This window comes from Dendropsophus ebraccatus, chromosome 11, assembly GCF_027789765.1.
Source record: "Dendropsophus ebraccatus isolate aDenEbr1 chromosome 11, aDenEbr1.pat, whole genome shotgun sequence".
NCBI lineage: Eukaryota > Metazoa > Chordata > Amphibia > Anura > Hylidae > Dendropsophus > Dendropsophus ebraccatus.
Genome location: NC_091464.1, coordinates 14,315,587 through 14,387,675, shown reverse-complemented (window position 1 = coordinate 14,387,675; position 72,089 = coordinate 14,315,587). Strand labels below are relative to the sequence as shown.

Below are 72,089 nucleotides of genomic sequence, written 5' to 3'. Positions count from 1 at the left end.
TATAAACAGAGAACAGGTCATAAAGGAAAGTCTGAGATTTTTCCTCTTTTCAAATCCATTCATGGCTTTGGCTTCAAATCTTTGGTGGGTAATCTGTCAGATAATTTGCTACATAATTTGATACATTTGCTGATAGGGCTGGCACCAGGATAATGTGGGCATTTAGACTGCAGAGCCTTAAAGGGGTTATCCAGCGTTAGAAAAACCATGGCCACTTTCTTCCAGAGACCGCACCGCTATTGTCTCCAGTTTGGGTGCAGGTTTTGCAACTCCTTTCCATTGAAGTGAATAAAGCTTAATTGGAAACCCGAACTGGAGACAGAGTGGTGCTGTCTCTGGAAGAAAGTGGCCATGTATTTCTAATAATGCATAACCCCCATTAAGGCCCTATTACACAGGACGATTATCTGCCCAATCAGGCCATTTCAGGCAAGTATCCCCCCATGTAATAAAGACAGTGATCTGCCCATGAGTGGCCAATGAAAGTATATAGTAAATAATAAACATATATACTTACCTGCCCACATTCCCCGGTGTCCTCCTGCCTCTTCCCAGCTGACTGGAGCCGCCACTGAAGCTCCTACACCTATCTCTGAAGTAACAGGCCCCTCAGCCAATCACTGGCTGCATCGTGCTCTTGTCTCGGTCAGTGATTGGCTGAGCCACCTGTCACTTTAGTGATAGATGTAGAAGCTTCAGTGGCGGCTCCAGTCAGCTGGGAAGAGGCAAGAGGACACCGGGGTGTATGGACAGGTAATTATATGTTTTACTATATAAAGCAGGGGCTGCACGGACATCGGTAACATGTCCATACAGCCCTTGCCTCACAATAGTGGAGCCGTGTAATAGGCTGTGTAAGCGAGCGCGTTATTTGCTAGATCGGCGCTTGCTTATTTAGCAAATAGGGCTGTTTAATAAGGCCTTAAGGTGGGCTTCTTTTCAGTGCAACCCACGCAGTGGCATAAAAACTGCAGAAACTATTGACACAGATTATGGTTGCTGGGCAGTTTTCAGCCTTTGCCCCCTGATAGTAATTGGGTGCCCCAACAGAGTAGTTGTCTGTCAGTGGTACCACATTTAACTGTAAGTGCTCATTACTGTATGGGGGAACAACTACAGAGGGGAGGAAGGTGTACTGTATGAGGGGGGGGGCTTACTACACAGGAGGGATGTATACAGTATGGGGGAACAACTACAGAGGGGGAGGAAGGTGTACAGTATGAGGGGGGGCTTACTACACAGGAGGGATGTATACAGTATGGGGGCCCAACTACAGAGGGGGAGGAAGGTGTACAGTATGAGGGGGGGGCTTACTACACAGGAGGGATGTATACAGTATGGGGGCCCAACTACAGAGGGGGAGGAAGGTGTACAGTATAAGGGGGGGCTTACTACACAGGAGGGATGTATACAGTATGGGGGCCCAACTACAGAGGGGGAGGAAGGTGTACAGTATGAGGGGGGGCTTACTACACAGGAGGGATGTATACAGTATGGGGGCCCAACTACAGAGGGGGAGGAAGGTGTACAGTATGAGGGGGGGCTTACTACACAGGAGGGATGTATACAGTATGGGGGCCCAACTACAGAGGGGGAGGAAGGTGTACAGTATGAGGGGGGGCTTACTACACAGGAGGGATGTATACAGTATGGGGGCCCAACTACAGAGGGGGAGGAAGGTGTACAGTATGAGGGGGGGCTTACTACACAGCAGGGATGTATACAGTATGGGGGCCCAACTACAGAGGGGGATGAAGGTGTACAGTATGAGGGAGGGCTTACTACATAGAAGGGATGTATACAGTATGGGGGCCCAACTACAGAGGGGGAGGAAGGTGTACAGTATGAGGGGGGGCTTACTACACAGGAGGGATGTATACAGTATGGGGGCCCAACTACAGAGGGGGATGAAGGTGTACAGTATGAGGGGGGGCTTACTACATAGGAGGGATGTATACAGTATGGGGGCCCAACTACAGAGGGGGAGAAAGGTGTACAGTATGAGGGGGGGGCTTACTACACAGGAGGGATGTATACAGTATGGGGGCCCAACTACAGAGGGGGAGGAAGGTGTACAGTATGAGGGGGGGCTTACTACACAGGAGGGATGTATACAGTATGGGGGCCCAACTACAGAGGGGGAGGAAGGTGTACAGTATGAGGGGGGGCTTACTACACAGCAGGGATGTATACAGTATGGGGGCTCAACTACAGAGGGGGATGAAGGTGTACAGTATGAGGGGGGGCTTACTACATAGGAGGGATGTATACAGTATGGGGGCCCAACTACAGAGGGGGAGAAAGGTGTACAGTATGAGGGGGGGCTTACTACACAGGAGGGATGTATACAGTATGGGGGCCCAACTACAGAGGGGGAGGAAGGTGTACAGTATGAGGGGGGGCTTACTACACAGGAGGGATGTATACAGTATGGGGGCCCAACTACAGAGGGGGATGAAGGTGTACAGTATGAGGGGGGGCTTACTACACAGGAGGGATGTATACAGTATGGGGGCCCAACTACAGAGGGGGAGGAAGGTGTACAGTATGAGGGAGGGCTTACTACATAGAAGGGATGTATACAGTATGGGGGCCCAACTACAGAGGGGGATGAAGGTGTACAGTATGAGGGAGGGCTTACTACATAGAAGGGGTGTATACAGTATGGGGGCCCAACTACAGAGGGGGATGAAGGTGTACAGTATGAGGGAGGGCTTACTACATAGAAGGGGTGTATACAGTATGGGAAAACAATTACGAGGGGGGGAGAAGGAGATATACATTAGAGAGGACTTTACTACAAGGGAACTTACAGTATAGTAGCGTAACAGTGGGACATACAGTATGCTTTACTACCGTATAGAGTGGGACTACAGCGTAGGGGCATACTGTGTTTCTCCGAAAATAGGGTTTAACCCAAAAAGGCCCTTTTTTTCTTGATAAATAATATAAGAACTTGTCTTATTATATGAGAAACACAGTATATATGAAGGCAACAGACACTGTGAAGCTATAAGAGATACATCTGAAAATATTTCATTTCAAATAGTCATGGAACTTAAAGGGGGTTTCCCAAAAATAGCTAAAGTTATCTAGACATCCATGAAGAGAAAAGCAGATATGGCTGAACATTCATATGCTATATATTCCAATATAAGTTAGTAAGATCTAAAGTGGCAGAGTTTTCAGCTGCTGCAACATCACAATCAGGCTGATGGCTTGTACACTCAGCCAGTCAGTGACCGGGACGGGACACCGACGAATCAGTTGTGATATCGCAGGAAGCCAGGGGACAACGAGTTCTGCCGGCTATCAGAACAGCTAGTGATGCAGGGTACGGGGACAGGCAAGTATACGTTCTTTATTGTGTTCCCCTAATTCCCTGCCTGTGCCAAATTTTTATTTTCATTGTGCTACTCCTTTAATTTACTATAGTTGGAATACCCCTTTAAAACCATTGCTATCAAACAAATTAAAGTTCTGCCGACACTGCTTCTAAAACACTAGTCCTGCTGGGATTAGTAGTACCACACTGCTAAACAGCTGGTGGTGCTCTGTATCCATCCAAAGAATGTGTTCAGTGGCCATTGTATGTCCTCAAGGCCTAGAGGACACAAGATGGCTATTGTCTGGCACTCCATTTTTAAGCTGTGGATAAAACTGCAATGATTTTTTCAAATGTTGACTTGTGAAATATATATTCTCTACAAAAAAAGATTTTTTTTTTTTTATAAAATAAATATATATATACATACACACACATATAAACACACACACACACACTGTACATACCCTTTAGAACACATTGCCCATCATGTTGTAGTTAGAGCCATAACACTTTCTAATCTTTCCAATCCCAGTATATTGTATATTTCATGCACCACTAACTGCAGTGTAATTATAGTATATAGCAAGCCCACATTCATTACACAGGCATTAATTTGTGTTTGTAACGCATTATCCACCCTTAAAAGTAGTAAACCGGGAATGAGTTCCATTAAAGACAGTGTTTGAAAATGTAAGTATTGCACAGTGTCTAAAGACCCTATTAGTTTAATTGTGAACTGTATTTACATGTGGCCTAGAAGTGCAGCCAGGGCCTCGCTTCCCTGTTCATGTGCCATTGCATGATGCTGAAAATTATATTTACCGAGTCTAGAGGGTCGCCAGGCATCATCTCACTGTAGACTTTATAACTGACTAATAGGAGGTAGTGAGGGGACAGTCATTCTCCTTCCTTCTCTATCCACTCCAAAAATCTCCTAGCTTTGGCCGCGTGGCTGCCAGAAAAGCCTCCAATTTCCCCAGACAGTGGGAGTTGAATGCAGAGTGTGTGTGTGTTCAGCCACGGCCTGGACGTCTTTCCGATGTTCGCTCATCTCTAGCAGTGATGACGACTCAGCTGCTACTGGTCATATATGTTTGGCCTCAAATACTGTCGCACACACCAACCAACACTGCATATTATATTGCAGATAATAGCCTCACACTCTCCCTCCTGAAAGCTCTGGGATATCTCCACAAACCCCCGAGTCCCCTGAAATATATTATAATAGGCCACAATGTCCATTATTACATGTCACTGGGCCAATAGTAACTGCCATGTGTGTCACAGAGGCGGGGAGCTCGGGGTTTTACCATACACCCACCAGCACTTTTTTGTTGATTTCAAGGTCTAAAGGCACAGGCACATCCAGGAAGAATCACATTATTTTGCTGTAATACAGCAGTGTGTTCTGGCTTTATAGCAGTTTTTATTGACTAGAACTATAATGATGCTGTCATTTCAGGTTACTAGACCCCCAGAGACTTGTGTAATTTTTTGTGTAAAATTGTTGCAAATTTTTGAGCTATTAAGCATTTTTTTTTTTTTTACGGTCCAATGTTGTTGCACAAATCGGAGCTTGCCCAAAAATTTGTGACTTTTTTACACCTAACTGCAGATGTAGGGGCATAAGTTTCCCCCAAGTTGAAGATTTTACCATACAAGGAATGGTGAAAAAAAATATAAAGGGGGTTAGAAGGTTCTTTGGGTCCCACAAAAAGACTATCCCTGGGAGAAAAGCAAAAACATAAAAATTGTAACATTTCCACAGGCATCTTTAGTTAGAATGATTACCATTGACCTAACCGCAGGTTTGGTGTTAATGTATCTGGCTATAATCTTTGTAATGTAAGTTAGCTGAGTGAAATCTATTATTGAAAGGTGTTGAACTTTGCTATCCACTTTTTCCTCTGTAGTAGTTTTTGTTAAGCACCATACTTAGTGTTTTATTGTAGAACAGTGTTATGCAAATAAATTAAAAAAAAGAAAATTGAATACCTTCTATTGAATCAGTTGCATTAATGTAGCTTTGGTAATATAGAAAACATTTTTTAAACATTGTGTTCTATTTAAATTACATCTGAAGAATTCACTGTTCTACACATAAAAGTCCTAAAATAGCATGATTTTTTTTTTTTTTTTTGCGAGAATCATTGCATGTGAAAAAATTAAAACCTTGCACCCAGAGAACAGGCATGTAAAGTGTTATCTGCTTGCTTTATACATTAGATACATTTTAGTTTCCATTACATTGAGCGATGCGATCTCATAAAAGGGTTTTTATTTATTTCTTTATTTTTTTTTTTCTTTAAATATTAAAACTGTTTAGCGATGAAATAGAGAGATTCTGTACAGTCCTCCTAAATCAGGGGTGTCAAACTCAGGCCCTCCAGTTGTTACAATTTCTATCATGCCTGGCAGGGCCGGCTGGAGGTTTTCGCTGGCCTGTGGCCACAGCACAGAAATCTTTGCATCTTATCAGCTCTTTCCTTTCTTGATTAGCAGAGCAGAAAGCCAATGACTTTTTGTCCTTTAAATTATAGCACCGCATTTAACTATATGTGTTCCTCAGGAGCACATACAGTAAAAGGCTGACACCGGCAAGGGGTCCGCTAGAGCCAATGCATATTTATTTTGCAGGCAGCATTTACGAGTGCTAATTTTGGTACTGCCATAGACAGAAAGTTTGTCAGGCTCCCATACTGATGGTGCCCCGCCTCCCAGCTCCGCAGTGTCACTAACCCCAGAGGCTGGAGGCAGACTTCTGGGAGTGGGACTGACTACACCGCTCTCCCGTTCCCTGTGCAGTGTTGCTCGCGTGGGTTGGCAGCACATAAACCCCACAATATGTCTACAACATACACTATATGTACATCCTGCAATACATAAAGCAAACATTGCATGAAGTATATGTACACCCCACATTACACACACTATACATATAATATACACCTCACAATACATACACTATACATACAACCCACAATACATTATACTTATGGTATACACCCCACAATACATACACTATATATACTGTATAACCCCACAATACATACACTATACATATAGTATACACCCCACAATACATACACCAGGGGTACTCAACAACTTTTAGTGAAGGTCCACTTACCGGGGTCTATTGTCAGGTGAAGGTCCGAGCTGAACATCAGTAGGAAACGTGTTTTGTTACTTTGTCACAAACGTTCAACTATTTATATACAGAATTGCTGCTTATTAGCGGGAAAACTGGCATTTTTTTCTCTCTCACCAGGCCTTTGATATTAGGTAAAAAGGGGGTGACTGCCCTGGTAGTATATAGCCCCCCTGTTGCTCCCCCAGTAGTGTATAGCCCCCCCTGTGCGCTCTCCCTCAGTAGGATATAGCCCCCTGTTGCTCCCCCAGTAGTATATAGCCCCCCTGTGCGCTCTCCCCCTGTAGTATATAGCCCCCTGTGAGCTCCCCCCAGTAGTATATAGTCTCCCCGTGCGCTCTCCCCCTGTAGAATATAGCCCCCTGTGAGCTACCCCCAGTAGTATATAGCCCCCCTGTGCGCTCTCCCCCTGTAGTATATAGCCCCCTGTGCGCTGTCCCCCAGTAGTATATAGCCCCCGTGAGCTCCCCCCAAGTAGTATATAGCCCCCCTGTGAGCTCCCCCCTGTAGTATATAGCCCCCTGTGAGCTCCCCCTGTAGTATATAGCCCCCCGTGCGCTGTCCCCCTGTAGTATATAGCCCCCTGTGAGCTCCCCCCAGTAGTATATAGCGCCCCTGTGCTCTCCCCCCAGTAGTATATAGCCCCCTGTGAGGTCCCCCCCAGTAGTATATAGCCCCCCTTGTGCTTTCCCCCTGTAGTATATAGCCCCTGTGAGGTCCCCCCTGTAGTATATAACCCCTGTGCGCTCCCCCCCAGTAGTATATAGCCCCCTCAGTAGTATATAGCCCCCTTTGAGGTCCCCCCTGTAGTATATAGCCCCCTGTGCGCTCCCCCCAGTAGTATATAGCTCCCTCAGTAGTATATAGCCCCCTGTGAGGTCCCCCATGTAGTATATAGTCTACCTGTGCGCTCTCCCCTTGTAGATGCCCCTCAGACAGAAAAAAAAATAACAAACACAACTCACCTAGCACCTCGTTTCCCGCTGCGGCTGTCTTCTTCTCTTCCCGTCGGTCCGGCCCCCGGCTGATACGCGCTCTGTAGGGATGTCCCGGGGATTCCCCAGCAGAGCGCGCATCAGTGACCTCAGCGTACGCCGCCGGCCTGCACTTCCGGGAAGGACAGGCCGGCAGCGTACACTGAGGTCTGTGGTGCGCGCTCTGCTGGGGAATCCCCGGGACATCCCCAGAGAGCGCGTATCAGCCGGGGGCCGGACCGACACTGCCCCCAGCCCCACAGGCGTACTGACATCTAAGGACAGTACGCCTATGGGGCGGGAGGCAGTGCGGTGGGGAGCGGGACGGACCGGATCCGGGGCGATTAGGAGGTCTGACCAGGGGTCCGGACAGCTGGCCTCCGCGGTCCGGGTTCGGACCGCGGTCCGCCAGTTGAGGACCCCTGACATACACTATACATATAGTATACACCCCACATTACACACACTATACATATAATATACACCCCACAATACATACACTATACATACACCCCACAATACATACACTATACATATGGTATACACCCCACAATACATACACTGTATATACTGTATAACCCCACAATACACAACAGACAATACATACAGCATACATTGCCTGCACTCTATACAGAAGAGCATACATTACACTATATATACTATATAGTAAACATAGCATACACTACACATTAATATACACACCACTATTTGTTTTAGCCCTGGTGCTCCTCAGTGCTTGAATGGTGGAGGACCTTGTTCATGTGACTGTGATGTCACAAAAAGTCCTGCACCTTCCTTGAACAATGTAGTAATGACCTATGCAAACTTGCAGTGGCTTTGCTGTGTAATTGGGCTAAAACTTCACTGTATAAAAACATTGCTTGTGTTTTTCCCCTACTTGAGGTGTCCTGGGTACCATGGACACGCTAACCTGCAGCTGGTGGATGTGGAGCATGTCGGCTCCCCTGCCCCCTCCTCCGTCGCCCGGAGCTGGCTTCTGTGTGAGCCTTTAGCGTGCATTAGCAGGATCACATCCAGGATGTGACCTCTGCTTTATGGCAGGTTGCAGGGAAACACTTGTATTAACACCTACAGTCACCACAGGAGAGTGTGACTAACTACACAGGTCCCCTTTAGTCCCTGCAGTCCAACCAAATCTCCCTCTGGCCGTTCAATCTATATTGGCCAGCAGACGAGCAATACTCCTGCTGGGCCCCTAGAGGCGCTGTGGGCCCCGTCACTTGCCCTAGTCAGCCGGGTGCTGACGCCGGCCCTGATGCCGGGACGGCCAGAGCTTTGTCTTTTAACTGTCCAGACATGATGGAAATTGTAGTTTTGCAACAGCTGGAGGGTCCGAGTTTGACACCTGTGTTCTAGATGTAGCTAGCATCGTGAACAGTGGATGATTATATTCTTGTTACCATGGTTATGACCAGAAACAGACCAGTTATGTTTTATTAAATCTATATGAAAAAAAAAATTAGAATTTATACATGTTTATTTTGTATGCTATTTATAGATCTAAAACACATCTACTGTTTTCTTTGGTGGCTGCATTGTAAGAACAAAGAAAAATCATGCACAATATGGTTAATTGTGTATCCTCACCAAAGTATGTTACAACCCCCATGACATGTGGTTTAGTAGAAACAAAAAAAAAGCATTTTTATTACAAGTTATTAAAAGGTTTACCGGGGATCTCTAGTCATAATTGGTCATTTAAAGAGACGGTTATTTATTTTAAAATTTTTGCTTTATTTTTTTTTCTACATTTAAAGGAAAGGTGCTATGAAAAACCTTTTCCCAGTAATCGAAACACATTACAAAGTTATATAACTCTGTAATATGCTTCAATCACCTATCTGCCTCCCTTTCCTGTCTTTTCCCCCCTCCACCCCCCACCAGGAAGTGTCCTGACTCACACAGACCTGATTACTGTCGTCACCGTCACCAAGCTTTTCTCTCAGCTCCTTCTCCTGTTACACTAGCCTCCCCCCTTCCCTGCCTTGTCAGGTGACTCAGCTTGCTCAGCTCCCATTGGCTGAACAACTTCAAGCCATCACTTGGACTGGGGAGGGGGGGCTGCTGTAACAGGACCTAGAGCAGCCCTCCTGCTGATGACTCATCCTCACAAGAAGGAGCTGCCTGGTGACGGTGACGACAGTCATTAGGTCTTTGTGAGTTAGGACGCTTCCTGGTGGGGGGTGGAGGGGGTAAAAGACAGGGAAGGGAGGCAGATAGGTGATTAAAGCATATTACAGAGTTATATAACTTTGTAATGTGCTTCAATTACTGGGAAAAAGTTTTTCATGGCACTTGTCCTTTAAATCGTTATACATATGGCCACTAGGTGTCTCCCCTCACTGCGCATGTGTACAGCTGTTTTGCATCCACAATCAGTAGCGGAGAATCCTGGGGGTGCTCGCATTGTATATTCAGTAGTGTTGAAGGAACATCAAAAAGTTGTCCAGGTTCAGTCACTTGGCCAAACCCAACTGCTCGGCTTTCAACTCCCTCCTCTGGAAAATGGATGCAGCCATAGGGCTGCCATGAAAACATGAGTACGGCTTATGACTGTATGTGTGTATTCCAGGACTCCCTTGGGCGACCTGTAACTTCTCCAGATGTTGGGAGTTGAATGCCAAGCCCCTGGGTTCAGCCACATGGCTGAACTTGGACAATTTTCTGATGTTCGCTACTGAGCATACAATGTGAAAACACCAAGAATTCTCTGCCTGGAACTACTGGCTTTTTTAAAAAAAAAAAAAAAACTATTTCTGTTCAGCTTTAAACCACTGTCATTTGTTTCATTTCTTAAAATTATATACAGCACAGTGACTAAATGCCAAGAGTGCTACATAATGTCTATGCAGGCAAGAAAAAGTCTAAATCAGAGGGAATTCCCCATCAAAGCTGTTATACTGGAGGACTGGAAAAATATGAAATTGATTCCTTTAAATAAGTTGACTGGGACATCCTTACTATTGATGAATGGTTAATGGTTTTCTTTCCTTTTTTTTATCCTTTAGTCTTTGACCAACTAGATCTTGTTACATATGAAGAAGTGGTGAAACTACCAGCCTTCAAAAGGAAAACACTAGTCCTCCTAGGTAACTTATGGTGTTTTCTTTTTTGTTATATTGTGCCTGTTTGTGTGATATATTAGATATTATTTTGATTTTTTTTTTTTTTTTTTTTATCTTAATAGGTGCACATGGTGTTGGCAGACGACACATAAAAAACACATTAATTACTAAACATCCTGACAGATTTGCTTACCCTATCCCACGTAAGTTCACTTGGGTAATTTGACAAACGCATGCTGTATTTTTTTTTTTCTTTCTTTTTACTATTAGGTTGTCAAGTCATATGTAATGTGCACAGTAAATTTATCTCTACTGCATGCAAATAGAACACTTTCTGGAAATCATAGCCGTTTGTGCTGCTGGTTTGCTGGGCATAGCTTAGTCTTATTTTTGCTATACTTTAGTTATTAAATTGCACTGTTTCAAACCCATTTCCATCATTTGATAGCCTATGTGATTCCGAACATATTTGTAAATCTGCCCTAAATTCATGGCCACTAAGTGCCTCATGTCTTCTTGGGAGAAATTAATCTCTAGTAATAGCTACGTCAGGACAAAATACAGGAAGTGGGGGTAGGGCTTCTCTAGTACTATGTGCATTACAGAGTCTGAAAACGCCAGGGCTGCATACCTGCACGCTCAGTCTCTTTCTGCTGAAGATTCTGCATTCTGTTCCTGAAAGGTAAATCAAGGCTTCCCTCCCATCTCTCACCACCCATAGTGCTCATAGCAGTTATCCTTTTGTAAATACTTCCTGTCCAAAGGTATTTGTGATCAGTTCTTTCCTTAGTGTTACCCCCTTTGCTTTGCCGCTGTTGTTTTTTCACATTTCTGCTTATATAGCACCTTGCAAAGCCTGTGCATCAATAACCCCTTCTTCCCTTTCATGCTGAAAAAAGTAGTATACTATGTAACCCATCACAGTGCCAACCTGTTCAGTGCACCTTCACCGGCTTTATGCTATAGTATGGCAGAGGGATATAGACTGTTGCAGTTGGCCAAATAATTGGAAGGAGCCCTGTGTATGTACAAGCGGCAAACAGCTCGGCTCTATTTTTATGCTTAACTTTTCAGATACAACCAGACCTCCAAAGAAAGATGAAGAAAATGGAAAAAATTACTTCTTTGTATCCCATGACCAAATGATGCAGGATATCTCCAATAATGAATATCTGGAATATGGCAGCCATGAGGATGCGATGTATGGGACAAAACTGGAAACAATACGAAAGATCCATGAACAGGGACTTATTGCAATACTTGATGTAGAACCTCAGGTAACTATATTAGACCTGTACAAACACGTGAACATCTTTTTCTGTAGTTAGTTTGGGTTCCTAACTGCAAGTTTGCAGTTTGTCTGCAGTACCACTGAAGAAGTGAAGAACAGTAGTGTTTATTTACAGGTTACCTGGAACATTGTAAATGCAGTCCGGACATTGGGTTATGGAGCAGGGAGAGCTGAGCAGATTTCATATATAGTTGTGTATCGGATTCTCCTGCCATATAACATGTAGTCCGGATGCATTTTCAGCATGGCGGGTTTCCTTCACAGAAGGAAAGGGTCCTCAGGAGGGCCATGCTCCCTTAAAGTGATATCCCCCCCCCCTCTCCATATAAGAAGTGCTCAGCACCGTTCTTAAGCTTATATTCTGGACATTTCATATCTTACTGTATAAAGGATTTCTTGGTGCTCTCTGCCCTTTCCCCTCATGTCCAGAATACAAGCTTTAAAATGGCGCTGACAACTCTTTATATGGAAAGGGGGTGACTATCACTTACACCCAGAGTTTTAAAGCGGTATTCCCATCTCGGCTAATAGTTAATCTGAGGAAGATGCTAATGCAGCGTTAGAACAAGTCTGTGTAATTCTGGTTGGCCGTTGCATTGGAATCGTGCTTTACACACACACACACACACACACACACACACACACACACACACACACACACACACACACACACACACACACACACACACACACACACACACACACACACACACAATTTCCAATTTTATTTTTGTTTTTCAGAATCTTCATTAATTTTTTAATGAATACTAATATAAACAGAGCTCATCATCTTTTGATATATATCCACAAATTAACTATCCACATATTTTTTATAATGTACCAAAGAACAAACAGAAAAGAGAAGTAACTGGTCCTCTTATATCCAACGAATCCTCTCTCCCTTCATAATCTCTGATGCTTATTTACATATATCCAACTCTGTCCCATTCCTCCCTCCCTAAACCTCCCTCCGCTTCACCATTGGGGGGGGGGAGAAACTGTCCTAACCAGTTCTTCCTATCGTTTAATACTTTTAACTGTTTTGTACTGTACTTGCAATAGACTTTTTATGTGTAATGGAGAATGCCCTGGCATTTCCATTTTTAATGCAACTGTTAAGCAGTTAGTCCTGAAGATTAGCAGTTAAAAAAAAATTCTGATTAAAATTTTTCTTTTTGTTTTTATTCCTAGTGTCAAACAGCAGCTGTGGACTAGATTTATTTTTCTGTAATATTATCAAATAACCAAGTTCCTACATGTACTGCTTTTTGATTTGCAGGCTCTTAAAGTCTTGAGAACAGCAGAGTTTGCTCCTTTTGTGGTCTTCATAGCTGCACCTACTATTACCCCAAGCATCAGTGAGGTAAGTTTAATTTACTTTGATCCCCTCTTTAGTTTTGGTTGCCGTAATGTAAAACATACTGATACAATGTGACTAGCTTAATATGTGTAGAATCACTCTGTCAAAAACGTGTGTTGTTGTTGTTGTTTTTGTTTTTTGTTTTGTTCTTTTAATTAAAGCATACTTACTAAACTTCTGATATGTCATAGCAACATGTCAAAGGTTTGTATCAGTGGGGGTCCAGGTGCTGAGACCCCTGCCGATCACTGGAACAGAGGGGCAGAATCGCTTTGCAGTATGTGCTCTGCCCCTTCCTCTCTGCTCTCACTGCTAATGTAGCAATGGCTGGATTTATAATGGAGCCTATGTAACTTCTGTCAATCGGGTCTACCGGAAGTTCCATAGGCTTCTATTATAGTTCCATCCAATACTACTTTAGCAGTGAGAACAGAGATGAAGGGGCAGAGCTCATGCTGCTAAGCGCTTCTGCCCTTTCTGTTCTTGTGACCATCGGGAGTCTCTGCACACAGACCCCCACATGTGGATATGACATATTAGAAATTTGTTCAAATGAATGGTACACTTTTTGAGTATTCACAAACATTTTTTTTCTCAGACTGTTAAATATTAAAAACAAAATCTTGTTCTTCTGTGGCAGTCAGTACAAATGACTAAAACTCCAAGAAGGAACAATAACCAGTTATCTGTTGACTGCTCCTGTAAGGGGAATGTATTACCTGCAACTAGCAAATGGATGTTTGGAATAAATCCGAGCACGTACCGTATTACTATTGCAGAAGATTTCACTGTAAATCTTAACTATATAGCTGCTGTGAGGTTAAAACTTATGAGACCATACTTACCTGTCTGCAGTTCCCTGGCGCCCCCTTCCTTCTCTGGTGTCCCCACTCAGTAACAGCCTGCTCAGCCAATGACTGTCCCTCCGCAGTAAGTGATTGGTTAAGCGTGCCATGACAGAGGAGGGCATCTGGAGAAGCAGGCAGCAGGGTGCCTGCAGACAGGTAAGTTTGATTACAAGCCTGTGGCACTATATTCACATCATGAATTCCACTGCAGTATGTGTGAATGGACCCTTCGGGTTATATGACTATTGTTTAGGCAGGGAAAATGACGAGGGATCGGTAAAGGTAAAGACTGTAAGAAGTGAAAAAACAATACATCTACCGGTAGAGGGACATGGCTTAATATTATTGATATGAGAGTATTATGAATTGTATTTGCTATATTTTAAAAGGGGTTTTCCCAAATCATACACATGGTCTGTAAAGCATCCCCTGTCCACACAAAGTATTTCTCGCTTTAGGTATGTTTTCTTGTGTTAAAGCATTTGGGACATATATTGCCCTAATGGTTTTTCATTGTTTGTAGGCCGTTTCCATTGGTTTTTACCTGTACAGCAGCCAGCAGACGCGTCCCTTGCCATTAATTTGATAGCTTAGCTTTCCACTTATCCAGGCTTTCAGTGTCCTCCCTCTATCGGTATAAATATATACAGATAACAGCTGACTGCACATGAACATCAGCTTCTCTGTGTCCCCATGGCTCTTACAGCAGCATTGGCAGCACATATGCAGGCCACAAGCAGTGATGTCACCGGTATCTAGGCAGTAAGGGCAGTAGTGCTTACCCCCGGAAGTCTTTCCATTGACCACTAATCTGTGTATACTGCCTAGGTTGTGGAGGTCTGACACACTATTGGGTGCACAAAAGGGCTTAATGCAGCTGCAGCCTTTTAAACATGGCATACTTGTCATATTGGCTGTCTGGCCCCTGCAGTTACCCCCAAACTTAACATGAGACACATAGGGCAAGAGAGAGTGAATAGATGTAGTGTGGGACTCTTGGAAAATGTAAGGAAGGAAGACCTGGGATGTATAAAGCAAGTGAGGGGAACAGGATTATAGAGTAAATGGCATCACAGAGCCCATATAGAGTTGATAGGTGGAGATTGGACTAGCCAGGAAGAATATGGAAAGGAAATAGATGTAGAGTACTAAAAGGTACCAATCATTTTGTTCGTGCAGCAGGAAACCTTTTCAAATCTCTCCCTCTGCTTCTAAAGAGAGCGCAGGATGGACCAGTCAAAGGTGCCATAGGCTGCATTGTAAGTGTATTGTAATTCAGCTTCTGGCAGGTGCGTGCCATGGCTTATGTTAGAAGAGGACAGCTCACCTGCAGGATTCTGCCGCATTGCCGAAACAAGAGGTATCCTTTAAAGGGGTTGGCCACTTTATAGTAAAATTGCTCAGTGTACAGTATTAGTAAGTGTACTCACTGTATATACTGACAGCAGCTCCCTGTGTACTCACTGTATATACTGACAGCAGCTCCCTGTGTACCTAATAGAGCTAATATCAGACTCCCCTCCTCCAGGCTGGGCTGTCCTGCTCTGTGTTGTTTTGGTCCATAAGATTGCTTACATGGAGGATCATGTGACCATGCCCCGCCCCCCAGTGTCCACCACTGAGCCTGTATATGTCTATGGAGGACACAGGGGACGGGGCATGGTCACATGATCCTCCATGTCGGCCATTTTGTGGACTGAAACACAGCATGATGAAGGGGAGTCTGATTTTAGCTCTATGAGGTACACAGGGAGCTGCTGTCAGTATATACAGTGAGTACACAGGGAGCTGCTGTCAGTATATACAGTGAGCACACTTACTAATACTTTGTACTGACCTATTTTACTATAAAGTGGCCAACCCCTTTAAGGGACCTGTATTGCCTAGATTTGATTGATTGATTTTAGCCAGATACTAAAATATGTTCTTTTGAGAAACCTTACTAAGCATACAATGTAACTTTTTTAGGTGATCATTCGGGGGGGGGGGGGGGGGGGGGGGGTGAATTGTGAGCTTCAGTTACTGAAAATCTCTATAAACTGGTGTCCTCATTGTAACAGATACAGATGACTTTCGACCAGTCTCTTCGTATTCATAGACAGAATAGGTAGTCTCTAGTGCTGAAATTGAAGAAAGATTTCGAGATTATTATCTAATATAGACGGTAAAACTGAAAATTAGAATTTTTGGTGCTATTTTTTTTTCATGTATGTTATACATTTAACAAAAAACTTGATATAAACAGTAGGTTTTTTGATGACCCATTTCCTTTCAAATGTACCTGTCAGTAAGAACTTTTGATCTGTTTTCATTAGATGGGATTTCAAGAGAACAAGTGGGCAGTGTTGCCATTCATCTCCATCCAGCGACCCCCCCAACTTATATTAGAGAGTGTTAGAGACAGTTATCCTTTTAGAGAGGATGGGTTAACACGTGCCGTTGTAGTTTTGACAAAATGAATGTGTGATTTTAGACTCCATTCGCACGTGCCTGCGAACATAGAAACGGACAGACATTTATGTTGAATGCATTATAGGCTTTAAGTGACACAACATCTGCCAAGAGTGTCATAGATTGCATACGTGTGATGTATTTTCCTGGTATTACATGCTAGATCTCATGCAAGAACTATGTTAGAAGAGCCTTAGATCAGTATGTGATCGGCTTTATTTATTTATTTATTTTAAGCATTAATGGAAAACTAAAGCTAGAAATGATTGATTACTAGGAGTTAAACTGGTCCAGGCCGTTCATCATCAATCTGCGGGATTCCTGCCTATCCATGAATCTCCAGAAATTCTTTTTTTGTGCATTTTCTTTGTGTTACTTCCACCCCTTCCTGCCACCATTATTCATAATTCTGTATCCCTCATGCTGGCTAACCGTCAATAACTATGTCCTTTATGTGTTATGACCCTTGGCTCTGTATGGTATACAGCAATTACATTGATATAACTGTTGTAGTAGACCCATGCGTATGGTCTCTTGATCCCAAGCAACGCTGGTGATGCTCTTTCAACAAACAGACTGCACAACTTGTACTGGATCCAAGAACAATTAGAAGTTGAGGCACTCACCACTGCGTCTTTATGTAAATAAAGCAAGCTATCTTCTATGAACGCAGGTACATAGAATGAATAGACGGACGACAGCCTGTTTCGCGTGCACAGGCCGAGAGGAAGCGTGCAGCCTGTGCACGCAAAACAGGCTGTTGCCATCAATTTGTTTCTATCTCTGTGCCTGCATTTATGTGAGTAAAGAAAGCTATCTTTTATGAAGATGCAGTGGTGAGTACCTCAACTTCTAATTGTTCTTGCGTCCAGTACAAGTTGTGCAGTCTCTTTGTTGAAAGAGCATCACCAGCGTTGCTTGGGATCAAGAGACCATACGCATGGTGCGGTTTTTCCCTTCGGTTGGTTGTGCCGAAATTCTGTAAAAGTAAAAATGCCCTAGTAAGGGTGGCTCTTGCCCTGTTTTACCCATTTTCCAAGGCCCTATGAGCACCCTACTATGTACTCTCAACGTGTTTCATCCACCAGGTATCGTCAGGGGAAATTGCTCTGGTAGCTTGTAGCTGGGTGTCGAAACAGAGAAAGGAAGGCATTTCTGCCACACTACACATATTGGTTAAGTGATGTATAATTATTTTTCTAATTCTGACCCAGAGATATAATTTCCTGGTAACATTCCGGCAGTTTCTGTGGTGGTATACTGTGGCTTTACTTCATAAGGGTATGTTCACGCAACGGATCTTTTCGTGAAAGTACGGACGTTGTTGTAATTGGCAACAACGGCCATACTTTATACGAAAATATACGGAGATCCCTCCCGTGTACGCTCTGGCCGGGATCTCCCGCAGTGCCGCAGAAAACCCTGTTAGTGCACACTATGGAGTGAGCGGCTCCGAGTGTGCAGTGGGGAGTTCTGATGCGGGCACGCACGGATGCGCCCGCATCAGAACTCAGCTGCTTCAAAGATCATCCAGCCGGTGCTGCAGTACTGGCCGGGAAGATCTTTTCAGATCTCTTACGTAGTCTACACATGGCCTAATACTTGATGAGTGAATAAAAGATTTGTAGCAGTTTTTTTTTGTTTTTTGTTTTTTTATCAAATTATCACAAAAGACTGTATGTGAAGATTGTAATGGCTGCCGGGAACGTGTGTGACTTTTGTATCTTTTTGTATGTATCTTTTTCACAATGCTTGCTGTTTTCTATTTTGTTGTTTTCTTTTTTTTTTTTTTTTTTTTTTGTTGTCATAAACTTGTCTTTCCCTTTCAATTACACACTTGCAAATTTTGCAAAGCTTCCAAGATGGTGCAGAAAATTACCTGTAAGTACCAGAGAGGATCTCAAACCGCAAAACCCCACAATATTAGCTCTTTAGTAGATGATCCTTTTAATGTGTCCATTGCTTTTAAAGTATTGCTTATTTAGGTAGACTGCATATTTAGGGTGTTCTATATCCGTGATAAATAACCATTACAAAGAAAAGAAAATATCATTTAAAGGCTACGGATACCTTTGAGTAGGAAAAAATATTTTATTGTACCAAGTTTAAAGGGAAACTAATAGCAGGTTAGATGTCTCATCTGCTGTTATGTTCCCACAGGGCACAATATCCTTACTTTAATCCTCAGCACCGTTTTTGAGAATTCTTGACTATATTCCATATGCAAATTAGGCATTTTGGTACACTGGGGGCGGGGCTTGCACATTACTACAGAGCACTGAATGAACATTCGGAAGTGGGAATCAGTGTATTGAGTGTATTAGCACCCCCCCCCCCCCCCCCCAGTGCGCCAAACAGTCTATTTTGCATATGAAATAAAGTAAAGATTTTCTAAAAAAAAACTGCCCTGTGGATCAAGGTAAGAAAAATCCTCCGCACCCTGTGCACTACGGAAGGATGGCAGCAGCAAGTTAGAGACTTTTAACCAGCTGTTAGTTTCCCTTTAAGCCTATTGTCTTTCCTTCATTTTAACACCCTTTGATATGCAGTTTGCAGCCAGCTGCTAGATTCAGATTTTCCTTGCGTTTGTCTCCTCTGAATACATTCTAAACAAAGGTAACTGTAGAATTATGTGGGCCCCTAAGGCTAACATAATATCTCATCCGCAGCACTGCTACTGGTGATTAGCAGGTTAGTTGCTGGCAAATCCAGTATGCCATGACCAATACAATGTTACCAGTTATACCAGTATATAAAGGACAAATAATATCATCACCTCTGCTCTTATAACCCTAAAATCCCGAATTCGAGATTCCATGCGCAGGCAGTGTCAAATAGCTGCACAATGGCTTCAGTCATCTTCTGCTACCTGAATAATCCTTTTAGGGCCCTTCTGTGGCAACATATAGTAGTTACCCCTCCCCCATGTCCACATATAGCAGTTAGCCCCTTCTGTGCCTCTATAAAGTATTAGGTATCACATACCCCAATATAAAGTATTGGGTCTCTCTGTGCCCTCATATCAGTTTGGCCACCTCTCTGCCCCTATACAGTAGGCCTCTCTGCAGGTAAGCCCCTAGTAGATAGGCATCCCCCTAGTAGTTGCCACCCCGTGTTGGCTTTCCCAAGGCGTTAGCCCAACAGTGTGCAGTATTTCCGATGTAGGACCCCCCCCCCCCTTTTCCTATAATAATAAGAGAAAACACCTGTCCTGTATCTCCTGCACAGTCCACCAGCATATCCTCTTCCTCCCCGCTCTGCAAGTGCACACGTGACATCAGTCGAGTGCCGGGATGTATAACGCTGCCTGCAGCCAAGAGAGTGATTGCCAGGGCGGTGCAGCATTTACTGTTATTGTCGGGAACTCTGATGTGAGGTTGCTGTGCTCAGAAGTCTACAACTTGCTATGGCTGCTCTGCTTTCACACTGCAATTTTACACAGCCCATTTGACGCTCACTGCCTTTTATGAGCTTTCCTCCCTATCTATATCCTATGTGGGCTGCCCTTCAAGTGTACTTTCTTCTCTACACTCTGATACAAGCTTCTTCCCCTCCTTGCTATTAACTTTAAAACTAAGAGAAGGGAGGGAAAATGCAAGGAGTCCACCAGTAAGGCACACAGCTTTCTTCGCCTGGCTATGTGCCTTCTGAGTGTGAAGGACTCTCATAGACCCTGCAGAAACAAAATGGCTGCAATTGTATAACGAATAAATAAAATAGGCTATATGGAAACAAATGAACAACAATAAATAACACAAAACCAATGTGGAGATGTCCATAGCCTTTAAATATTGCTCATTGGCTAAATAACTTGGCACCTTTTACAGGGCTGCTGATAGTGCCTCTTAGGTCTACTGAAGACTGGCATGACACATAAGTGAAGAGGAGAAAGTCACAGGAAGGGTTCTTTTCTCTGTGTGTAATGAAAGAAGACTGTCACCAGTTTTTGCACCTTTTTCCATCTTTTTTCTTTGTTTTTATTTTATCTATTGTTTGTTTTGTGTTGTTCAATACAGGATTTCTATTTATATACACCAGAACACGAATTTGTATTTTTTGGTCTACAGTATCATATTCCTGTATCCATATTCTTATAACTGGAATGTAAATATTATGAACACTGCTGAACATTGCCTATTCCATGTTTAACCACAGTTTGTATACATTATAAAGCTACATTATATGACCAAACATAGGTGGGAGGATGCTCAGTCTAATTATTAAGGTCTTTTAGCTACACCCATTGAAAACATGGTGCACACATTAAAGGCTTATTCCCACTTACCATATTTATCGGGCCCTATGGATGAGGAAGCCCTGTAATAGAATCTTTCCCCACCCGCCGTGATGTATCAATAGTGTGCAGGGAAACTGTTAGAGCTGCGCAGCTCAGTCGCTACAGCACTGCAGAGATTCAAACTGTTTCCCCACTCAAGCATGATATTGATACATCATGCCGGGCGGGGGAAACATTCTATTACAGGTCTTCCCCATCCATAGGGCCTGTAATTTACGGTACGTGTGAATAAGCCCTTAGTCTCCATAGACCAGGTATGAAGAACCTTCGGCCCTCCAACTGTTGCAAAACTACCATCATGCCTGGCCAGCCAAAGCTTTGACCGCCCAGAGACACAATTACTGCAACAAAAGGAGACTTTCAGGTGCTACAAAACCAAGAAATGTACATTACTCTAGTAGAAATCTGATGAGTAAAAAACTTGAGATTTTTGTTTTCAAGTGCCATGTCATTGTGAGACGCAGAAAAGGTGAGCATATAAGGTTTCTACATGTGCGATGGGGGTACTTTGTTGGTGACACCATTGGAAATTTATGTAAAATTCAAGGCATCCTTAGCCAGCATGGCTACCAGGACATTCTGCAGTGGCAAGCCATTCCATCTAGTTTGCTCTTAGTGGGACCATAATTTTGTGTTCTTCAGGACAGTCACCCCAAACACCTCCAGGCTATGTAAGGGCTATTTGACCAAGAAGAAGATGGAGTGCTCTCTCAGAATTTACTGTCTCACAGTATAAACCCGATTGAACTTCTGGGAACTCCTTTAAAGCCCTTAGTTTGCATTCTCTCTGCTTCATGAAGTAGTCATCTGGAATGGTTTTCAAGAATATACAAAGCTGTCATTAAAGTGACAGTCACCCCCTTTTTGCAGTCTGACTGCTCTCCACAGGTGTAAAGGGTAAATGTTACAGCTTTCATTACTTATTTTATATCACATCTCATGGTGCTTGTTCTCGTAAAAAGTCGTTTTTATCACCCGTGGATTGGTATATGTGGGCCCGCCCCCTCCGCTGCCTTCTAACCCGCTGTGCTCTGTGACGCTCCTCCCCGGGTGCTGGAAAAGCTGAATCCAGTCCAAGGAAACTTCTCCCAGTGGCACGGAGCAGCATTAAAGCGTCTCTGTACCCACAATCTGTGCCCCCAAACCGCTTCTGTCCTGGGGTCCGTTCTGTTCTGTCCTGGGGTCCGTTCTGTTCTGTCCTGGGGTCCGTTCTGTTCTGTCCTGGGGTCCGGTTCTGTTCTGTCCTGGGGTCCGGTTCTGTTCTGTCCTGGGGTCCGGTTCTGTTCTGTCCTGGGGTCCGGTTCTGTTCTGTCCTGGGGTCCGGTTCTGTTCTGTCCTGGGGTCCGGTTCTGTTCTGTCCTGGGGTCCGTTCTGTTCTGTCCTGGGGTCCGTTCTGTTCTGTCCTGGGGTCCGTTCTGTTCTGTCCTGGGGTCCGTTCTGTTCTGTCCTGGGGTCCGTTCTGTTCTGTCCTGGGGTCCGGTTCTGTTCTGTCCTGGGGTCCGGTTCTGTTCTGTCCTGGGGTCCGGTTCTGTTCTGTCCTGGGGTCCGGTTCTGTTCTGTCCTGGGGTCCGTTCTGTTCTGTCCTGGGGTCCGTTCTGTTCTGTCCTGGGGTCCGTTCGGCAGGTGATGCAATTATTGTCCTAAAAAACAACTTTTAAACTTGCAGCCCTGTGTCAAATTGGTGTGGCCTAGATTGTCTGTGCCCAGGCTTGCGCCTCTCTGTCCCTCCTACCCACCCTCTTCATCACTAGGAATGCCCCATGGCAGGTTTTTTTCTATTCATCAGCTGTCTGAAAACTGCACAGGGGCCTTAATGATCCAAAACATGTGCAGTGTTTGTACAGGTGATGAGTAGGAGAATACCTGCCTGGGGCATTCCTAATGATGAGGGCGGGGAGGAAGGATGGGGAGGCGGAGGTCTAATGCACTGACACTAGGCCACACCAATTTGACACAGGGCGGCAAGTTTAAAAGTTGTTTTTATGACCATAACTGCATCACCTGCCGAACGGACCCCAGGACAGATCTTGGATTAAAAGCAGCTATCTGACGGTACAAGCAGAGTGTGGGTACAGAGTCTCTTTAAGTTATAAGGCAGCCGGCTGATGAGTGGATTGCAGAGCTTCAGTTCCTTATTACTGTAAATTCGCTCATCTCTAATTACAGTACTTCATCTTTTCTTAGATCCTTGTTCTGTTGCCTCTATTTATAATTCTTCATAGAAGATAGTAGACTGGCACACACATCACACGGCTAATGTCACTATGTAGACACTGTAATCATATGGAATTGTGTATGCTAATATACTCTTGCTGGAACAATACAGTGACACATTGATAAAAATGTTACGTGTAAAAATTACCTTTGTGCTGTTTTTTATATACTGTATGGAACTGTCCCAGCCACACAGACCTCTCTACATGCTTAGTATCGTAGCTTGTATCGACTCTGAAGATGTGCTTGTTGATGATGGTGTCTGTAGATGTTAAGGATAAATACCCATTTCACATGATTATGAAAATTGAATTTATATTCACAAACACTTTCATATTGTGGAATTTCTTGTCCGTTGTTGTGTTCAGAAGGCATATAGATTGGTTTTTATACTTTCTGTGTAACATATATTTCTTTAACCTACCTTTCAGGATGAATCTCTTCAACGACTGCAGAAAGAGTCAGAAATTCTTCAAAGAACATATGCACACTACTTCGATCTAACAATTATCAACAATGAGATTGATGAAACTATTAGACATCTGGAGGAAGCCATTGAGCTTGTGTGCACAGCACCACAATGGGTTCCTGTATCCTGGGTCTATTAGACCATTTTCAAGGGAACTGTCGGTGTTTTATTACTTCAAAATCACCTTGTGCAGTACTTGGAGAATCCTCTCTGTTGGCATTCTGTCAACTGGTCTTGGCCCCTAGAGACTACCTAAATGTAGTGTGATCTAAATTTATAATTATTGTCATGTCCTAATAGGTGGGAAGGAAAACAAAGCAAACTTTCAGTGCTAATTTAAAGAGACAGTATCCAATTTTTAAACCTTTTATTTCTCCTAGATTGTATTAAAATATACCTTTTTAAAATATATATGCATTATTCAGTCATTTTGAATGTTTTATTTTATTTTTATTTTTTTACCATCGCTTTTTGGTTTAAAGGCCTCTAAAAACTGCACAAGTGACATGCTGCTTTCTATAATCTATTTTAATAATGGGGGAATTTGGTTACCTTGGCAAGGATGGAACACTACATTTTTGTTTTTTGAGTCTTATATCATTCATTCAATAGCAAAGGCATTATTTAATTTATTTACACAAATAGCCTTCATCTATTGGAAGAGGAGATACCACATATTTAATGGCCTTTTCATTTAAAGTATTTACTGCATAAAATAGTTTTATTTGATACTGTCTCTTTGAAAGAAAAAAAAAAACTATTAACAATATAGAAATTTGAAAGTGGGTCTTAATGCATGTGGACAGTCGCAAGCGTTTATACTGTTGGTGTATCTGTGTTGAACAAATCTGTAACTTACAGAAACATACATTCCGTTCATGGGAATTCGTACCCGAGGGAATTAATTACAATTATTATAACCAAGTTGTAAACCTATGCACATCCCTTGCATTTTGGGCAACTTTATAAGAAAAAAATGATTTTTATTATTAATCATGTAGTGTAATGTGTTTGTAATTTTGTCAATTTAATTTGTTGTAAACAGAGGGAAAGTAACAATTGATTTATTTTTATTTTATTTTTTTTATTTTTTTTTTGCCATTTCAACTCTGTTGTCAAGAAGAGTATTAATGTTTTAAATGAGGAAAAGTCAAAATGCTTTGTTTTTAAATGCATTGTAATTGTTCAAAATGCACAAAAATGATTTATGTTAAAGATGGTTTTGGGGACCGATATCAAACCAATATTCCATTTTATCTTAAAAGGAAAAAAAAATATGCCCTGTAAATTCATTAGCAAAGTGGAATCAAAGTTGAGCTTGACCAATATTTTATTTTATTTTTTAAATATATTTCCTTTTATGTGATCAATGATTATGCTTTTGGGTCATTCATTTATTGTATGAGAAATTTAATTTTATAATTCTTGTGGCACAGTGGATGATTGTGCGAATAATTTGTCTTACTGGTTGCACATTACATGTGCTCTTTGGGAAGTTGATGGGTTAAATTTTGCCCAATATCAGTACTACTTTTGGCACAGTTTTAATTCCTAAAGCACAAAATGTACAGTACATTAAAATCACTAGAAGATATATTCATAACCCATCAATTTACAAGACATGTCCTGTTCATATGACACCTAACACAAATAATCATTACTTTCTTAGATAAGGCCTTATCGGGTAGTGGCAATCTGTGTCTCCTGAATTATTAAAAAAAAAAAATTTGGTTTTACGATTTCTAATATTCATTTTTCAGTCAATTTGGTACTCTTTAATTTTGTCAAACTCTTAATTCTCCTTTTGTAGCTACATCAATCTTTCTGTAGAGTAGAACCTCTTATGAGCATGTTGGTGGCAAAGGAGAAAAGCACTCCATTTTGAAAATTTGTATACCTGTAAACCAAAAATGTAGTGTCTTTGTCCAACACGTTTTGTTCAATCCAACAATATGGAATACTTTTGATATTTTGATTTCTTCATTTGTAGTCTTGTACATTTGAGAGTTAAATGTAAACGTCCATAAGAATCTTTCTGCTCAAGGTTGGCTGGTTAGGGTAAATAGTGAAAAAAAAAAATCACCATGAGAGTATAAATAAAATCCGATTTTATTTTGTCCTGTGCTATTTTTTTATTTCTGACTCCTCTATCCATTTTACAGATAATGTACTGTATATATTGATCTTTATGATCTCACATTTAACTACAAATTAAAGTAAAAGACTGCATTAAGTGATTTTTTTTTCTTTTTTCTTTTTTTTTATTAATAATCGAAAGTTGTGAATATTCCAGTATAGAATCCTACCCATAAATACATTTTACAGACCTCAAATAAGAGTTCAATATGTCTGACAGAATTTTTTTTTTTTTAACCTTCTGTAAGTTCACATTGAATTTAGTTTTTTTTTTACACAAAAATCAGGAATATAGTTTATTTTTCATATGAGTTGTAGTTTCTAAGATGAAAGCCTCTCCTCCATATAAAAATAATTGGACGGGGAAATTACTGGTGCTAGAGAAACCAAATTTACTATGTGTTGCAAAGTCGGTTTCTCACTTTAAAATACAATATCAATTTTTTGGCTTCCTAAACTTAATATCTGTTTAAATATCTTGCCAAGAAAATGTTTATTTTCAGTGCCTGTTACCATCATATTACAAAAAAAAATTAAAATCTGTAAAATTTAATGTGCGATTAATCAATCATCTTGTAATTTTTATTTAGAATTGCTATCACATACATCCATTCTAGTGAATGTTGGGGATTTGTCGTCATTGCCGTAACCCACTCCAGGCAAAGGGCTACATCACTGCTAATAAATGAAAGATGTAATGAATTGCACTGATAAAAAAAAAAGAAATTAATTCTACTTTTCAAGGTGCCACACTCCCCTAGAGGTAAAGTCTTCGGCCGGATGGGATTAAACCATTGACAAATACCAACCACTGTCTTTGTGAAAAAGTATGTATATTTGAATAGAATATGCTGTGAAGAAAAGCTGTACATTAGTTCATTATTCATAAGAAAGCAGATTCTGTCACTTTGTAAGATCGGTTAATCAGAATTAAAGCCAGGTGAAAGATCTTTGCAACATGCTATCCCTGTGTTGATTTCTTCTGTACACTTTGTCTGTTGTTGCTCCTTTTTAGGATGGAGTGTTAAAGGAAAGCTCCAGTCAGTGCATCAGTTTACATTTAATTGCCGCACCCTGTAAGATAAAGAAACGAACAGGACTCGTGATTGCTGTGGCATAAAGGCCAGTTCTCATAGATTTTGCTGAATTATGTCAATTATGTTTAAGTGCTTTTCTGTGGTAGTGTAGACAAGCCTGGTAAAAGATGCACCAGACTTAGGGTCCTATTACACGGAGCTATAATCGGCCACATTGGCTCTATCCGGATGATTATCATTCTGTGTAATAAACACAACAATCAGCCGATGACAACGATCATTGGCTGATTATTGATATAGGTTTGGACCTATAATTGTCGAGCGCCTACTGCGCATCGCTAGGTGGAATTGTGCGGCCGGCGGCTGACTATTTCCAAACTCTATACATTACCTATCCATGCTGCAGGGCTCCTCTTGCGCTGCTTCTCCCCGGGTCCTGCGCGCTGCAGCTTCAGAGCGGCCTGTCTCAGCTGAAAGGCTGCTCAGCCAATCACTGGCCGGGACTGCTGCGGCTAGTGATTGGCTAAGCGGCCTGTCAGCTCAGACAGGCCACTCTGAAGCTGGGGCGCGCAGGACCCGGGGAGAAGCAGCGCAAGAGGAGCCCTGCAGCATGGATAGGTAATGTATAGAGTTTAAGCAAAACGATTGTTAAACGATTATTGGGCTGTGTAATAGGCCCAGTAAACGAGCGACGATCTAGCAGATTGGTGGTCGTTTACAGTTATTATCCGGCCCCCATCAGCCCGTGTAATAGTACCCTTAGGCTGCATTCACACGTCCTATGTTCTGTCCGTGAAACATGGATGACACGGACGTTGAATGCAAGTCCTGGACTGTTTCGCCAGACGGCATGATGTATCAACAACCCAAAATGCATCACGCTTTAGTGGGGGATTATTGTTCCAGCTGATTTGTACAAGTTTTACAAGTCTTAAAGGATATTCCGGGCTTAGAAAAACATGGCCACTTTATTTTAAAAAGTAATATTATTCTTGTCCCCAGTTTGGATGTAGGGTTTGCAAGTCCTTGCCATATAAATGAATGGAGATGAATTGTAATATCACACCCAGCCTGGTGATAGGTGCTGCTTTTATGATCCTGGATATTACCCCCATTGATAAAGGACAAGTTTTTATGGAAAACCCCAGTTCCATTTGCAGACTTGAGTGCCACTACAGGGTTTACATTCAGTGCATTGCTGTTCAGCATATGCTGTAGGGAGGGAGCGTTATAAATATTAGTATCCTGGATTCCCTTCTTTTTTCCGGTTAAAGAAATGTGTATGGCCTGGAGAGCCCATTAAGACCTGTATGTTAGTCAAAACAAGACTCAAGTTTAGACCCGTTCCTCATGATAAGGAGCCAGGTATAAAGTCCCTTGGCCTCAGAGAATCTGCTTAGTCCCTATGGGACCATCCGACTGACAATAAAGCTGGGGCCACACTAAGTTTTTGCAATCCGTTTTTTTTTTTTTTGTTTTTTTTTGCAATCCATTTTTGGAAGAACGGATGGCTTCCTTTATAAAAAAAAAAAAAAAAAGGCTCAAAACGTATCCGTTTTTTTAACGTACACAAAAATGTAGCTGACCTTACTTTTGTGTATGTTAAAAAAACTAATGCGTTTTGATCCGTCTTTTTTTTTTTTTTTTTTTATAATGGAAGTCAATGGAAAAACTGATGCACACAACTGCATGCGTTTTTCCATAGTTTTTTATTTTATTTTTTGCAAAAATGTAGTGTGGACCTAGCCTAAGCTGCATGCATTCTTGCAGACTACTCCTATCAGTGTTTCTAGGCGCTAATCCATGCCAAAATGCATTTGTAGTACACAAAATAAATACTCAGAATATATTTGCAGTGTTTCAATATGAACGACCCACAATTTACGCTTATACATGTCCGTCATTGTGTGAATGGTTTCATTCTGTGCAAATTTATAATTAACATCAACAATTCGATTTTATCCAACAAACTATTAATGATAAAACAGTGTAGTATTCTGGGTAATCTGGAAACCTTATGAACAGTGTTTTCAGCGTTACAATAAAGAAACTGTTAGCTGACCATCTGCACCCGTATCTTCTGGACATCTTCCCTGGCCGCAGTGCCGCTTTTGGACTGTACAGTTCTTCATATTGTCAGGCTCTGATCACTAGGGAGTGGTGGGGAGGTAACAATTCTGCATGCTGCCTTCCTCCCCAAACTAAACAGACCATTGATCGTGCTTGGGATATGCAGGAATGACCTGTGAGATTTGCTCCTTCAAAAATGTGCCCCGGCCGAGGGATCTGCTGCAGCCTGGATGGATCAAATTGTGTATAGAGGCTTTCAGGCTCTGCTCCTAAAGATAAATGTTTATACATATACATGTATATATTTCATATGCACAGAAATTTTTTTCGCTTTATAAGCGTACCAAAAAAAAAAAGTTCCTGTTGATTTTCTGTACTGAAATACCTTGAAATGATTCCCCGTTATCTTTGGACCCTATTCCACCGGACGATTATCGTTTGCATAATCGTTAACGATCTCAAACGTCCGCTATTGTGAAAGACCTGAAAACGTTCACTCCCATGGAACGATAATCGTTACTTATGATCGTAATTGCGATCGTTTTTTCTTCGCTATTTATTCGCTATTGCGTTTGTATCTATTGCGAACGACCGAACAATGTCTTATTCAATGCGAACGTTTAGCGAACAACCAACGATAAAAATAGGTCCAGGTCTTATAAAGCGATCAACAATTTGTCGTTCGGTCGTTAATCGTTAACTGCATTTCAACCAAACGATTATCGTTTAGATTCGAACGATTAAACGATAATCTAAACTATAATTGTCCGGTGGAATAGGGCCCTTACTGTTGTATTGCAATATATGTTCACCGTCTCCATTGAGCAGCAGCCATGGATACCTTGAAGATGAAGTGACCAGAAGGCCAGGTGGTCCAGCACTTCTGCCCAGCCGCAGACCAGAGGAGGGGGGTAGGTAACTTGTTAGTTGTGTGGGAGACTTTCACATGTTTAACATTAGAATTTTGTTTCATCTTAAAGGAAAAGTCCTGTAAAATTGAAAAAAGAGGAAGTCAGAGGGAGCACGTTCCCCGTGCCTCTGTAGCGCCGCTCCCAGGTCCCGCTGCTGGATGTCATTTTCGGCTGGAATCCGGGTACGTCACATACCTGGATCTTCCATCTGCAGAGTGATTACCCACTCAGTCAGTGACGGTGCAGGTCACCGGCAGCTGTCACCAGGAACGGGGCTACAGGGATGGGTAAAAAATACTTTTATTTTTTTCCTTCGCCCCCTGGCTTTTTGCCTTTTTTTAAATTTCGCTAGACTACTTCTTACATCTTTTGAACACACAACAGCCAATCCGTAATGGTCCGTTTACACGGAGTGATTATTCGCCCAATCATTCATTTAACAATTTTGAAGGAACAATTTGGTTTTTATAACAGTCAGTATTTAGACAAAGAGATAAAGCGTTAGAAAAATCGTTTTTAAGATCGCTTAAGCCCATCACACACAGGGTGAATCTTTGAAAGACTGTTTACACAAAGCGATCTGCGAATTTTTAGCGAACGACCAACGAAGATTTGAGGACATGTTGAAAGATCACAATGAGCGACTTGATCATTTGCTTGTTAACACGAGCCGATTATCGCTCAAATGCGATCGTTATCCTGAAAATTCAAATGGTAATCGCTCCGCGTAAACGCACCATAAGTTACAATGTGTTATTACGGTCATCAGCAGAGCCAGGAGGCCATGTCACACAGGGAAGTAAACAGAACAGCAGGGTGGACTTTTTTTTTTTTATTCAGAAATTCTCAGAAAATCTCGTTGGGCATGTAAAACTTTTCAATAGGACATTAAGTAAATTCAGCATTTTCAGAAAACTCAATTGATGCTAGAATATGAATCTATAACTATAGAGTATAGCAGGGCGTCCATTTTATTTGATGGCTGTGAGCAGCATTACGGTATTTTTGAATGTAAAATGTGCACCAGACAGGTAGTTTTATATGCAACATCCATATTTTATTTTTCAAGGGCGGCACCTCCACTGCTACAAGATAAAACCAATGAGAACATACAGCATTTGAAATTTAATTTGAAGACCTTTTTTTTTCCTGACAACCTTCTGTGAAATAGAACTCTGAGGTAATAACCATCACCCTGAACGATGTCTACAAGTAATTAAAAATCCCAAAGAGAAATAACAACTGGTAAAGCAGACACAGAATGAGCTGAGTGATGCTAAATCATTCTCCCCACAGTCAGACCAAAATGACCAATAAATATAGTATTCTGCAGGTGAGAGGAGTACCAGGGACTCTGCATTGATTACTAATAAAATATGTTCTGATTTGTTTTCCAAGTCACTATTTCAAACAAAATCTCAAAATCAGTGACACACGAGAGTAACGTTACTACTTTACAGTATGGGTAAACATCCACAGTGCAGAAAGAAGTGCGTATGTTATTGACTTGTAACTGACAAAAAGTATTGATGATGATCATATATTAAGTGTTGTTTTTATGGGTGCTTCTAGTGACTTCAACAGAGAATGGAGTGAGCGCAGGACTTGCGCCCGTTCCATGCCCAGCACATTCTGACTGCTATTAGCAGCTGGGGGCCACCCCTCATACCTGTCACTGAGCGATTCCTCCAGCAGGCAATGGAACACAGAGTCAATGGATCACAATTACGATCATAAGTAACAATTATTGTTCCATGGAAAAGAGTGAACGTTTTCAGGTCTTTTGCAATAGCGGTCGTGTGAGATCGTTAATGATTATGCAAACGATAATTGTCCGGTGGAATAGGGCCCTTATTAACAATGTGTGTCGCACATACTGTGACGTAACAACATTAAAGTGATACTGCACCCACCTCCAAGCCGCTGGTAATGCCGTTTGAGTGTCAGTACTTCCCAGTCATGTCTTTTAAAATGTGTCTTGGTTAGGGTAAAAAAAAATTATCTTTTAATTAGCAGAAGCCGAGTCAATAAGGTGTGGCATACGCACTGTTTAGAGAAGCAATGAATAGGAGAAATCCTGGCTAGGGGTGTTCCTAATGATGATAAGGGAGGGGAGAAAAGAGAGGCCTTGCTGGCCTAGGGCACAAACACTCTAGGCCACGTCTCATTGACCTGGCTCCTGATGATTTTTAAAAGATCATATTTTACCCTAACCAAGACTCTGGGAGCATTTTAAAAGACGTGACCAGGAAGGACTTAGGCCACGTTCCCTGTTTCATACAGTTCCCCTATGGGGACTCCGTCACAGGCCTTCCACGTACCTTAGGGTACTATTAGACTGGCTGACAAAGGTCCGATCAATATTTTAAACACTCGTTTACTGGGCCTGTTACACGGCAAGATAATCGTTTAGCAAGGGCTGCACGGACATCGTTAGGGATGTCCACGCAGCCTTTGCCCAAACACTAAAATACTGTACCTGTCCACGCTCCCGAGCATACACAACACAGGAGAAGACCGGGAGCGCAGGCTCGTAAAGTATTAACTGTTTGGGCAATCATCAGCCGCACATGGCTATTACACGCAGCAATGATGATTTTAGGTCTGGGCCTAAAGAAATGATCAGCCAATCATTTCATCGGCTGATTGTTGTCTGTATTACACGAACCAATAATCGGTTGAATCAGGCCGATTATTGCCGTGTAATAGGGCCCTTACTCTCATCAAATGGACCATGGGGAGGTGAGTGGGTGGATACAGTATCGCTTTAAGGCAGTATGGGGAAAGCTATGGAACAGAGCTCTCTTCATTCACGGAACACAACATGGGCACCATGGAGCAATTAAAGACTGTGCACAACAACTACTACTACCTAGGGCTGGGCGTTATACCGTAAAAATACTGCCTCTGCCGTCGGGAAACTGACCTCTACTTGCCCTGGACCAGACATGGCATCTCCCTGTCTGAGGTCTGAGCTGTAAGCGCTGCAGAGGTTTATGTGCAGCAATGTATGTGTCAGTGCAACCCCCAACCCCCGCCCGTGACAGCACCCCGGCCTGTCCAGTCAGGTTTTGGTTTTTTTTGCACTACATTATATGGTAAAAAATACATTTACATTAAAAACACAATTTGACCTCATACAGCTATGTTAAAAACACTACAGATAATGTCTGAATCACAACAGATAACAGATGTAAGCATGAATAAAAATAATTTTGAGGGTGGGAAGGGGTTAATTTGTTCCCTCTGCAGTAGCTGGTATGCTAAAGATTGCATATTTATTATCTGGTCACTATGTGATCACTGTATTCGGTCAAAGTATGGTATAAATGTTGCATTACAATATAGTGATCATTCTTTTCAGTTCGGGTATTTTGGTGTTACTTATGGATATGGATATGGTTGTGGTATTCAGTCATGGTGCATAATGGCTAACATTTGAGAAAAATTCCACAGATACTTTAGCTTTGACCCCCAACATATTATAGACCCCAGTATCAGAACGCCAGCATATTGTAGGCCTCAGTATCCGATTCTGGCATATTATAGACCCCAGTATCAGGCCGCCAGCATATTGTAGGCCTCAGTATCCGATTCCGGCATATTATAGACCCCAGTATCAGAACGCCAGCATATTGTAGGCCTCAGTATCCAATTCCGGCATATTATAGACCCCAGTATCAGAACGCCAGCATATTGTAGGCCTCAGTATCTGATTCCGGCATATTATAGACCCCAGTATCAGGCCGCCAGCATATTGTAGGCCTCAGTATCCGATTCCGGCATATTATAGACCCCAGTATCAGGCCGCCAGCATATTGTAGGCCTCAGTATCCGATTCCGGCATATTATAGACCCCAGTATCAGGCCGCCAGCATATTGTAGGCCTCAGTATCCGATTCTGGCATATTATAGACCCCAGTATCAGGCCGCCAGCATATTGTAGGCCTCAGTATTCAATTCCGGCATATTATAGACCCCAGTATCAGAACGCCAGCATATTGTAGGCCTCAGTATTCAATTCCGGCATATTATAGACCCCAGTATCAGAACGCCAGCATATTGTAGGCCTCAGTATTCAATTCCGGCATATTATAGACCCCAGTATCAGAACGCCAGCATATTGTAGGCCTCAGTATCCAATTCTGGCATATTATAGACCCCAGTATCAGAACGCCAGCATATTGTAGGCCTCAGTATCCGATTCCGGCATATTATAGACCCCAGTATCAGAACGCCAGCATATTGTAGGCCTCAGTATCCGATTCCGGCATATTATAGACCCCAGTATCAGAACGCCAGCATATTGTAGGCCTCAGTATCCAATTCCGGCATATTATAGACCCCAGTGTCAAATACCGACACCATAGAGACCCCAGTAACAGGCCCAGCAATATTATAGACCCCAGTATTGGGTGCAACCATATTATGAACCCCAGTGTCGGGCCTCCAGCATATCATAGACACCAGTATCATACTTCAGTATATTATTTGCCCCATTAATAGATCTTGCTGTCAGGCCCCAAAAGAGAAGAGTGGCAATGCACTTGGCAGCAGGGGAAGGTTAATCATGAGGGTGCCTGCTTAGATTGGCAATGCCTATATGAGAGATAGATCTGTACAGATCACCGCTTACTGAACCTCTAATGGTGCAGTGTGCTCAGCCCAGCGAGGAAGGGTTAAGCAGGGATTTGCAGCTTCCAACTGGGTCCAGGCAGTGAGAAATGATCTGTACAGAACACTGTTTACTGTAGAGGAGAAGAACACCTGTAAGGACAATGGACAATTCAAGCACTGACTTTCTAACTACATCAGCTGAACCAGGGGGAGTGGGAATTGTGTCAGGAGGTGTTCCTGCAGATCGGCCAGCTATGGGGGACCCAGACTGTAGATCTGTTCGCTACGCCATTGAACAGGAAGCTTCAAAGGTTCTACTCCCTCTGCCTGAGGGACAGACCAACAGCCCTGGATGCTGTAGCTCAGCAGAGGGTCTTCTATTAGCATTTCCACCTATCAGACTGTTACCAAGAGTGATTTGAAAGATCACACAGGACAGGTCCCACATCATTCTAATTGCACCCTTTTGGCCAAGAAGGGAGTGGTTTTCCTGGCTGAGGAAAATGTTGGTCTCGGGGATTTGGTATTGTATCCAACAGAAGATTAATGTCTTAGCATCTCCTAACATTGCATTAATTTTAGATTTCTTGCAGGAGGGTCCCAAGAAACATATAAGGCCTTGCACAATTAAGGTTCAGATTTCCGCACTTAGTATGCTGTTCGACTATAGGCTCGCAGACCACCCTGGGTTAAAATATTTGTCAGGGGGTCTGTATGATTGTGTCCCACTCGGAGATCTAGACTTCCTCCTTGGGATTTGAACGTAGTTTTATCGGGATTAACCTTATCTCCATTCCAGCCTATGTCTGATTCCCAGATAAGGTTTCTGTCTTGGAAGTTAGCCTTCTTACCAGCAATCACTTCTGCTAGGAGAGTTAGTGAGATCAGAGCTTTCTCTATATTACGGTTAGGGATGACAGGATCATACTCTCCCCTGACCCTGCATTTCTCCCGAAAGTGGTTTCCGACTTCCAGAGGTCCCAGGAAGTTATTCTTCCCTCATTTTGTAATAACCCAACTAAGGACAGAATCTTTCTTCCATACGTTAGGTGTCAGACGCATTATTTTACATTACCTGGACATCACTAGGGAATGGAGACAAAGCAACAATCTTCTTATTTCCTTTCAGGGGAAAAATGGAGGAGAAGCAGCTACCTCTCAGACAATTGCTAGGTGGGTGAAGCAAGCTATAGCCCTATTCCACGGACCGACTGACAGGAGCAAATGAGTGCTATTAGCGCTAGTTTGCTCCTCGTTCCCTGCTCGTTGCCAACACTATGACACGCAGCAGCAGTGAGCAGGTGAGTCTAAAGGGGGGGCCGCCCGGGTGATTGCTAGATCGTCCGGGCAGCCCATAGCATACAGGAACGGTGTGCTGCCACCGCTCGTACTCCACGGAGTGACGGCAGCAGATCGTTGCTGTACGAGTCATTTGTCTTTCTACATGTTTGAAAGACAAACAACGCAACGATCAGCCGACAAGAACAATGTCTGATAATTGTTGCCTTCTATTCCACTGGACGATTATCGGCCAAATACGGCCGATAATCGTTCTTGGAATAGGGCCTTTACAAGATCAGTGGGAAGGGTGTCCTGGTAGGGTTTGGTGCTCATTCCACAAAAGCGATAGCTATCACCTGAGCAGAAATAGCATCAGTGCCCATAGACCAAATCTGTAGAATTGCCACCTGGAGCACGCCCCATACCTTTTTTTTTTTTTTTTTTTTTTTTTTTTTTTTACACACTACAGACTACAGCTCTCCTCTACTGATGATCTTACCTTTGGTCGTGGGGTTTTACAAGCAGTGGTCCCCCCCACCCTAGGCGGGATATTCCTAGTCAATTGTCCAGGGGTGCCATCATAAGGTAAGCATAAATGTTAATTTATTTTCTTTAAGCCCATGATGGCACCCCGCCTAATACCCACCCTGCAGACCAAGTATTCATAGAGAGAAAAAAAGTCAGTACCTATTATCACGTGGTTACAATTACATAGCACTACACATTCATTCTCTTTCTTAGCTTTAGAAAATAGAAAAGGAAGAAAAAAAAAAAAACTTTGGGAGCGGTAAAGTCTTCTGTGTGAACTAGTCCTTAGAAATGGTGAACTTACACTTGGTGAGTGGTGAGGATTTCACCACTCCTAAAAGTAACACGCCCAAAGATACTTATGCAAGGCTCGCTGCGATCCTCCCGGTGTGAACTCCCAGTTCCCCGGTCTCCGAAATACCAAACAAAAAAATATAAAAAAATAGGAGAGCGAACTTTACATCTGATAAAATCATAAATATGTATCGTTAAAAAGTGAGCACAGAAGTTACTCACGCTGAGGAGGGGAGTCTTTCCTTCAGAAAGATCTCAGCAGGCATCCAGATCAGTCTTTGTTTCTTGTAGCTACCTTTCAGCATCTGGAGAGAAACACTGGGATTCCTGTATCGATTTCTCAAGTAAATTAGGGTTCTGTATACACTTTACTAGGTTTTATTCATAGCCCCTTTAGCTTTAGAAAAGACTTTTGATCTTGTTACAGTGCAGTCTGTAAATGCATTACTATAAAAGCAATGGTGTTGCCTATGGTCACTAATCAATTCCCAGCCAGTATTCTCTTTAGATCAGTGAACACTGTAGCATTAGACAATAAAATAACATCATGACTCTCTGCAGACCCTTATGACTATGGGTTCTGTTCACCATTCATAAGTACTTTTATTTAGTGATGAGAGTAACTCGAGAATGCTCACGTCAGGTCGCTTGACATCTGAATATCGGTGGCTGACCATGTTGGATGTAGCCCGAGGGCAGTGATGGGGCAACCTTTTCAGCTTGGTGTGTCAAAATTCAGCAAAAAGAACAAGCATAATTCGGGTGGTGTGTCACTTCGACAAAATGTAAACATAATTTTGCGATATTTATATTTACGATAGCAAAAATATATACTCCCAGTCCTCTACCCTTCACCAGCATACACCCCCAGTTCCCCTGTCCCCTTCACCAGTGCAAACGCCCCAGTCCCCCTGTCCCCCCCAATCCCTTCATCTGGAAACCTCTCCCCACCCCAGCATACTCACCGGTCTGGTCCTGTCCGTTCTTTAGGAGGGAATGCTTTGCTTGTGTAGGCAATCAGGAGTGTGGTGCCGCTGCAGTGCATGCATCCAAACAGCAAAATGTGCCAGGTCACAAGGAGCATCCATCTAGCAGTAGATGGGGAAAGCCAGGCTAGGGAGCACTGCAGAGACTGCGGCTGCTGTTATTGCAGCGCCACCCGAACTGTGCTGGAGTCCTTCTCAGCACGCGGCCCCATACTTCTCTGTATGCGGCCGCGTGTCAGCCAATATGGCTAGGCTGTCATAGGTTCGCCATCCCGGCCCTAGGGAGTACTGGAAAAGAATGTATCCATGTATTCCAGGACTGTATGTAACTGCTTCAGCCACCAGTATTTAAATGCCTCGATCCGATTCGCATTCTTGAGTCGCACTCATCTCTACTGTTAATCCATTGACTGTACTTTACATTAAGCAGCAGATATTGATGATATTGGTTCTTCAGACATGCTTATTCCTCATACTGATGTAAACTCACTAGGCCTGTTTGGTGGGCTGTGTGAATTCTCGCAATACTAACACAAGCTGATTTTTCTCTGCCAAACTGCATATTCTACATACATTGGGACTTGATAGAAATTTCTATATTTCTGCATGAATTTGACCTAAAACTACATCAGATTTTCTCACAAGGCCCAAACAATGCAGCCTTCATTACAATGCCGCAAATAGTCAAGACCTTTCCCGACTCCCGGTATCATATTGATTCATCATGATGCCAGGCGGGAAAAGAGTCCACTACAGAGCTTCCCTGTTGTAGGATTCATGGAATACGGGACGTGGGTAAAGAAAAAAAGTGAGCGAAGAGAGAGACTGCTACAAGTCAATGTCAGGCATGATAGGAATTGTAGTTTTGCAACAGCTGGAGGGCCAAAGGTTCCCCATGCCTGCTGTAGCTCAACCCAATTGAAGTGAATAGAAGAAACAACCTGTGGACTGGTATGGTGCTGTTTTTAGAAGAAACCAGCCATGTTTTTCTAATTCTGGACGACCCCTTTAAATTCCATTAAGCTCCTGACCTTATTTATTGCATAGATTTTAAGCTGAATAAATGTCAGGCTTCAGTGCTAAGTGTTTGGTTCCAGCGATTGCCGGCCTCTTCATTAAACAATGAATACAGTATCTCTTATGTCAGACAATGCCGTTCATAATGATAATTCACATTTTCTGTAATTTCCCCAATGTTCTCATTTTCCTGTAATGTATCGAGATCCAAAAGTTTATTGGTCAATGGAGAAATGACACAGAATTTCCGAATCGGCAGCCAGGCAGAAGGCATGAGAGCCAATTTTAGTTTGCAATCGCTGTTTAATATGAGACTGATTTAGAATGGTTAAAATAGCAATGTAAAACCTCCTCCAAGGATTTCCTACTCTGCAGCAAGGCTCATTTGTTGCCAGTACAATAAGGGTTACTTCATTCCATTAGTAGAATAAGCGCTTTAGAAAAGCATCCCTCCATAATACAAGTATGAATTTAGTGTTTAAGAGGATTACTGCCATCATAAATAGCCTGGAAAGCAAAAGTCATTGAACATAATGCATTAAACAGGTCATCCAAGCACTTCTCCAACATCTGCCATTTGCTCCTGTCATCTGTGGAGAATAGGTCACGGTTACACAAGAACCTTGGCAGAGATTAAAGAAGGTGATTTTTGATATGATATCATGTAAATTTACTAACTTGTCGAGTAATTTTATGGCCCGCTGTTCCCTGACCTGACAACATTACTAGAAACAAACACGTTCGGCTTTTATTGTCTTTGGAGGCGAGCGGTTGTAGGTAGTGCGATAAAATTAGTAGATGGATCTATAATGCACATCATGTCAGAGCTCGAATCATTGAACAAATGGAGCATGACAAGTTCTCACATTGAAATTAAATTACAGAATTCTATTTGAGCAGATTAGACTACGTGCCCGTCTGTTGCATAACAATCACCATGTGAGACCAGGGTTCACTCTTCCTCCTTTCCTATCATCGGCGTGAAACGACAAAATTGGTGCCCATTGTGACATATTGAAACCAATGACTCTTAAACTTGCAGCCCTCCCCTCGAAGAAATTATCATTTTGTTTTGTCTTTGCATTATTTCATTTCTTTTATGTAGCCGTCGGTAACATGACACCTGATTAGTGAACCATTCATTAAATGGAGGGTAGGTTTCTATTTCTCCGTGGTAATGCATATCTCAGCTCATATCTCATATCTGGAAATGTCAGTAGTGGTTTACCGCAGGAGTATCTAAAACAGTGTCTAAACTGCAAATGCCAGACCAGTGGTGTAGCTACCATATAGGCAGAGCACGCGACTGCTATGTGGCCTATGCCCCCCCCCCCTGCCCCCCGTTATCGTGTATATTATTCAGGCTGTGACATGACATTGTGTATTAATCTCTACAATATAGAAAGAGAAAAGTGTCACTTACCATCAAAAAAAAAAAAAAAATCATTTTATTTCTAGATCCATAAAATTAGTCAATGCAAAACTACATGGCGGCAATGACTGTTTTTCTGATCTCACCCCTTTCTCTGCAATACAGTCATCACCACCTACCTAAATTTTTTTTTGGGGAGGGTGCCGCTTTTCTTCTATATTGTATATGATGAACTGTAAATCTACTTGAGCTGAGCACCACTACAGACTCCAACCTATATCTCTGCACTGTGGTGACTAACCAATGTGGACTATATTGTGGATTGCACAGTAGTGCCAACTCTAAAATAATACATTTTCATAGTCTGATGCTGCTGAAAGAGTGGGGCCTTCTTCCAAGTTTTGTTATGGAGCACCATGGTTACTTCTTTTTTTTCCCCTGGCTTAAAGTGTCACTGTCGTGAATTTTTTTTTTGCAGAAATCAATAGTCCAGGCGATTTTAAGAAACTTTGTAATTGGGTTTATTATCCGAAAAATGCATTTTTATCATAAAAAAGCAGTTTGAAGCTCTCCCCACTGTCTTCATTGTTCTCCTATGGAGAGAGCTAAAGAAAAGACCAAAACAGGACAACAAAGAGTTAATCTACAAATATCTCACCGTTATCTTCTTGGACAGTCACCAGTGACCTGTCTGAGCTCAGATTACAGCTGTCACCCAGCTCCCTGCCTGTAATCCTCTGTTATCTGCTTTCTGCTGCCGGCTAACTCCCTCCTTCCTCCTCCCCCCTCCCCTCTCCCTAGAGCAGACAGGGGACGTCTCCTGCAACAAGTCACAATTTTCAGATTTTTCAGAGTGGATGAAAAAGAGGAAGGAGGGGGGGACCTGGGAAAAGGCTTTTTACATGCAGATAATGGCAGATTTGGCTAATAAACCCAATTACAAAGTTTCTTAAAATCGCCTGGACTATTGATTTCTGCAAAAAAAAAAAAATACGACAGTGACTCTTTAAGATGTTCTTTTGCTGAAAAGTACCAGAAAACTACATGACATTAAAGGTAGAAACAACAGCACAATGTAACTAAAAACACAATGAACACTGGAGTTTCTAAGAGATGTAGTTCTAAGACTTTTTAAACACCCACATTTTTTTACTCCATTTTAGATGCAGTTTTATGATCCAAAGTCAGAAGGGATTCCTGATATTTGTTGTTCTTTTTTTTCCATCCACTGGTATTTGCATAAAAAACTGCATAAAAAACTAAAGTATGTTTCCAGCCCAAAGCAGTTCCATTGCCAGTAATTTACTATTAAAGGCGATATCAAGAAATAGAAAAACATGGCCACTTTCTTCCAGAGACAGCCTGGCTCTTGTCTCCAGTTCAGGTGCGGTTTGCAATTAAGCTCCATTCGTTTCAATAGAACAGAGTTGCAAAACCTGCACCCAAACTGGAGACTGGAAACATGGCCCAAAGTGGCCATGTTTTTGAACGCTGGATAACCACTGGATAATACAGTCTTACATCCACGTTCGGTTAGATACCTATTGGATTATTTGTACAACGTGTACCAGTGATCATCATCTTCTCTACTAAAGTCAATTATTAAGAAATAAAATGCAAGGAGGTAATCCACACGGGATCACTGGACCAAAAACCCCACTTGAAAGGATCAGCGCAGATGTCTGTATGGAGTATCCAGTCACCGTAGAGACCTGGGTGCAGTGACATCAAACTGTATTTTTATTTGCAACAGTGATCCAGTTATCCCTTGTGGATTACCTCCTTGCATGCTTTTACCCGTCTCGGTGGTGCCCTCCTTGGACCTCAGCATCTTCTTGCACAACCTACTTAGGTGAGTGCGTCTTATTGCACCCTGTTATAAACTTTACTGCCCTAACCATACTGCACCAGAGGCGTCCCTTGTCTGTTTTCTTTTCAAAATAAATAAAATAGAATTGTTTATATTTATTTACAAAGTAATCACACAAGGAATGTTTTTGTACTTTGCAAAATAGTTGGTTCAGCAAAAGCTAAAAGGCTAAAACTATAAAGATAGAACTGAATGGCTCATATATGAAAATGAGTAAGCAGATATTAAGCTGTCACTTTGGGGCACTAGTTGTGATATCCTTATTGACAACCTAAAGTATAATTAATGTAAAAAACAAGGAACAGTAAGGAAGCTACATTCAGTGTTGATTGAACTGTAGAGGTCTTGCTGGTCTCTGTACTGTTATCAAAATTCATTGTCATGTTTCCAAGATCTTCATGGCCTCCACTGGGCAAAAGTAGTTTAGAGATCAGACTACTTAGTTTTGATTCCATTGTAGACTCAAGTTGTTCTGTAGGAAGGGGAATATAGTAAGTAAAATTTTGCTCTGTTGGATCGAGGCAGACTCCTTCAGAGGATTTTTGAAAGAAAACACTGCTGAGGTCAATGCCTGCCAATGACGATGGTGAAGAGCATGGTATATCTCGAACAAGCTTGTAGTTCTCCATCCACTCTCTCAGCCATTCAATCCTACAGTCACACTCCCATGGATTCTTAAAAAGATATAGCCTTCCTATGAAATACACCGGTCTAAAGACCTCAAAGGGTAAAGTGGTCAAGTTGTTGCTATTCAGATGGAGAGACACTAAGCTTGTCAGGTTTTCAAAAGCTTCTTCTTCAATGTAGCTTATCTTATTTCGGTCTAAGTAAAGGACTTCCAGCTCCACTAAATCTTGAAACCAAACACCTGAGACGTTTCGAATAAAGTTTCCACCTAAGTTTAACATCTTTAGTTTCCTGAGACCTTTAAAGGAATTTTCCGGTAACTCGTATAGCAAGTTGTCATTAAGAAAAAGATACTCCATTTTCTGACAATCTTGAAAAGACTTATCATGGATCACGTTTATTTTATTGTCTTGTAAGTTAAGATAGGTTAGATTTGGTATATCTTGTAGAGAATTATAAGCCACAGCCTCAATCCTGTTACTTTCCAAATAGACATGCGTCAAGCTCGGCATTCCTCGGATAGCTCCTGGAATTCTCCGAAAGTTGTTTTGAAAAAACATAAGTTCACGTAGGTATGGAAGATCAACGAAAAGTCTATCAGGGATACTGAACAAATTGCAGTCTGCTAAGTCTAATTTTGTTAGTTTTTTTAAAGCTGAAAAGGTTCGGGTGTGCAGATATCGAATATACTCATTATGGGCCATTTTGAGCTCTATCACATTGGGCAATCCTTTGAATGCCCCAGGAGTGATGAATGATATGTTGTTGTGGCTCAGTGACAGAGATTTTAACGAAGGCAAAGTCCCAAAAGCGCGCTCGGAAAGAAATTTGATATTGTTTTTATCTAGATTAATAAAGGAAGCTTCACATGGAAATTCACTAGGGATCTCTAGGAGTCCTATTCGATCACATAAAACGGAGCAGTTTCGTTCCTGAGTACAAACACAGCTTGATGGACAGGAGCGGAAACAGGCCCAGATGGCATAGAGTGGCTGGATGAAAAGAACAGCTACAAGAGAAAAAAAAATACATAATCTTTTGTTAGACGTAATATAGAAAAAAAAAATTAACTCATTCGTAACATGACTTTATGTACTTGTATTAGTATTTGAAATATAATCTGCTCATTTCTGAACCAGATGGCGAAATGGTTAATAAATAGCTTAGTTGCTTAAAATGCCTCCCTGTCGTTTATTAAAAACCTTCATAACCACATGATTAAAGCCTACATCTATGAGCATTGATATTTTTACAGCTATCCATCATCAGTCTACTTGAAATTCTCGTCGTAAACAGATAATACATAGTCTCAAATTATTATGTAATTTATGTAATATTTATGTAAATGCACGTTTAACTTTTGAAAAGTAGTGATAAAAAAAAATCAAAAAAAAAAATCAATGAAGGACATGTCCAGCTGTGCATAGCAGACATAATGAAATTTGAACAGTGAGAAAATTCTAAATTCACCGTATTTATTAAGAAATACGTGTCTTTTTTGAAAATTAGGCATATTCTTCATCTTCTACGCGGTCTCTAATTGATGCAAAATACACCAATGTTTATCAATGTGGGTCATTGCGTTATACTGTTTGCTTATTGCCCTAATCATCCATTGGTTTAATGGGAGGAATTTATCAAAATTGTTCTAAATAGAAAGTGGTCTATATTATGCATTTTGCCTTTACAACACTTTTTTGTTTAAAAAAAATGGCATAGAAACTGTCATAAATTTTGAAGCATACAGGATTTACATTTGTGCTATTTTAAGGCATAATTTGCACCATTTGTAAGTGTGGTACAGACTGGAGGGCATTTGTGCTGTTTTGTACTAATTTGTGCCATTTTTAAAAGGTTGCTAGGGGGCATTGGCCTTGTTCTTCTTTTACCAGTTTAGAGAAATGATCCCTTTTAAACAATTACATTGTCTGGTTAAGCTATCATTTGCAGTTTTTAGAAATAAGCTCTAAGGACAATCATTGCAGATGGCCGTCATAAATCTAGACTCTACTTCTAGACTACTTGACAATTGTAAGTTGCCTGCTCCAGATTTGGATCAGGCAAAAACTATGTCTCTGTACCTGACAATAAAACTGCCGATGTTGTTTGTCAGCAGGCTTTGTCATAGAGTCCTATGGCTCCATCTCCTACCAGGTTGGCAGTTAGGTATTTATAAGGTTCAAAATGAAAAATAGTGGGAGGAGTTATAGCATAAGTGCACCTGGTGTATGTCAGGGAACAGACGCCGATTTTTACACAAACAATGCTTTGCACAAAAATCTGCACCTTTTCTCTAAAATGTGCCAGGTTTTGAGATTATGGAGGCACAGTAAGGCAAAGAAGAGAAGTGACCTCCCCAACACCTGATTTATTATGAATTATGCCCACTAGCAGGTGGAGAGCATGTCGAAAATCTAAAAGATCACCGGTGATGCCCTCCTCTCTGTGTCCTCCATAGGGGCTTAGTGGTGGTGTGTGGAGTGGAGTGGGGGGGGGCATGGTCACATGCTTCTCCATGTCGGCCATCTTGTACACTGAATCACCACAGGGTAGGACAGCACAGTCTAGAGGAGGGGAGCCTGATTTTATGAGGTACACAGGAAGCTGCTGTCAGTAAGCGCTGTGAGTACATTTATCAGTACTGTACACTGAACAATTTTACTATAAAGTGGCCAACTTCTTTAAACAAAACAACAAGGGTATTAGGGCATGGACTTATACCAAAATCCAATTAAATATATAAAAACATAACTTGATACACGGGGAGCATAGGGTAAGTTTTCTAGAAACAGTAGTATTATTAATACTTTACATATCACCAGTTAAATTATTGAACGAGATTGCTTGAAGAAGTAGTAATCCTGGCACAGATATAACCTATGGCCTACATACTAATAAACCTATTTTTTACAGTGATTCATGAAATAAGTCCCAGAGGGCTGCTATTGTCTTCTCTATCTATCTATTTCCGTAGTCTTCTCCTTATCATCAAAGACAGAACAGAAGTCTCAGCTTGGTTTTCAACTTAGGGTCTTACTACACGGGCTGTGATTGGCTCAACAGCCTGTCAGCTCAGACAGGCCTCTCTGAAGCTGCAGCACGCGGTGCTGGGCGCGTAAAAAGCACAGGAGAAGACCGGAAGCGTGGACAGGTAAAGTATTAACTGTTCGTGCAATTGTCAGCCGCACATCGCTATTTCACATAGCGATTCATGGCCAGCGGCCGATGATTTTAAGTCTTGGCCTAAAGAAACAATTAGTCGATCAGCTGATTGTTGTCCCCTTTACACAGAGTGATAATTGGCTGAATCGGGCTTATACAGGCAGTTATCACTCCGTGTAATGTTCACACTGAGTAAATCAGGCGGAACGCCTGCCACAGTGTGCCATAGCCTGTCTATGGGAGAGCGTGCACTCCTCTGCTGCCGCCGCTCTCAGCTCGATGCAGTAACATTTTACTTCCTTGAGCGGACAGCGGCAGCAGCGGAGGTGCGCACGCTCGCCCATAGACAGGCTATGGCACACTGAGGCAGACGGGATTTTGCCTGATTTACTCAGTATGAACATACCCTATTAGGGCCCTTAGTGATTAGAATAAAAACTGAAAGATTTCAGGATTATTTTTTAAATATAGTTAAATGGAAATTTAAAAAAAAAAAAAAAAAAAGCCAAAAATTATTTTCTCAGTTCATTAAATATACTTATTTATGGATGGTTTATGTATTGTTACTAAGCAAGACATATATGACAATCAATGATACATTGCAGTACAGCGAAACAGTGCAGTAAAGAATTTACACAAACTAGTAGTTGATAGAACAAGGATAAAGAAATTAGTAGTAAAGTGCAGTAAAGAAATTACACAAACTAGTAGTTGATAGAACAAGGATAAAAGACATAGAAGTCATAGTAAAATAAGGTAAAGTTACGTATTCAGGTTCTATCAACCTTGGATGTAAAAATGGGAAATAAAAACTCTCCCAAACATCCCTGTCATGTCATGCAACTTTGTCAATGAGGCGGAGCCTACAACACGTGCTCCCCGCCTTTCCTCTGTACCCTGGGCAGGAGCCTCATCTATGGAAAGCCTAGAGAACAGATCCTCTAGGCCCCGCCCCATTGTTTTTAGCCCCACTACCAACCTCGGCTTTGAATAGTGCTACTTTTGGGGAAAAAATGCTGGTGTTTTTTCCCCTTATCCTGTGCAATCCCTGATTAAACATGCATTAAAGTATAATATTACATAATTTATTATAAAATAAAATCCAATTTCCAACATTCTTTGTTTGATTTTGAATGATAATGAATCAATGTCATGGATTGTATGCGTTGTGTTATTACATTCTGCCTGTACTGATATGCCTTGTGTTTACTAAGCGATATGAACTGGTTGTGTCCGTATATGATCAGGAGGATTATATTCTAGCAAAGCTTTAAGAGTACAAGTAAAATCCCTGATGGAAGATTTATGATATGTTTCACGGTGAAACAGCTGTTCCCTACCGCATATATCAGTATAGGAAACATTATAAACACACCTCCATTATTATGTGCAGCGTTTTGAAATGATTACAGAGAAAATATCATGTAGGCTTAAAGGGATTATGTAGGTTTAGAAAAACAAGGCTGCTACCTTTCAGAAGCAACACATTTTGTTGAACTGTAATACCACACACCACCTGAGGATAGGGGTGGTGCTGTTTTTGTAAAAAAAAAAAAGTAGCTATGCTTTTTCCTATCCTGGATAACCCCTTCAGAACCCCAACAGTATCTGTATTATGTGCCACATTGTGCTGCATCTTTCCTGACATAACAAGGCTGTGAAGTCAAACTAAGAAAACAGTACGGAACCCTTTCTGGATTTGCCTTGCTGTTTGGTCCTTACCCTTCTACCTGGGTTTCTGCCTGTCGTTTTGGGATAATGGCACACCCTGTTGCAATCTTCTGGTTTTGACTAGTGTCGAGTGAACTTGCCGAACTGTTCGAGTGAAGCAACTAGAGAAGAGGAAACAGGGCCGAGGTTCAGGTTCGTACAAATCCGAACCATCTCCTGCCTTCCCGTTCCGTGGGAAAGGTGGACACAAGCCCGGTTTTGCCATAAAACAGGAATACAACCTAGGTCATAGGCCTAGGTCAACTTCCTCAGGGAGATGAGAAGACAGCGGGAGTCAAATGCCGATGGTTCAGGTTAGTACGAACCTGAACCTCGACCTGGATCGCTTAGCTCTGGCAGCATTCTGTGGCTCCAAACGCTTGGCATTTGACTCTTTTAGGGCGCTGAAGAGGTTGGATGCCATCCTAGGGATGATCCTAGGGATGGCAGGAAAACATAGATACAGCATAGACTGTATCTGTTTTTCAGGTCTACCTAGGGTGGCATCCAACTTCTCTAGCTGCCAGAAATCAAAGGCCAAGCGTTTGGGGTTGAAGAGCGTTGCTGCACCCGAACAGCTTGGCAAATTCACTCAACACTAGTTCTGACCTCTACCTTGATCTCTGACTAGTCTCTGGACTTTGATCTTGTCTTTGGCGTGTTCGCCTGACCTCATTACAATAAAATTATAAGTAGCAATGACTTATAATATCTTTTGTACCAAGAATGTGAGCAGCCATAAGAGGAAAACATTTCCTAAACTCCCCATATTTACTTGATTTTTTTTTCCGGATTGTTGCCTGCATTCACACAAGATTATTATGGTTTATATTTGGAGATGAGCGAACCTTGAGCATGCTCGAGTCCATCCGAACCCGAACTTTCGGCATTTGATTAGCGGTGGCTGCTGAAGTTGGATAAAGCCCTAAGGCTATGTGGAAATCATGAATATAGTCATTGGCTGTATCCATGTTTTCCAGACAACCTTAGAGCTTTATATAAGTTCAGCAGCCCCAGCTAATCAAATGCCGAACGTTCGGGTTCGGATGGACTCAAATTCAAACCCGGTTCGCTCATCTCTATTTATATTTGAATGATATAATGATTTTTCACACAATAATCGTCCTGTGTAATAGGGCCCTTAGGGCTGTATTACACGGCCTCATTAGCAGGGGGAAAGTGAGTGCTGATTTGCTGGATCAACACTTACTTACACACTACATGGCTTGATGATACTTACCTGTCCACGCTCCCCGAGTGTTCTCCTGACTTGTTTCTGGGATTCCCTGCTCACTGCAGCCACCACTGACACTTCTGAACCCGTCTCTGCAGTGTCAGGCTGCTCAGCCAATCAATGACTGAGAAGGGACGGTACCACAGCCAGTGATTGGCTGAGCAGGCTATTGCTGCAGACATGGGTTCAGAAGTGTTAGCAGTGGCTGCAGGGAAAAGGCAGGAAAACACCAGGGAGTGTGGAGAGGTAAGCCTACATTTTTATTATTTTCTTTACACTTTCTGTACAAAATCAGAACGGCCAGGGGGTGTGGGAAATATAATAAACAACCTATACTTACCAGTCCCCCTGCCCTTACAGCGACACGTCCCGCTCCTGAACCCCCACTGGGATTCTTCATCTCTCCCATCCTGCTATCACGACCTGGCTGACGGATGCCCCGCTCAGCTGGTCAGCCACCGTTGTGGGACACTGCTGTAGTCACTGACTGGCTGAGTGGGCTATCTCCCACCAGGGGCGTAGCTAAAGGCTGATGGGCCCTGGTGCAAAATTTTAGCCTGGGGCCCCCCCTATGCCGTCTGATGAGGGCGCAGTCAGAGGCAAAAAAACTTTATATCAAATCAATCTAAGGTGAAACCCCCTAATATGGCACCGTGTCCTAATGGACTGTCACTATTTCCTCATGTACTGCGCCACTGCCTCCACCTCTTGTATTGTGTCACTGTGTCTCCTAATGTACTGTACCACTGCTTCCCTCTCATGTACTGTACCACTGCCCCTATAATGAATGGACTGTACTGTTTCATTCTCTAATCATTGTGTACCAATCTTTGACAGCCAAAAAACTACAACTCCCATCATAACCTGTCAGCAGGACATGATGGCGGGTGTAGTCCTGCAACTTGGAAAGCCACAGGCTGCAACCTACAACTCCTATCATGACTGTTAGCAGGGCGTGATGGGGGTTGTAGTTCTAGGGATAATAATCTCACCTGTCCAGGTTCCTGCCCTTTTCTGGGGTTCTGTCCTCCTCTGGTCAGGTCTGGCTTCTGTGTATGGTGGCGGAGCTAAGCGCTCGGCCTGTATTACACAGAACAGGAGTCCCGGAGGCAGGAGACGGAGCAGGGGGCTCCTGCCAAAAGTCTATTCAGTTGTATCTGCAATTGCGGATACAACTGAACAGAGAGGGAGACAGGGCCGGACTGGCACTAAAAAGCAGCCCTGGCATACAAAACCCCCTACCAGCCCCCATAAAATATCATAATTCTCCCCCACCACATAAATGTGCACTGCAGGGAATTATGTTGTTTTGGCTCACATAGTCACATACTGTATGGCCCATATACACATACGGACATAGAGATACATAGAGATACATACACTTACATATACACAGGCACATATATAACCAGAGACACACAGAGGCTATATAACAGGCACTTACATAGTCTTATGTACACAAACAGTCAGGCATACCCATACAGGGACACACACTGTACACAGAGGCATACACATACAGCCACATATATACTCATACAGGGACATACACACGCTGTACACAGAGGCATACACATACAGCCAGCCACATATACACTCATACAGGGACATACACACGCTGTACACTGAGCCATACACATACAGCCACACATACACTCATACAGGGACACACATGCCGTACACAGAGGTACACACATACAGCCAGCGACATATATACCCATACAGGGACATACACACACACACACACACTGTACACAGAGGCATACACATACAGCCACATATATACTCATACAGGGACATACACACACTGTACACAGAGGCATACACATACAGCCAGCCACATATATACTCATACAGGGACACACGCTGTACACAGAGGCATACACATACAGCCAGCCACATATATACTCATACAGGGACACACGCTGTACACAGAGGCATACACATACAGCCACATATATACTCATACAGGGACATACACACACACACACACACACACACACACACTGTACACAGAGGCATACACATACAGCCACATATACACTCATACAGGGACACACATACATACATACATACATACATACATACATACACACACATACAGCCACATATACACTTATACAGGGACACACACACACAGTACACACAGGCACACACACACATACATACATACATACACATACAGCCAGCCACATATACACTCATACAGGGACATACACACACAGGCACACACATACATACATACATACACATACAGCCAGCCACATATACACTCATACAGGGACATACACACACAGGCACACACATACATACATACATACATACACATACAGCCAGCCACATATACACTCATACAGGGACACACACACACACAGCTCTGTACACTGAGGCACATACATAGTCCTCCTCTCCTCTCCTGGATTTTCGGCATTGAGTGGGCGGAGCTTCCTCTGCAGGGGGACGGGACTGCCCTGTAACCCCCTCTATGGTGTTTCTTGTCATCTCCCTCCTCCTCCTCCTGGAGCATGGAATAGGGTCGGGCCGTCAGCGCTGAGAGAGGCCTGCGCCGCCTGCTGCTGCTGCTGCACACAGTGAGTGGAAGTGACTGTCAGGGCCCTCAGCATTTGCTTTAGAAAGCGGGGGGCCTGGGAGGGAGGGTGCCCGCTGCACTGCCTGTGCCTTTTGTAATATGCTGCCTGCTTAGTGCAGTTCACCCGGTGCTGTCAATATCACAGCCGATTGGAGTGAACTGCAGTGACAGAAAGTGGTGAGAGAGGGGGCAGGAGTCGGCGGGCCCCCCCTAGCTTGGGGCCCGGTCGCCATGGCGACTGCTGCGACCCCAGTAGCTACGCCACTGTCTCCCACCCTTTTCTGCCATGTCATGATGTAGTAAGAAATAGAGAGAACATAACAAGCAGCAGGGTCCGGGAGCTCCGCGATGTGGTGCTGCAGGGGCACGGGGACTGTTTACTATAGGTTGTGTATTCTGTCCCACCCCCCACCTCCTTCAAGTATGAATTTGGTCAGACTTCTCCTTTAAGAGAGTTCAGTCAAATGTCTGGAGGGGCTGGTCAGTGGTGATGACATCATTCAGGGGGGTGGGGCTAGAGCTCTGAGACAAGATGCAGTCAAGAATCATGTGACATCAGAGGATGATGCATTGTCTCAGGAGAGAGGGGCGAGATGGGTACAAAATACTTTTTTTCTATTTTCAACTTCCTGTCAGGGCTGAATCAAGTATCAGCCATTTATATTTGGGATAATACTATGTGTCCTGGGGTGATTGTATTGTATTTTTGAATTGTATTTTTTTATATGGCTGAATTTACAGATAGATGGATATGGAATATAGATTGTCAGCCCTGATGGGGGCCGAAACTGATCGGAGTGATGACAAGCTATGTAAATGAAGGAATTATTAAAGAGGTAGTGCGGCGGTAAGCAATTATTCACTAAATAACACACATTACAAAGTTATACAACTTTGTAATGTATGTTATGTTAGTGAATGGCCCCCTTCCCCGTGTTCCCCCCCCCCCACGCTAGACTCGAAAGTGTAGTGTTCTATACTCACCTGATTCGTGTCAACCCTCGTCCGCCATCTTGGGACAATGATGTCCTCTTTGGGCTCCGACCGTCCCTCGTGCCGGCCCCCCTCTGCTGCGTCATCAGCTGCTCAGCCGCAATTGTCCCAAGATGGCGGACGGGGGTCGACAAGAATCAGGTGAGTATAGAGCACTACACTTTCGGGTCTAGCGTGGGGGGGGGGGGGACGGGACACAGGGAAGGGGGCCATTCACTAACATAACATACATTACAAAGTTGTATAACTTTGTAATGTGTGTTATTTAGTGAATAATTGCTTACCGCCGCACTACCCCTTTAACACTAAGAAGGTTATCTGCAGAGAGCTAACATGCTAGGTTCCTCGGCTGAGTAGATGACTCTGGGTGAGGTCAGTAATATAAAATGTAATACTTTGATATCCGTGAAAATTAATATGAAAGGCAGCGGATTCTATAACCATCATTTCCATAGAAACAGCTGAAGCAAATGGGGTTGGTTACAATGTGTATGAACCGTAATACAAAAGCATGTGATGAAATGCAAAGGGAACAAACTGATCATAAATAATCTAAAAAGCGTGCGCTTCATTTCCCTGCAGCGAAGACTTTCTGGAACTATCAGATCTAAAAATTCTAAAGTGAAGCTTTATGAATGGTTCATGGTCAAAGTCTTGTGTATTTGCTACAGCTGAAGGTTGTACAATGTTATGCTGCAGCCACAATAAGATGATTATTCCTATACTGACTGGGTGTTCTTTAGAACTGGGATTAGGTGAGTATTAGTTTAAAAAAAAAAAATCTGAATAGAGGTACGGGGGGGGGGGAATTATTATTATTATTAAATGGATGCACATTAGACAAGTATTACTGAATGGAGAGGCAGGGGGACATTGTTAATGAATGGAGGCACAGGGGGGCACTAATTTAATGTTGTTGTTTTTTTTTTTTTAAGTATGGCCCCTTTGCCCAGCTGAGTATCAGAATCCTGACATAGAGAAAGTCATGTAGTTCACAGTGCTCTCTGCTGCCACCTCTGTCCATGTCAGGAACTGTCCAGAGCAGGAGCAAAATTCCGGAGCAAACCTCCTCTGTTCCTGACACACACACAGGGCACCATGTCAGATTGGAAAGAAAACAACACTTCCTGCAGGACATACAGCAGCTGATAAGTACTGAAAGGCTTGAATTTTTGGCTAATTTACAAATCTATATAACTTTTAAGCAAATAGCACTAAACTCAGTGACTGCTAAATCGAAGCTGTACAGCAGGGGTACTCAACAACCTTTAGTGAAGGTCCACTTACCGGGGTCTATTGTCAGGGGAAGGTCCGAGCTGAACATCGGTAGTAAACGTGTTGCGCTCCCCCAGTATTATATAAACCCCTGTGCGCTTCCTCTGCAGTATACAGCCCCTCTTTGTGCTCCCCGAGTAGTATATAGCCCCTCTGTGCGCTCCCCCAGTAGTATACAGCCCCCCCTGTGCGCTCCCCCAGTAGTATATAGTCCCTCTGTGCACTCCCCCAGTAGTATATAGCCCCCTTGTGCGCTCCCCCAGTAGTATATAGCCCCTCTGTGCACTCCCCCAGTAGTATATAGCCCCCCTGTGCACTCCCCCAGTAGTATATAGCCCCCCTGTGCACTCCCCCAGTAGTATATAGCCCCCCTGTGCACTCCCCCAGTAGTATATAGCCCCCCTGTGCGCTCCCCCGGTAGTATATAGCCCCCAGTGCGCTCCCCCAGTAGTATACAGCCTCTCTTTGTGCTCCCCCAGTAGTATATAGCCCCTCTTTGTGCTCCCCCTGTAGTATACAGTACCCCCGTGCACTCTCCCCCTGTAGTATATAGCCCCTATGTGTGCTCCCCCAGTAGTATATAGCCCCCTTGTGTGCTCCCCCAGCAGTATATAGCCCCCCTGTGTGCTCTCCCCCTCCCATATAGCATATAACATAAAAAAACAAACACTTATACTCACCTGGGTCCGGGCGTCTCCGCTTCTCTTCACACTTGTGGCCGCACTGCAGCAGTCACAAGAGGCCGCTCTCTGCCTATGGTTTCGGCAGTGACTGATGGACCAATGGCTGTCAATGCTGCTGCACGGTAACTATGGGCGCTTGTTATGAGCGCTCATAGTTACTGTGCAGAGGGGAGCAGCGCAGCTCAGTATACAGGTATTCTGAGCTGCAAGCAGGGGTCCAGACAGCTGTCCTCTGTGGTCCGCATTCGGACCCTGGTCCGCTAGTTAAGGACCCCTGCTGTACATTAACAGCCTCCCCCACCCCGACCATTGGCCTCATAGCAATAGCATTCACTGACTCTATAGTAGGTAGTCCACTGTATATCAGAGGTAAGTCCAGGAATTCAGATGATTCTTTATGAGTCATTATAAAGAAAAATGTAAAAAAAAAATAGGTATGACACTTTTTATAATGACCAATGTCTTCTCATTCTTGTCCAATGGAAAAAAAGGCACCTTTACAAAAGCTTACAACAAGTAAGGACCATATTACACGGCCGATGAGGACGTAAGCACGTACCAATCTGCTAGATTGGCGCTTACTTACTGAACCCACATCGAGCCCAATAGTCATTCAGCAAGGGCTGACCAGACATTGTTAGTGATGTCCGTGCAGCCCTTGAAGTTATACATACCTCTCCGCGGTCACTGATGTGCTGCTTTGACCTGCTCCCACAGTGTCTGAAGTGAGGCCGCTCAGCCAATCACAGGAAGGTGCCATGGCCAGTGATTGGCTGAGCAGCCTGTCCCTTCAGACACTGCCGGAGCAGGTCAAAGCAGCACATCAGGGAGCGTGGAGAGGTACGTATAACTATTATTATTTACTTTACACAGTCATCAGCCATCGTCTGTGCATCGCCTTCACATGGCCTGATTTGGCGGATTATTGTGTAATAGAGCACTAATAAGGGATATACCTATTGTGACCACTGTATCTTGTCCGTTTGGTGTATAAGATCGCAGACACAGAGTGGGTCATCTCTCCATTCATTCTAATCATTGGTAAGGGTCTGAACACTTAAACCCTGACTGATAAAAACTATAAGGACTTAAACTTTAACCCCCTACTGCTGCTGCACAGATAATTAATGTTACTGCAGCCTATGCCCAATTCTGCTGAAACATTCATTAACATGCAGTGGATGACACAAGCACAGAAGCTGTGCCCGTGCCATCTGTGGCGGGTCCCTGCTGTCAGTAATAGCCAGAAACCTGCCACAACTGTAAGCACTGAAGCCACACTCCGATGCTGACAGTTAACCCACCACTGCAGCATCTGTAGGGGATACACATTGCAATTGATGTACACAGTATGGGGGACAAACTACAGAGGGTAGAGGAAGGTATACAGAATGGGGACCTTACTGCAGAGGGGGGATGTATACAGTATGGGACAAGAACTACAATAGGGGGGGTGTATGAAGTATGGGAGACCTTACAGCAGAGGAGGGAGGTATACAGTATGGAGGCCTAACCACAAGGGAAATTACAGTATAGCCTAACAACAGTGGGACATATAGTAAGGTGGCTAACAACTGTATACAGTGAGGCTACAGTGTAGAAAGTGAAGAAAGACCTGCCCTGAAAATAAGCTCTAGCCCTTTTTGGAGAAAAAAAAAATATAAGACCCTGTCTCATTTTCTCTTTAAACACTCTATATATGACTGTATATACTGTAGCTATGTACACACCAGCCAGACCACTACTTTTAGGGCAGAGTGGTGGTCAGTAACATTGACAGCAGGAGGAGGAAACCTTCCCATTGAAAAACCTTGTGTATGATCCAATATGGTAGCTTTCAAGATGGCACCCTGTATATAAGCCAAAGATAGGCAAGCTTAAGGCAGCACTGCCGAGAGAACCTGCTGATATGCCGCAAGAGCCCTTTACCTTAGAAGTTGATAGCAGTTAGAACCGCTCCTCTCCACCTCTGCAATCTTCCTAAAATCGCTAATTGCCCCTATGCAAATTAGAGGCTGAAGAGCATTTGCGGCGTTGACTGGGTTCCAGGAGCACCACTCTGTCCCGCCCAGTCCGCTCCCATCTGTACCTCCCCTCCAGTCCACTCGCCCAGGCAGCATCCTCTCGTCCAGTCCGCTCCCATCTGTACCTCCCCTCCAGTCCAGCTCACCCAGGCAGCATCCTCTCGTCCCACTCAGCCCACCCCCTTCCATGCCGTATGACAGCCGTTCAGGACCCCAGGACAGTAGGGTGCTCATGCTGGGAGCCTGGGTTGAGCTGGATGGTAAAGCTCAGCCCACGCTCCCAGCGCCGATTGTGTTCTTGCTATTTGCAAACTATAGCAGTGAGCAGCATACTTTCCTGGGCTCCTGAACGGCAGAAGAGTGTCCCTTCTGTGACTCTTCTGCTATCAACTTCTAAGGTAAAGGGCTCTTGCGGCATATCAGCAGGTTCTCTCGCTTTAAGGCTACTTTTCTCTCACTAGCAATTTGGAACAATTGGGTTGTTTTTGGCAGACAAGCCATCTATATTTTGCACACGTTTTTTTTTATATAATGAAAGTTCCATGTTATTACCTAGAAAAGTATCCAGACACCAAAATCACAACAAAATACAAATAAATAAGATACCTCAGGGACGTGTTTATATACCTTCTTAGACAGAAATATTACTTTTAAAAGCACAGAAGGAAACAATTACGTAGGAACTTATTCACATTCTGGAAGCCAATTCTGTAAATATATCATCCTTCAAGTTAAGAATTATTAAGGAAAGACTTACCATTCAAGACAGCGGCAATCATTACTTCTCCCATTAGACCAGGGCATTTCAGAAATGGTTAAAAAAGGGGGAAAATGGACCTTTATCTGTAATAGAGTGAAAAGAAACAGTCAGAGAACGCACACGGCTTGTGTCTACTATATTGCAGGAATGGAACTGATAATAAAGTTACTGGAACTTGAACTGGAAACTAACTGTAAATTACCTGAAAATAAAACATTTCCTGCAGGGCATACAGCAGCTGATAAGTAGAGATGATTGAACGGCGGAAAATCTTAGGTTCTATAGAACTTGAACCTTGTCGAACCTTCCGCATTTGATTCCCAATGCCTTCCCGTTCCATGGGGAAGGAGGAGACAGCGTGGGTACCTAGGTAATAGGCTAAATTCCAGGCGGTACCCGGGCTGTCTCCTCCTTCCCCATGGAACGGGAAGTCATCGGGAATCAAATGCGGAAGGTTCGACAAGGTTCAAGTTCTATAGAACCTAAGATTTTCCGTTGTTCAATCATCTCTACAAAAAAGTATGGGAAGACTTGAGATTTTTAATAGAAGTACATTACAAATCTATATAACTTTCCGATATCAGTTGATTTGAAAGAAAAAGATTTTCGCTGGACGACCACTTAAAAAAAAAATGTCATTATAAAAAAAAAAAGTTTTGATCGTCCGGGTTTGAGTGCTCAGACCTGTACCGATCGGGAGATAGAACCAGGAGAGGTCCGCAGCTTCATCATGTCCGCTCCCGGCTCTGAACTTAGAAAAAGAGTCAGAGCCACAGAGGCATGGCAGTGTATGTGCTCCCTAGGAGCAGTGGAGTAAATGTACTAATGCTGTATCTGCACAACAGGCAATGCGGTTGTATGCTTGGCTTCACAGAAATCTCAGAGGTGGCAGGTCCTCTTTCAAATAACTAAAGGGGAATATAAAATATAACTGTAAAATGTTATAGACTTGCTGATGCAAATCTCTTCTCAACAAGTCCGCCACCAAAAAAAAAGAAAGAAATATATATGTTGGATCCCTCTCCCCCCAAATAACACATAACATTATAAAAAGTGTTAGCTATTGCTTTTGGGTGTTGCATTTTAGTTTTTCCATTAATTTTAACAAAGAAGTTAATATACTGTATATAGTGATTTGAAGAGGTAGACGGATAACAGATACCTATACATAGATATAATAAGCATAAGATAATGTATCATGGACTGACGACTAATTCTCGTACCTAATAATAAGCGGTGGTGTCTCCTCATCTTACCCGCTCTCATAGTGAAGTGCTCCTGTTGTTCCATACTTTAGGATCATCCGTCTCTCCCTCAGATCTCTGTCCATTTGGTTTCTTGCTGTCGGAAAGTGATCATTTAATGGCCATGAAATCCTCGGTATCAGATGAGGATTATGTGAGCGATGTAAGAATGTGATTGCATGAAAAGGACGACACGGATTGTTGATAAATCAATCTGGTCTCTGCCTAAAATAACGTTACAGCCTTTTCTGGCTCCGATCCATGCAGACAATATGGTATTGCCACAAATCCGGAGGAATGATGATATAACAGAACAAATGGCTTAACCCTTTCAGAACCTGCCTATGGTCGGCTTTACTGAGGACCTGTCATCAGGATAACATTACCTGAATGTGTTAGTCCCCAGAAAATAAATTTATAAAAGTAATAAAAACATACCGTATTTTCCTGCGTATAAGACGACCCCTGACTTTCAAGCAGATTGTCAGGGGTTCGTTATAAACGATGGAAAATGTTAACCCCTGCCTGACCGCAGTCCTGCTGCGGTAAGGCAGGGGTTAACTGCAGCTAAATTAAAAAAAAAAAAAAAACAACAACAAACATTTAACTCACCTAGCGGGGTTAACTCACCTTAACGTTCCCGGCGCAGGCAGTGTGACATACACTTTCTGCACCGGAGACGGATGACAGAGGCGCTGGAAGTTGCCAAAGCCTCTCTCATTCTCCCGAAGCTCTCTCAGCAGCCGAGCATCTCTGAGCCTCTCCGATGAGACACTCGGCTGCTAGGGAGAGGCTCGGCGATCTCAGTCTCCGGCGCAGGTAGTGTACGTCACACTGCCTGCGCCAGGAACGGCACCGGAGAAGCGAGGAGGCCGAGAACGGGCCCTAGGTGAGTTACATATTTATTTTTTTATAGTGGTCGCTCCAAACGGTGAGGATGCGGCCATTCTTCAGTTCCTCCACCATATAGGGCGACCATATCCGCGTATAAGATGATCCCCGACTTTAACCCCAATTTTTCTGCGTTTTTGCTGGCAGTTTAACATATCTGTTTAAAGGAGAAAAAAAACGATGCAAAAACAGATGGTAGAAAACTGCTCATGTTGTACGTCTTACTGTAGGATCCATTTTCCACTGCATTACAATATAAACTTCCGACGCCTCATACATTCTCCTGAAGCTCTCCGGCAGCCAAGCGTCTCCAATGAGACGCCCTTGCGGGCTCCCATGGACTAACTCTCAAGTTTGCGGCGGATATGTGGTTAATATTAGCAGCACCTCGGCCGTTGGTGCTAAACTGATGAACTTTGTGTTCTATCGACTTACTGTTACTTAGTGGCGAGTGAGCTCCAATCCCAGTTGGGACAAACCTGGTAGCACCGGACACACCGGAGTAGTATACGGGGATAAATAGTGGTTAGAGTGGCGAGTGTGTTTTGTGCTTATCACTCGCCACTAAGTAACAGTAAGTCGATAGAACACAAAGTTCATCAGTTTAGCACCAACGGCCGAGGTGCTGCTAATTTTAACCACATATCCGCCGCAAACTTGAGAGTTAGTCCATGGGAGCCCACAAGGTAACCAACACCTGGATCTATTTTAAACTTCACTATCACTAGTGATTGAGCACATTATAAGTTATTTTAAGACACCATTAAAAGCTAAGTTTTAGTCCGCTGGGAACCATAGGCATAAGGGATAATTCCCATTACAATATACTAAAAACGTGCCTCCTGACTGGGCTGGGATCTCCCCTACCCGTCCAATGAGACGCCCAGCTGAACTTTGGGAACTTCTGGCGCAGGCAGTGTCTCTGCATCACACCGCCTACACAGGGAACATGAGGGGTGATAGGTGAGTTGAATCATTTGTTTTTGCATATACACGATGCTAAGGGTCCATTTACACAGAAAGATTATCTGCCAAAGATTTGAAGCCAAAGCCAGAAACAGACTATAAACAGAGATCAGGTCATAAAGGAAAGTCTGAGATTTCTCCTCTTTTCAAATCCATTCCTGGCTTTGGCTTCAAATCTTTCCGTGCAAATGGACCCTTAGACAGAGTAATGTGTACATAAAGACAAATAACCATTAGATTATAAGGTGGACAACCACAGGGCTCTTGCCGTGTGTGGTAAAAAAACAAAATAAAGTCCCATGAAAGGCAAATTCATGGCCAATATGTTCACAGTCTTAGTATAAAAAGTCAAAAGTCAGCATAAATGCACTCAAAAAAGGCGTAGTTTCTGTAAGAATTAGCAATATGCAATCTCAGTCTGCAATAATAGAAGTATATAGGTCAGTATGCAATACGAAATTAGATGGGGGGGGACCTCCATCTTGTATTGCACATTGATTTATATAGCAGGCTTTGCCGTTGTCTCCCTTATGATTTTAAGTGTAACTGTCATGGGGTTTTTTTAATTTCAGAAATGAATAGTACAAGTGATTTTAAGAAACTTTGTAATAGGTTTTATTAGGCAAAAAAGCCTCTTTCTGTGCTCAAAAAGCTTTTTCTGAAAAATGACAGGTTCACTTTAATGGGTATTTATAATGGAGCTTATGCAATCTTAGGTTATATTTAATCCTTGTAAAATTCCATGGATCATAAAACAGGTGTTTCATTAGTTTTATGATCTATGGTATTTTTCCCCAGATTATATGAAGTTTAGGCCTTGTCCAGTCTACATTTCCCTACCGGTAAGTTTATCTATAATTTAAGGGGAAATTGTCATCAGAGAAAATGACCTATTGTTTTGATATAAGTGCCTGGTGGTCAAAGACTTTCTACAATTGTGCAGACACCCATTTACCAAAGGTTGTACAGGTCCACAGAGCAACATACAGGGCTAGCCAACCCTAAAACCATCCGTGACCACAATAGAGACTTTGCCTGAGGAACTACTACCCTCAGCTGCCCTGGCAAATCTCATCCGCACACACTACTCACCTGTTGGAGTTTCCAGGGTGGACCAGTCTACTGGGAAAGTATGTGGGAGACCTGATGGGATGGATTACACATGGGAGGGACCTACTTCAGGGGAGAACAGGGGACAACTAATAAGGAGACTAGCTACTAAAGGTCCTTTTACACACACAGATTACCTGGACCTCACCCCCCACCAACAACCTACATATCTACCCACTTTACTGTGTTAGACACCAAAGGAGCATTATTACCATTTGGGGCACTAACTAAAAGGTAAAGGGACTTTACTCCAACTCCCTAAACTAAACTCCCTAACTCCAACCCCTAAACTAAAGAGGACTACTTGGCTCAGGTATATAATGGAGAGGACGACTTATGGTGCATTTACACATGCAGATTTATCTGACAGATTTTGGAAGCCAAAACCCATGGATTTGGAAAGAGGAGAAATCTCAGTCTTTCCTTTATGACCCATTCCCAGTTTATGGTCTGTTCCTGACTTTGGCTTAAAAAATCTGTCAGATAAATCTGCCTGTGTAAACGCACCACAAGACTCCTTCATTTGTAGCTTATAGCAAAGAAATGCAGGAACATAGAAAGATAAAAATTGCAGATATAGAATCAGCGTTGTATACTCTTCAGTCCCCCCCCTCCCAACTCTTCCTTAATAGCACAAGTATGCCTCTAACTTCCACTAACGCCTCCCCCCCCCCAACTAGCGAAGCCCGATCGCCCTATAATAAAAGAAGTAGAGGTTAAACAGCCGAGCCAGCTCCCCTTCTCCAAAGCATACATTTTACAACCCCTTACTTTCCAACCATTCAAGCACATCGGTAGGGGAACAAAAAAAAAAGAACTCTATTCATTTAAGTCACCCGCAGCTTTGACGGGAACAGAAGGGAAAAGGAGATGTTTAAGTCCCTGAGTTTACATTTAACATCCTTATAAGATTCCCTCTGTTTCTGTGTCGCCTTAGAGTAGTCTGGGTAGAGTGCCATCCTATTACCATGAAATAACACTTCCCCTTTTTGCCTAAAATATCTTAGGACCGCATCTCTATCTCTGGAGGACATGATCTTAATCAACATAGTTCTAGGTGTGGTGCCCGGGGGAGGCGGTTTAAATGGTACCCGATGGGCCCGTTCTAAATCAAAATATGGTGAAAGGAGAGAAGCATCTATATTGTCCCTCAACCATTGGGCGCAGAATTCAATACAATTCTCTCCTTCCGCCCCCTTCGGGAACCCCACTGTTCTAATATATGACCGTCTAGACCTGTCCTCCATATCTGTAAGGCGGCTAGCAACATACAAATAGTTCGATTTCAGGGATTTCATCTCCGCGTCCAGATTTTTTTTTACTGTGACTGAATGGGGTCCACCGGTTTTTTTCTACATTTTGGACACGGTCTCTGATTTTGTTGAGATCGTCTCGGATAAGGGCCACATCAGTGACCAGTCCTCCAATTTGCATTTGCATCCCCGCCATTCCCAAATTACCCCTCTGGATCTGTGTTAGAATTTTAGCCAATATCGGGTCCGCCGCTTCATGGACGTCAAGAATAGATTCCCCCAAAATAGATGACCCATCTTCTTGTTCTAAAACTGAATATCGTGATCTCTTATTGATCGCCTCAATGTTAGGGGAGGCGCTCTTTTGACCTCAAGTCTTAATGTTTGTTGAGGGGGACTTAAGATACTTTTTAATTTTCTGGGGGTGTTGCAGGTCATGGGGCCCTCACGATTTCCTGGGCTGCATTTTCAGCGGGATTGTGCTCTCCCAGCCAGACACAGAAGAGATATATCAAGGGGTACAACCACAGGAGCAATCTGCAGGGATAAGGGACATTAACCATTTGGAGTACATATCCACAGTCAATAGTTTCTAACCCTGGACCCCCATGCTCCCCGTACCTGAAGGGTATCACAGAATGTAGCAATGGCAAAGACAAGGAGATCAGGCTGGACATCGTGTTGCCAGAAAACTGTAAAAAAAAACAACACACACACATTGGAGTCCGCCACCTGATGCTCCATGTCCCATGTAACATGTCCCTTACGCCAATACCTGAGAGTTTGTGTGTGGTTAGGTTAAAAGGATTCCAACTGCCCTACTCCTCCTAGGCAGTGCTTCAGTACCCCAGCACACAATACCAGTAAAACCAGGAGGCCCCACGCCTATGAGGGGGAAACATGGTAAAACTCAGTTGGCCCAATGCAAGGAGGGCTATAGGTTAATAACCCATTAATGGGCCTCTGGACAGGCCTTACAGCATTGTATACTCTGCTGATATATAATCTACTGATACCTTAAAGGGGTTATCCACCTAAGAGCTAAAAAATGAAATTCTAGCTGATTTTACTCACTAAGTCCCCCTTGACTATTATGAGCAGTCACCTGTCTTTCTAGCTGCTGCCATTCCTGAGTTACAAGTTTTTTTAAAAGCCAAGGTATGTAATATCCAAGATAGGAAACTACATTTCCCATCATGCATTTCCCTGATTGGTCTGTTTGCCTACTCGCCCTCTTAGCTTTCTTTCCTGCCCACTGCTGTCATTACTATTGCACAGTACACAGGACTGGGTTTTTTTTCACAGATTTTGCATCACATCACCCCAATATGTATTCCATACTAGCTGATGATGTAGAAGAGCTGACACGCGCATGGCGTAGCTATGTGTTGCATAAGGGGCATCTGTTAACCAGGGGGTGTAGTGTAGGTTTAGACCTCTGCTTGCTGACTGTTAATGAAAACATGGAAGCAGCACTTTTACTAGCAGTGATCAGGTGAGTCACTGGATGTAACTGCACTGTAATCTCATATAGGGTCTGTAGTGGTAATCATAGCCATCAAGGCATTATGTAGCATATAGTTTGAAACATGGCTGCAAAGCAACATATTACCGAGTCAAAATGATGGCTGTCCAAATAGACAACCACAAAATGGCATTGCAAAAAGCCTTGGGTTGCTCTCCCTGTGAACGGTCTACAGGTGACAAAGGCCTAATTAATCCATGTGACAATACATGTTCGGAATAGGAGACTGCTAATTACAGCAGCGCTATGCTCCTTAGACTGGCATCCAGCTATAGCAAACCAAGGGACAATAAGCTAAGTACAGTAAACCATCATATTGTATATCCTCAATTAAAATGCCTCCTTGTTACATGGATTACTGCCAAATCCTCAGTCTGTTAATGAGAGCGACTCTTTCATCTAGGAAAAAATAAAGCTACCATGTGTTTATAGGATTTGTGTCACGTAAATAGAACAGATGCAGATCTTAATAGTATGGTACAATTCGGTATATATTTTGTATCTTGTACTTCGATTAATGGAGAATATAATCAACTTCCACTGAAAAAAATAGATGTGATTACATCTGGTGTTTTTCTGTAACACAGAATGTAGCTACTGCAGAAAGTCTGCGCTGTGTCAGTGTTCACAGTGGAGGATTGGGAAAGATGATGAAAACAATATTTATCCCAGACTATATATAAACTTATTTACATAAAAATGTGTAATATGGTCACGTATCCCACCTCAACTAATATAGTCAAACGTATAGGAGTCAGGTTAAATATTTTTGGAAATACATTTGTTTATCAAAATTTCCCTTGTTAACAGCTTGTTGTCTAAGTTACTGACCACCACTCTGCTCTAAAAGCATTGGTCTGGAAGGTGTATTTCGCTATAATATATATGTTGCAGTGAAATGATAAAATCAGGGATTTCAGGAAATTATGGGATGACTGCGCCGTTCCATCATTTCCCTAGGGATTTGATCAAATCATTGATCTCTATCATTTCCCTCTGGGACATAGAATTGGCTTACCGTATCGCCTCTCTGCTCCCCGTTCCGCTCTTTCCCCTGCTACGCACCGTCTGCCACGCCTCCTGCTCCCCGGGCTCTGTCCGCCCCAACAGCGTATGCCTGCTGGGAGGAGTGCCGCTCTGCTCCCCCATGCGCCTCTGCCACCGTATGCTTGCTGGGAGTTTCCGTCCACCCCCTGCCTCCATATGCCTGTCGGAAGGTGTGCCGCTCTGCTCGCCTGTCCGCCTCCAATCCCGTCCGCCCCCTGCCTCCATATGCCTGCCGGGAGGTGTGCCGCTCTGCTCCCCGGTCAGCTTCCAATTCCGTCCACCCCGCTGCCATATGCCTGCCGAGGAGGTGTGCCGCTCTGCTCCCCTGTCCGCCTCCAATCCTGTCCACCCCGCTGCCATATGCCTGCCGAGGAGGTATGCCGCTCTGCTCCCCTGTCCGCCTCCAATCCCGTCCACCCCACTGCCATATGCCTGCCGAGGAGGTATGCCGCTCTGCTCCCCTGTCCGCCTCCAATCCCGTCCACCCCGCTGCCATATGCCTGCCGAGGAGGTATGCCGCTCTGCTCCCCTGTCCGCCTCCAATCCCGTCCACCCCGCTGCCATATGCCTGCCGAGGAGGTATGCCGCTCTGCTCCCCTGTTCGCCTCCAATCCGGTCCACCCCGCTGCCATATGCCTGCCGAGGAGGTGTGCCGCTCTGCTCCCCCATCCTGCCATACATAGAGTTGGGCAACTCCTTGATAGTCTATTCCCTCACTTCCCTGAGAGGGGTCAGGCTTTTGATGAAATCCCTAGGGAAAGGATGGAACGGCACGGTCATTCCATCATTTCCCGGGATTTAATCAAATCCTTGGATTCTATCATTTCACTGCAACATATCCATTTGCACACTACATCCCTATACATTGTAGCTATATATACACACCAGCCAAACCACTGATATTAGAATAGAGCAGTGGTCAGTAACTCAGACAACTTGCTGTTGAGGAAGGGAGGAAGAGAGCAGCATATCAGGAGTAGAGATGATCGAACAGCTGAAAATCTTAGCTTCTATAGAACTGGAACCTTGCCAAACCTTCTGCATTTGATTCCCGATGCCTTCCCGGTCCGTGGGGAAGGAGGAGACAGCTCGGGTGGTGATCGGAATTCCAGGATTCAGCCTAGGAAGGCATCAGGAATCAAACCGAAGGTTTGGCAAGGTTCCAGTTCTATAGAAGCTAAGATTTTCAGCTGTTCGATCTGCTGTAATCAGGAGGCAAGTTTGGTAAATTCGTTTATTTGCAAAAAATATAAAACTTTGAGTCCTACAAGATTGAGGGCCCTATTACACTAAATTATTGGCCGTACTTGGCTGATAATCATTTGGTGTAACAGGTCATGTTAAACGGCAACGATCAGCTGATCGTGGTCTTAATCTATTAAAACTACAATAGCAACTGGGTGCTGGTACACCCGATCTGAAGATTGTGCAGTCACTACAGGGAGCTCTTAAACCAAGTTAGTTTTGAAATTTCTTGCAAAACGCTCTATCCAAGTTACTCTTAAAAAACAGAGGTACCACTGTATTCAAAATTTACTAAAACTTTTTGCAAATACAACAGCAGGGATAAAAGACACACAGGGGTCCTATCCCAGCAAAAAAGGAAAACAAAAACAAATACAAAACCATTTGGCAATGTCCCATTCTCTGCCTGAAGAGTCTGGATCACCCACCTTTAAAATGGGTGAAGCCAATAGCAACATAGCCAAGTTACATGGGTCATCCTAGAGCAGATTTTAAAAAACATACCTCTTCCATAGTGACTATTTCCTGCAGATTCACGGCACAGAAGAGAGTCTGGCCATAGCTATAGTTACAGGAATTGTTCAGCCAAAAATAAAACCTGATGTGGAAGGACCTAATTCAGGAGGTAAAGAAGGTTAGGAGGGTTAATTGTGTAATATCAGCTGTTAGGATCTCAATAGAGCAGTGCCACACTGTGGTCAAATCGCTGTGTTACAGAAGAGATCTCAAAGACATTAAAAGGGAATCTGTCTGCTGCAATTCACTGTCAGATCGCTGTTATATGAAAGGTGCCTTGTGTCTGGTCTGATTCAAGAACATAGAAAAACACTTTAGTAAGTCAAAGAGGCTTTTCCTAGCTCTTAAAGTACAGCAAGCTGTTACACTCCTGTACCCGACCCTGCTTGTAACTCCGCAGTTACAATTAGGCAGGAAGGGGAGAGACATCCCAGCTAGCCGCAGATCAGGAGCTCGGAAACACCTCTAAAGCCCGTATTCCACGGGTCGTTGGAGGAGCAAACGAGCGCCGTCAGCGCTCGTTTGCTCCTCGTTCGCCGCTCGCTGCCGCCGCTATTCAACGCGGCGTCAGCGAGCGGGTGAGTGCGGGAGGGGCGGCGGGGGGGCAGCCCATAGGATATAGTAGCATCTGCTGCCGACGCTCCTATTCAACGGAGCGACGGCAGCAGATCGCTGCTATATCAGTCGCTTGTTTTACAACATGTTGAAAAACAAGCGACTGCAACGATCAGCCGACATGAACGATGTCGGCTGATCGTTGCACTCTATTCCACGGAACGATTATCGTCCGTAGCGGTCGATATCGTCCGAAAACGAACAATAATCGTTCCGTGGAATAGGGCCTTTACTCCTTGTACTAGACAAAAGAATTTCTCTACATCCTGAAAGCAGATGAAAGACTCTCCTTGACCTAACAACTATCAGACAGTGTTGGCTGCAATATAGATGTTCCAAACTGATGAGATTCCCTTTAAAGGGGTTATCCAGCGCTACAAAAACATGGCCGCCATCTTAGAGACAACACAACTCTCGACTCCAGTTCAGGTGCGGTTTGCAATTAAGCTCCATTCACTTCAATAGAACTGAGCAGCAAAACCTGCACCCAAACTGGAGACGAGAGTGGGGCTGTCTCTGGAGGAAAGAGGCCATGTTTTTGTAGCACTGGATAACCCCTTTAAGGTTACTCTCAGATAGGGCGATCATAAACCAGACAGACTTTCTTCCTGCAGTTTTTATACTACCAGTTTAGTAATGAGCGAACTTGTCAATGTTCATCCAAACAAACTCTGCATTAGGGTCCATTTACACAGAAAGATTATCTGCCAAAAATTTGAAGCCAAAGCCAGGAATGGACTATAAACAGATCAGGTCATAAAGGAAAGCCTGAGATTTCTCCTCTTTGCAAATCCATTCCTGGCTTTAAATCTTTGGCAGGTAATCTGTGTAAACAGACCCTTAAGACTCCTGTATCTGGATCAGTTGGATGCAGTGCTAGGTCTGCCAGGGCTGGATAAAACTTATGGCTATAGCCATGTTTTCCAGGACTCCCTGTGGCAGCATCCAACTTCAGACACCAGGCGTCAAATTCCAAGAGTTTGTGTATAGACGACCATTACCAGACAAACGTTTGAGGAGTTTGCTCATCACTATCCCATTTCCTAAACAGCAGCATGTGCAGAGTGGTATAAGACACAAGTGTTACCATCTGACCTTGTACTGTACCTATGCAGAATGTCAAATTAGTGGCAGGCAAGACATGCACAATTGTGGGAAAGTGTCTGAGCAGCAGGGTCACAGTTCAGAAAGAAAACCAGAGTGTAGACCCGACCCAGCACTGTAAGCTTGGTGCTCACATAGAGCCCATACACCGCTCTAATAGTGCAGCAGGGTGCACAGACATAGTTAAGCCCCTGCTTTTTACATGAAAATGTAAAGTTCATACTTGTCTATTCTCCTCAGTGTCCTGCAGCCTTTTGCTCAAGTTGCCCTCTGAAGCTTCTGTCCATTCCTCAGTGACAGGTCAGTCAGTCAGTCACCGGCCAAGATGGGACAGCACCACCGCTCAGTGGCTGAGCGGCCGGTCACTGAAGAGATGGGGCCAGAAGAGTCAGTTGTGAGCAGGAAATCCTGGCAAGTCTGCAGGACAACGGGAGAGAATAGGCAAGTATAATATTTATTTTTACTACATGCAGATTTAAAAAAAAAAAAAAAAAAAAAAAAAAAAAAAAAAAAAAAGCCTATAATCTTCAGCTGATTGTAGTCCTTATTACACAGAGATCTGCCGAATCGGCCAGATTACGGCTCTGTGAAAGTCACCCTGAGGGAAAAAAAAAAAAAAAAAAAAGTGAAAATTCTGAGCGGAATCCTGCAGCTGCCTTGCTGTCTCAATGTTGTGTATAAAGGAGCATCTGCGGCTCTCCACACAAAGAATTGACATGTCAATTCTTTGAGGAGAGGCACCATATACATAACATTGAGACAGTCAGGATTTCAAGCAGAGTCCACAGCGGGGATTCCGCTTGGAATATCCCCCCGTTTTCCGTTGTGTGGGCACACCCTATTAAGGCACTAAGGGCCCTTTTACACAGAAAGATTATCTGACAGATTATCTGCCAAAGATTTGAAGCCAAAACCAGGCAGACTAAACAGATCAGGTCATACATGAAAGCCTCAGATTTCTCCTCTTTTCAAATCCAGTCCTGGCTTTGGCTTCAAATCTTTGGCAGATAATCTGTCAGATAAACTTTGTGTAAAAGGGCCCTTACTCTGTGACTTAGGGTCCATTTACACAGAAAGAATATCTGACAGATTATCTGCCAAAGATTTGAAGCCAAATCCAGAAACAGACAAAGTCATGAAAGGAAAGCCTGAGATTTCTCCTTTTTCAAATCCATTCCTGCCTTTGGTTTCAAATCTTTGGCAGATAATCTGTGTAAATGGACCCTAAGCAATATGCTTAACCGCTTCTCCTGCTTTGTAAGGCTTCAAACATGACACCTGGTTCAACATCCCACACAAGTAAATGTTAAAGGGGAACCCAACAAATTTATTTGAAAACCATTTTATAAATGCAAGTGTGGTAAAAAACAAAAACATGGAGACATATTGTTTGCCATTCAACTTTTATTTTAATAAAATCAGTAATGCACAGCACATGCAGTGCCAAGCATCTATACTAGTACAATAAGCAAAGTCTAAACTAAAGCGACTTGAGGGTCAATTTTGACATTTAGCAAGTTCAAATCCATTCTTTTGCATATAAATGAGTGAACCTTATTCATGTTAAAAAGGTATTGCCAAAATTTACTTGCTAATATGTAATCATTGAGGACACAAGTCACCGATTCAGTATGACAAAGATAAACCACATGTTTGAGGATTGCAATGTGCCAGACATTCACTGAAAATAATAATAAAAAAAAAAAATTAAACCACACAACTAAACAAAACTCACGCAACAAACATCTGAGAATCTGGACACTTCACATCAGTGTTTTTGAAGTGTTTCATTAATATCTTAAGACAAGTGTATCAAAACCTTGGCATGTTTAAATTTCAAATTGCCAATTTTATTTTAATTACACCAGAACATTATGGCCGCTCAGCCAATACTGGGTCTGCTTAATTTGACTTAAGAGTTTAATATGACTTAACATTAAAAGCTCACACTACCCCGAAATATATAATTTCACGCATACGTTGACATTCAACATTCAAGTGCCAGTGTTTTTGTACTGTCTTTTGGTCAAGTTTCTTTAAGCTTTCAAAGAATCACTTAGGCTTACAAAAATAAATATTTGTCAAAATGTTGAATAAATATTACACAAAACTAGCAGCAAAAAGTATCTAGAAATCCATTGTGTGCAAAATAGTTGCTTCCCCATCTATCACTCCCATGGTCCCGAATAAGTCTCAATCCTGCCCTAGACTCCAAGCAGTGTTTTTGCCATTGTAAAAGAGACAAAAATAAAAGATTTGAGGTTAAGGACACATACACAAGACTTATATAAAAATTCTCTGAATGTGCAATAAAAGAAGTTTTTGTATAAAGTTATGGGCAAAAATGTACAAGGGCCACCTATATTTTAAATAGCACCATAACAATTACCTCAATACTGTCAAGTGCACCTACAAAAAGACTTAGAACAAGGCACAAAACACTTGTATATTCTATTGCACTTTAGATTTTTTTTTTGCCATTCCTATGCCACTAGAGTTGTTTGAATTCAACTACATATAGTAAGCTGAATTACAAGTGGCAGAGGTGTAAAAGGTGGGAATTACTCTTTGGCCAGATTTAGCATTGACATACTAAATACAATGGAAACCTATGCAACTAAAACTGACTAAAACCGCACACAGTAGCAGATTTTACACCTTGTGCAGTCCATGTACATTTGTTCCACCAAAGATCTTAAGATTTCAATTTACTCATCTGGAGCCATTTTACAAAGTCTACTGTAAGCCAAGTATGTTTATAACCTCTCAACGCAGCTGGAACAGAGTAATGTGAATCTGCATTAAAATAAAGCCTGCTGCATAATTCTTCCTGTTCATTCCCTCTTGACCAAAAAACATTAACACTAGCATGCGTTATTAGACCAAAAATCAGCCAGGCCTGTCACAGAACCACAGACTGCTGTGGTCAGCCATTCTGCCACTTTTTGTTTCATGACAGGCATAAGTTAGTTTAATGATGATACCTCCCAAAAAACCTATTTCAAGTTTCAGATAGTTTAACGTTTCCCTGTAATGTTCGGCCCATAGCTGGCTAGCTCACAAGTTACTCGTCTGCCTAAACATTGTTAAAGGAACTGCTGTATTGTATTCTCTGAAAAAACAGTGCTTCACGTGTACGAACATACTCATACACCTATGTGACTGGAATGGCTTTATGAAAAGACTTCAGGTTCTAAGTACCTTTCCAGGATAGAGTGAGCAAATCAGAACTTAACTTCGTACAGTTTGCCACATTAGAAACCATTCTGATATGCGTTAAGGTTTAAACTTAACAGAAACCCTAATGCAGGCTCACTGCACGAGTTTTGTTTTCCCTTGTAATATTAAATGCATGGATGAACGATTCCTGTTTTGAGTTGTATCACACCTGTGTGCCAAGGTTTGATTTCGCCCAAGTTCAATAAATTTATTTTCTCATAACAATTTATATCTTGAGCAATACTGAGCCAACAGGACATCAAAAATAAAAAGTTGTCTAAAGTTAAAGGCACAGTACATTAACAAACAAATTTATCCTCAGTCAAAATAAATGCAGTTGTTGGGAAAAGGGGTGGACTTGGGATTAATCCAACACTACAGCAATGAAATCTTCCAACACCATCAGAGTAGGTCTCTTTTTCCTATTGTTTGTTTTCTTCATGGCCCAGAGCTCCCTTGAAAAGAAAATTCAGTGGAGAATCACAGCTGGTAATGTACAAGTTCTTGAAGCTACACAAGGTATAGTCTGGCTAAAGTTACATGTGGTTTCCATATTAGCTTGTTTGGTTGAGTCATTTTGCTGTAGAGGGTTTAGTTGCCCCACCAGTCAACTTGGGAGCTGCCGCCATAGTTTCCACCATAACCATCACTGTTATAGAAGCCACCATATCCACCTGAGATTAGAAATAAAAGGGTTATTAACTTTGCTGCATG

General features: G+C 42.9%; 3 protein-coding genes across 8 annotated transcripts in view; 1 reads left to right on the top strand and 2 right to left on the bottom strand.

The window, feature by feature from the left end:
- CASK (calcium/calmodulin dependent serine protein kinase) overlaps positions 1 to 25,583 on the top strand; it is a 202,657-nt gene extending 177,074 nt beyond the window's left edge. For all 3 annotated transcript variants that reach the window (XM_069945841.1, XM_069945842.1, XM_069945840.1), the window contains 5 exons: positions 10,480 to 10,560; positions 10,659 to 10,739; positions 11,611 to 11,813; positions 13,107 to 13,190; positions 23,429 to 25,583. In XM_069945841.1, coding sequence (XP_069801942.1) covers positions 10,480 to 10,560; positions 10,659 to 10,739; positions 11,611 to 11,813; positions 13,107 to 13,190; positions 23,429 to 23,605 — 626 coding nt within the window. In that variant the 3' untranslated portion in view covers positions 23,606 to 25,583. The remainder of the gene's footprint in view (positions 1 to 10,479; positions 10,561 to 10,658; positions 10,740 to 11,610; positions 11,814 to 13,106; positions 13,191 to 23,428) is intronic.
- A 16,152-nt stretch (positions 25,584 to 41,735) lies between these two features.
- On the bottom strand, positions 41,736 to 58,068 carry NYX (nyctalopin). 3 transcript variants are annotated; one of them, XM_069945844.1, is made up of 3 exons: positions 57,864 to 58,068; positions 56,638 to 56,723; positions 41,736 to 43,221 (listed from the first exon to the last, which is right to left on the bottom strand). In XM_069945844.1, the coding sequence occupies exons 2-3, from the start codon at positions 56,669 to 56,671 to the stop codon at positions 41,846 to 41,848; spliced, it is 1,410 nt and encodes a 469-aa protein (XP_069801945.1). In that variant the 5' UTR covers positions 56,672 to 56,723; positions 57,864 to 58,068; the 3' UTR covers positions 41,736 to 41,845. The 3 variants fall into 3 exon arrangements, with proteins under 3 accessions (XP_069801945.1, XP_069801946.1, XP_069801944.1); XM_069945845.1 differs by having other exon boundaries at positions 57,897 to 58,068; XM_069945843.1 differs by lacking the exons at positions 56,638 to 56,723; positions 57,864 to 58,068 and adding an exon at positions 50,713 to 50,852.
- Positions 58,069 to 69,542: 11,474 nt separating this feature from the next.
- DDX3X (DEAD-box helicase 3 X-linked) overlaps positions 69,543 to 72,089 on the bottom strand; it is a 16,585-nt gene continuing 14,038 nt past the window's right edge. For both annotated transcript variants that reach the window (XM_069946095.1, XM_069946096.1), the window contains one exon: positions 69,543 to 72,049. In XM_069946095.1, coding sequence (XP_069802196.1) covers positions 71,967 to 72,049 — 83 coding nt within the window. In that variant the 3' untranslated portion in view covers positions 69,543 to 71,966. The remainder of the gene's footprint in view (positions 72,050 to 72,089) is intronic.

Excerpts from the sequence above, each read along its gene's own strand:
- NYX (XM_069945843.1), bottom strand. The coding sequence starts at position 50,842 with ATGCTCCAGGAGGAGGAGGAGGGAGATGACAAGAAACACCATAGAGGG. Across the intron at positions 43,222-50,712 it reads GGAGAGGAGAGGAGGACTAT|CTGTTCTTTTCATCCAGCCA; the intron begins GTATGTGCCTCA and ends TTTCTCTTGTAG.